At 43.8% G+C, this 54,883-nt stretch overlaps 1 protein-coding gene across 5 annotated transcripts; it reads right to left on the bottom strand.

Annotated features, from left to right (window-relative positions):
- Positions 1-1,386: 1,386 nt before the first annotated feature.
- Positions 1,387-25,873, bottom strand: LOC118390851 (cytoplasmic polyadenylation element-binding protein 4-like). 5 transcript variants are annotated; one of them, XM_035781543.2, is made up of 11 exons: positions 25,781-25,873; positions 25,424-25,494; positions 23,420-24,574; positions 16,874-16,964; positions 11,082-11,105; positions 8,429-8,599; positions 7,662-7,751; positions 7,277-7,395; positions 6,901-7,015; positions 6,405-6,586; positions 1,387-5,391 (listed from the first exon to the last, which is right to left on the bottom strand). In XM_035781543.2, exons 3-11 carry the CDS (start codon positions 24,527-24,529, stop codon positions 5,164-5,166), a joined length of 2,130 nt encoding a protein of 709 aa, XP_035637436.1. In that variant the 5' UTR covers positions 24,530-24,574; positions 25,424-25,494; positions 25,781-25,873; the 3' UTR covers positions 1,387-5,163. The 5 variants fall into 5 exon arrangements, with proteins under 5 accessions (XP_035637436.1, XP_035637439.1, XP_052313559.1 ...); XM_035781546.2 differs by having other exon boundaries at positions 25,438-25,494; positions 25,781-25,832; XM_052457599.1 differs by having other exon boundaries at positions 25,424-25,833.
- Positions 25,874-54,883: the final 29,010 nt, after the last annotated feature.

The raw sequence follows: 54,883 nt of genomic DNA, 5'->3' as shown, positions 1-54,883 counted from the left end.
CTGCACATTTCAGATTGGCCTTCTATTGTTCCTAGCACAAGGTGCACCTGGTTAATGATCATGCTGTTTAATCAGCTTCTTGATATGCCACACATGTCAGGTGGATGGATTATCTTGGCAAAGGAGAAATGCTTGCTTGCAGGGACATAAACAAATGTGTGCCCAAAATTTGAGAGAAATAAGCTTATTGTGCATATGGAACATTTCTGGGATCTTTTATTTTAGCTCATGAAACATGTGACCAACACTTTACATGTTGTGTTTATATTTTTGTTCAGTATATGTACACTTCCTGCAGCGGTATATCCATGCAATGCCATCCGAGAACAGGGTTGGGGTCCATATTGACTGGAGCCCAACTACTGTTTTTGATGCTGCCTCATGAGGAAAGGTTTTCCCAAATGCACCGCACAGCCCCAGGGACCTACAATTTTTCTCTTGCATTACCTATTTTGATGATAGCAAGGTAATTCATGGTTTTGCCTACATTGAAGGAAAATTGTATGGCTTTACACTTACTCAGGCAATGTGAGTGCTGCTACCTAAGGTCCCAAAGTTAGTGAGCTAATGGTTCTTTCAGGTTTGACACAGAAGACTGCGGTACATTAGAGTGAATTCTGAGTGGTGCTTTATATTGGTAATGTACCAGTCAGCAGGCAGGTGGAGCTGCTGAGTCTGAATATGATCACTTACAGTATGTTTGTAGACTGACATTAATCACATTCTTTATCTCAGGACATTTCTGCAGGATTATCAATACCCTGGCATGTGTGATGATACATCTATTTTGAATGACTGGTTTCATCAGCTACGGTTTGTATAAAGCAGGGGTGTCAAACTCATTCCATGGAGGGCCTCATGTCTGCTGGTTTTAATTTTTTCCTGTCAATTATGACCTAGACAACCAGGTAAGGGGAGTTCCTTACTAATCAATGACCTGAATTCATCAATCGAGTACAAGGGAGGAACAAAAACCTGCAGACACCCGGCCCTCCGTGGAACGAGTAGCATTATAGTGACATTCTTTGAAAGGATCCAGTAACGACTGGCATACAAAACACACTGACTTCTTAGCCTGGAAAAGGAAATAATGGTTGCAAAATAACTGCTCATAAAATATGAATGGTTCATCTGATACTGACATTTGCAAAAGCTGCCCGTCGTCGCCATTTTAACCCCCTCTCTCGCTCACACAAAGCATAACGTTCATAACTCGTTGCAACCTTATTTTCTTGTATGCAGTAAAGATATCTGAATTTATTCAGAGGTTTTATCAGCCAGGGCCCAGCAATGGCTGCTGCCTAGCTTTATGAAAGCAGCAACCAATGAACATCTACAGAAAACGCAATACACTTAACTGTCCACACAAAGAAAAACACAATGGGCCTTATTGTCACAGTTAAGTTTTATTCATTCAACATTTCACATTACAAATATTTAAAAGTTATGCATACTGTTATAAATAGTTGGCTGCAAACAATTAAATAACATTAGATCTCTTTTTCATTTCACTAGCACTTTTACAGACCAACTCCTAGAAATATGGACATTTTGTATTACATAACTTAATTTGAAAGGAAAATACAAAAATAGTAACTTATAAAGTGAAATGACAATAAAAATTATGGTGATATCTTAAGTAAAAAAAAAAATATTAATAAATACAACCTTCCCATACACAGTTAAAAACTATTGACATTTTGCCATTAAGTAACATTAACAGACCAATATTTAAATATTTATTTCCTTCAGAAAATGTGAACCATATATTGTGGAGCACAATATAGCAATTAGTAAAAACTAGACACTAACATATTAAAAGCTTCACCTCAAAAATATAACAAAAATCTGATCAAAATTATAAAAAATTATACATTCCAATTAAAAATATACCAATAAACAGCTAAATACATTATTGACCTAATAATTACAATGCAACCAATCACAGTAGCTTGAAATAAACAAATTAAGCAAATGAGCACAAAACCTTTAAATGTTTTAAAAAATAACTTCAATTATTTATATTAGTACAAATAGTTTGATTTCTTTTTCTTTTCTTTTTTACAAACACCAGCATGAAAAGGATTACAATAACAGTAGAAAATGACTGTGAAAAACATATTAACATCTTCTTTAAATGTCTGCAATTAAAAACGGCATTAAAGAATTACATTGCAAAGTCTTATTCTGGAAAAAAGTTCAAAAAAAGTATTGCACATAACAACTCGAAGTTAACTTGCAACATTTACCACATTCAAGTCTTAATGTTCCCCTTCCTCCAACTAGGTTGATTTGCCTCAACAGACAGTGGAGATGAGTTATCAAGTCTTTTCAACAGTGTCCTAAAAGATGCTCAAGTCTTGCACTGCTAAAATATATTTTAGTTAGTTTTTTTTCTTATTTTCTTGTATATTTTTCTGTGCATCCTGCAGAGGTCTGAGTATGGGGAAGGCAAAGAGATGAACACATGGGAGGGGAGTGAGGTGTGGGGGTGTCCTTAATAAATTAAAAGTTGTGAAACATCTGGTGCACTACAACAATTAATTTCAATAGCTAATTCATGTACTTCTTTTTTATCATGCATGCTAAGGATTATAATAGGAGCTAGTTGGCAAGTTCAAGAATATACATTTTCCAATGTTAAAATATCTAAACACCAAACATCCATTCTTGTGATACGAGATTCAGCCTAATTATGAACCATCATTTGCATTCTCCTTATAATTGTTACATTCCAGCTATGGAGAGAGGAAACCAAAAACAATAGAAGTTACCATTTTCCAACTAGGGTAGCCATTTTTTTTAAACATTCATTTTAAAATGACAACGTTTTCTCACCATGCTGTTAAGATCAGATTTTTGTGAAACATTTAGTGTATGAGATCTAATACCTTAAGCAATACACTTTCATCATCATTCCTCTGCAGTTTTGAAGTCGCATCAACACAAGTGTGCACTTAGTTGTAAAGATTCCTCAGCACTGAAATGTATAATAAAAAGCATAATTGAAAATAATATATTGAAATCACTCAAATTTTTTCTTTAAATTAAAATTTCCATATATGCAGATCTCAGTAACAAAAGTACAAAAGCTACCTTTCACAATGTGAAAAATTGAGGTATTGCAAAAAGGACTTTTCCCATTTGTGAAAAAATGTGCCTAAAATGACTGTTGAAAAAAATGTTTAGAAAAGTAGTGCATAATAAATGTTTATATGTGCATGACAAAATAATTTAGCTAGAAAACACTGTACCAAAAATCAGCAGGCCATGTATAAAATAATCTTTTTCTCATTAACAGCAAATTCTTCAAAAAGGGTTTTTAACTTCTAAAATGTTCACCCACCACACCCAAGCTAAATTCATGGTGCAGAACTGGTGCATTAGCACACCATCAAGCCAACACAAGGATACGTATTTCACTAGTGTATTAAGTTATATTTTAGCACTTACTCCCTGACATATTTAACGCTAGTAGATTCAGATACTGTATGACTATATTAACCAGACCAACTGTGAGTCTTTGTTTAGCTTTTTGTGTTACATTTCCAAACCTTTTGCAGATCTATCCAAGTTACACAACTGCCTAGCAAGAAGCTTCTCCATTTTGACCTTTGGAAATGAGCGGATTGACTGGTGAAAAGGCCTGGGTGCTTGTAAGCTCAATAAATCCAGTTGTTTTCACTAATGTTTTCCTGGATTTTGACTGCACCGTTATCTATTCAAGGCCAATCTTTGGTTTACTGGTGTCCATCTGGTCTTCTTAAGGAAAGGGTAGAAATTATATAAAAACGAGAATGAAAACTCTTTAAAAAATTAAAAGAAAGAATGAGCTAGTATTACTCACTACTGCACAGCCGTCTTTGCTTCCCTAAAGAGTCTAGGTATAAACTCTTTATTGCAGTCTTGAGTGAAAGAACTGCATGTGGGACGCACATAGTAGAGCACATTACATGGAGTATCTTCATTTATGCTTAAAACACCGGCTGAGTTAGCTCGGCTGGCACAGGAAAAGAGGTCTGCTGTTCGAGCTATATCAATGCCTCCAGGGGTAAATGTGTGTTGGTGACAACCCAACTTTTCTAATTAATTTCTCTTTTCTTTTTAAGGGGGTTAAAAACAAAATAGGATTGTGGATAAAGGCTTGGGAGATTTGCACACCTGCATTAATAATAATAAATGAAGAAAATAAAATGGGGGGGAGAAAAAAAAAAACAGGGCTTTCTGCTCACATGCAGCCCTGATGAGAACTAGACCCTTCCTCCTCCTCCTCTCCAAGCTAGCAAGACCACAGACACAGAGAGGGGGGGTTCACTTATTATACCGACACCGGCCAGCACTCAGGGCCTCTGGTACCTCCAACGCCATACATTCCTCAATAAGATGCTCTGTTCATTCTTACTACAACCCTGGTTGGATTACAAAAATAAGGAAGTGACAAAGCAGTGTCTAGAAAAGTGTGCCGTTTCCCTTTGATTGTGGTCCTAAGGGAAAGGTGGAGACCGGCTTCTTTTCTTTAACTTATTCGGCACATTAGCAGCTAAGCTTGAGGTATTAGTTTTTGCATGTCAAAATGGAGATCAAACTCAAACGCCTGTTGTGAAATCGATCTTGTCAAGTAACATCAAATATTAGCATGGTCTTAAACATTATTTCAAACATTTGATCTGTAGTCGTTTCTTTTTCCAACCAATTGAGATTAAGCTTTGGTTAAACTACTGGGATTTTATACTGAATCATCTGCACTCTAAAGTAAATAAATAAGTGCACTCTTCTTTAGCGACACCTTTTATATTCACATTTGCTCTGAACTACAACTGAACATACTGCTTTAAAATTCATGGTCAATGACACGCCAAATTGGATAGCAGAGTGACAATTGAAAGCCCTTTGTTTTTTCAAATGTCTATATGCACTAATAAAATATAAAATCAACTGAAGTAAAGAAAATAATGGGATTTAAACATTTTCTTTTCCTTCCTTGACATATCGGGATATAATTCCAGTTTCTCATCTTTAAAATAAATATGAATTTAAAATTAAACATTTTTTTCAAATTAGAGCTAAAAAAAAGTAACCAGCAACTGAAAAGTGCATTTATTTGTACAATGATTTGCGACTCCGACTCCCCCCTCTGCCTCTGCCTCTTACTCTGTGTGTCAGTCAGTTCCAGCGGAAGGAGATGTGCCTCGGCCGGTCCCCTCCTTCCTTTACCAGTGGCTTGTGGAACTCCCGGCCGGCGCGTGAGTGAATGGCCGCCCAGCAGTATTCACAGTAATACTGAAGACAGGTGACATTGGCGCAGAAGAAGGGGGCAAACTTGCCCCCGCACCGAGTTCCCTGACACTCATCACACAGCTGGTCGTCCAGGACGTATGGCTTCACTTCCACCTGTAGAGAGAGATAGAGAGGAGAGAACTATCGGTCAGACACCCACTAGAGAATAAAGTTAGGATTCATTTACATTAATGTACACTACATCACCCATTAGTGAGGTCAGGCACTGATGTTGGGCGATTAGGCCTGGCTCTCAGTTCCAACTCATCCACAACGATCTCAACAACCCATTTCTGTATGGACATCCCCTTACTGTTGCCACAAAGTTGGTAGCACAGAATCGACTAGAATGTAATTGTATGCAGTGGCATTAAGATTCCCTTCACTGGAACTAAGGGGCCTAGCCCCAGACAATTATTCCTCCTCCCCCAAACATTACAGTTGGCACAAAGCATACGAGCAGGTAGCGTTCCCCTGACATCCGCCAAATCCAGATTCGTCCGTTGGGACTGCCAGATGGTGAAGCGTGATTCATCACTCCAGAGAACGCGTTTCCACTGCTCCAGAGTCCAAAGTTGAAAGTCACCGAGGTCTTCAGTAAGGCCATTCTACTGACAATGTTTGTCTACGGAGACCGATTTAATACACCTGTCAGCAATGGCGGTGTCCACATATGTTTGTATATTGCTATATAGTGCATCTTCAAAGATTTAACACACAACACATAATTGTACTGACAATTACGCACGTCATCCTTTTTACAAAAACTTTTTATCTACAAAAATTCTCAAGTCACTACAGAAATAGAGACATGTTGGCTTGGCACATACTAATGTGTGAACAATTATTCCAGTGTGACCGAGTGAAATAGCCAAATTCTTCTGCAGGTGGCAGCTGGTTAAAGGTACAAGGCATTCGTTTTCTGTCCTCGTACGCCCCAGTCAAAATGACAACAAATATTTTGCTTTAATCTTTTAAAACAAGAACAATAAAGAACAATTTGTCCTTTTAAAAGACAGGAGACAGAGACTATTATCTGTTTTGTACAACATTTCTGTCCTTCCGCATACTTGCGTGTGTAATGCTGCATTTTCCTGAGAGAGAGAAGAGAAAAAGACTTCACCAACCCGTTTATCGATTTCTCCATGCTGCAGTTGGACAAAACGAGCGCTGATAGCAGCAATGTAGCTCTGCTGATTAGAGAAGGCGACCCGCCCTGCTCCCTTGGGGTACTTGAGCTCGGGGTCTGTGTCGATACCGGCGTAGCACACCCCTCCATACAGCCTGTCCATGATCATTGCTAGCTCCACTGTGAAAGGAGGGAAACACGGGTTACGAAAGGGTTCAAATGCAGCACAGTTCCAGGATCTAGCCTCAGATTCAATGTGACATTCCAAACTTGGCCATAATATTCCAAATAGCTGTACGAAAGTCCCCCCATTACACACATGCTGATGTGATGAAATGAAACGCTCATCTAACCGGTTTTTAATATACCATAGAGGAGCATCCCAAATACCCTATGGGCCCCCTAGTCAAAAGTAGTGCACTATATGGTGCCATTTGGGACACAGCCCAGGACTAAAGTGCCAATGGGAGTGTGGACTAGGGTCAATAGGTTACCTGCACGGAGAGGGCGTGGCACCCCACCCACAAATATGGTCTTCCTGGGGTCCAGAGGCTGGGAGCCGTCCATCACAAAGTCACTGTCGTTCAGGTTCCAGGGGCGGATCTGGACCTGTTGCACACATACACAGGGAGACGTATGTATCACAGCATGTTACGTCTTAACGTTTGTCATGTCTACCACGTTACGCCAATTTCACAAAGATGGGTGGCTGCTTGGTTATTCACTTGGTCAGCCACTAATCGAATGGGCTCACTAAATAATAAATGAAGCAGTAAAACGCTGCTGTGGCGCATCTTAATAGCTTTCACAATAGCATGAGAGAAGGGGAGAGAAGATAATAGCAGATGGGTGATGGGGCAATCCGCTCACCGGCTTGTCTTTGATGGTGGGGCTGGACACACACAGGTAGAGCTTGCCGTCCTCTTCAATACAGGCCTCAATCAGGGCCTGCACAGAGCTCTCATCCTGGAACAGCAGGAAGGCATAACCTAGAGCAAACAGAGGACAAGGTCACTCAAACCACCTGCACGGAACAATGTCACAGAGATTACTAGAGGACTTCTACCGTTTCATTCTCAGTCTGCTGCTGGAAATGACCGTCAAATGGTAAGACCGCTCTGCTCACGAGTTTGTTTTAATATTTCAGACTATTTAGGCCTCAATAGTCAATTCTGATAGTACATTTTGATGGCAATGCTGTATGTGGCTGACGAGAAGGGCAGTAACCAGTAGGTTGACCTAAAACGCGACTCACCTTTCGGGGGAAAGTAAGATTTGCTCTCTGCCTTGTGAGGCCAGTCCACAAAGAGGTGTCCAAAGCGACGGAAACTAGCCGTTATCTCATCTAAAAGGCGAAAAAGAAAAAAACATTCAACTATTGCTTCACAGTGGTTATACTGTGATATGGTGCATGTGTGTAATATCAGATGCCTGCTCTTAGTGGTGTAGACTACAGGGATATATGAGAGTCCCTATTACGTCGGGTGTAGATTGTAACGGTAAACAAGGAGAATGAAGCAGAGCAGATGGTAGCATCAAGAAAACAAGCAGGGCCTCAGCTGTTCTCTAGTCCCCTGCCAGCAACACCAATCTGACACGAGATGTCCTACACTGCTTATTCTAAAATAAATACACAGATAATGTACTACAACTATGCCTACTTAAGAGCCAAAACCCTCAGGAAGCAATAAGAACCGGGCAGAAACTGAACAAAATAACACAAGATGTTGTGTTATGCAGTGAGAAAAATGACAAGAGGCTTTCACTACGCAGCGCTGCTCTTACGGCAGAAATTGGTCACAAAGGGAGATATCTTCAACATCCGTTGTGTAACCCTAGACTACAGCCCATGAAGACATGCACATTCTAGACCTCCACCCCATCAACCAGGTGTCCAGTCCAGTATCATCCTTGTGTTCACAGTTCATTGCCTCCACCTACGTAACCGTCGTCAGCAGTATTCAGTGAAGCAGTTTCTATATTTTTTGAAATTATAACATTTAAAATCAAATTTAAGGTTACCTTCATCAATATCAGGGGGGAGACCGCCAACGAAGACCTTGCGTGAGTAGCGCTCCACTCGCTCCCCGTTCTGGTGGGGGAAGCAGTGGGGTGAGCCTAGGCCAGGCAGGCTCTGCTCGCCACGCTCGTCGTCAGGGAAACCATCCTCCATGGGGAACAGGGAAGAATGGACTGAGGAGAGGATCACAGACAACACAGTCAGCCAATAACAGAGGATGGCATGACTAAACACAACTGATACAACAAAAATATCAATAGTCATTGGGTTTATTTCCTAGGTGTATCAACCTGAATTGAGTGGAGGGGGTATCAATGCATGGCTAGGTATGGTCTAGCAATTTTAGCTACAACAACGTGCCCATTTTACAGTAGTTCATCTGACATGAATCATTGAATGCCAGAAACAATGCTACAGTAAGGCCCTGCTGATCTGCGTTAACAGGGACCGAGGCAGGGATACTAATCAATCTCCCGCTCTCCACATCCGTCCCCAGCACAGAACCACACCAGCCACCCCTCCCCATTTCAGCTCAAAACACACAGTCCACATGAGCGCCTGCAGCCAAGCCCATGGCAGCAGCAGGGGCCGGGCAAGCCTAAAATATCGTTCCGGCCGGGTGTCCTGGAGGCACCCCAGCCTTATTCCTAACCAAGTGACGGAAACCAGAGCAGAGCAGCTTTACGTGAGAGTTAGCCCCGAGTCTGTACACTGTGTGTATTGTGTCAAAATCACATACACATATTTAGCAGATGTTATTGCGGGTGTAGCGAAATGCTTGTGTTCCAAGCGCTGACAGTGAAGTAGTATCAAACAATTCACACAACAAAGTAAAATAATGTAATATAAAAATACAAAGTTCAGATACACCTACTCATTCAAGGGTTTCTTTATTTTAACTACTTTCTACATTGTAGAATAGTGAAGACATCAAAACTATGAAATAACATATGGGCTCATGCAGTAACCAGAAATGCACATTCTTGGCACTCTCTCAACCGGCTTCGTGAGGTAGTCACCTGGAATGCATGTCAATTAACAGTTGTGCCTTGTTAAAAGTTCAATTCCTTCTTAATGCATTTGAGCCAATCAGTTGTGTTGTGACAAGGTAGGGGTGGTATACAGAAGATGGACTTTTACCAAATAGGGTAAAAGTACATATGGCAAGAACAGCTCAAATAAGCAAAGAGAAACAGTCCATCCTTACTTTAAGACATGAAGGTCAGTCAATGCTGAACATTTCAAGAACTTTGAAAGTTTATTCAAGTGCAGTTGCAAAAAACCATCAAGCGCTATGATGAAACTGGCTCTCATGAGGACCGCCACAGGAAAGGAAGATCCAGAGTTACCTCTGCTGCAGAGGATAAGTTAATTAGACATGTTCATTACCAGCCTCAGAAATACAGCCTAACTAAACACTTCAGAGTTCAAGTTCCAGACATCTCAACATCAACTCTTCAGAAGAGACTGCATGAATCAGGCCTTCATGGTCAAATTACTGCAAAGAAACCACTACTAAAGGACACCAATAAGAAGAAGAGACTTGCTTGTGACAAGAAACACGAGCAATGGACAATAGACTAGTGGAAATTAGTATTTTGGTCCAATGAGTCCAAATTTGAGATTTTTGGTTCCAACCGTGTCTTTGTGAGACGCAGAGTAGGTGAATGGATGATCTCTGCATATGTGGTTCCCACCATGAAGCATGGAGGAGGTGTTATGGTGTGGGGGTGCTTTGCCACTGACACTGTCAGTGATTTATTTAGAATTCAAGGCACACTTAACCAGCATGGCTACCACAGCATTCTGCAGCGATACTCCATCCCGTCCGCTTTGCGCTTAGTGGGACCATCATCTGTTTTTCAACAGGACAATGACCCAACACACCTCCAGGTTGCGTAAGGGCTATTTGACCAAGGAACGTGAGGGAGTGCTGCAACCAGGTGAAGCTGGTTGAGAGAATGCCAAGAGTGTTCAAGCTGTCAAGGCAACGGGTGGCTACTCTGAACACTTTTCTTTGGTTACTACAAGATCCCATAGGTGTTATTTCATAGTTTGGATGTCTCCACTATTATTCTACAATGTAAAAAAAATACTAATAAAAACCCTTGAATGAGTAGGTTTGTCCAAACTTGACTGGTACTGTATAGACAATATGGACACTATATGGATAGAATATGTAGTATACCTGAATACATGTGCACGTGAAGCAACAGTTAAATAGGGTAGGCCTTGACTAGAATACACATATGAAGTGGGTAAAACAGTATGTAAAAAAACCAGTATGTAAACAGTATTTAAGTGACCAGTGTTCCATAGGGCAGCAGCCTCTAAGGTGCATGGTAGAGTAACTGGGTGGTAGCAGTCTAGTGACAGTGACTCAAGTACAGGGCACGCTACTGGGCGGGGGCCAGCTAGTGGTCACTGCTTGACGTGTGTATCTGTGTTTCTCGCTCTGTACACAAACAAATGTAATGCTGACAACCACAACACCACAGACCAACAATGACGCACAACATCTACATGCAAACACATACTGCACCCCTTCAGAAACACTGGACATGGATGCAAAAGACAGGGTCTTTCTATGCCAGTTTTGAAGGTAAAACCAAACAAACATAAATCCACTTGAATTACCCAAAATAATTCATTTACCTCGTCTCCTCCCATAATTCCTTGCTGCATGTAAAAACAAGACAGGTGAACAAAGGGATGCATAGAACATCAACAGTTTCATTGAAATGCTCATTCTTTCAGTCACAACACATGCCCTTCTCCTTTGCAGTCAAATCCTACATGTAATTAGTGCTGTATTGCCTCAGTGCCCAGCAGTACATGGCAGACAGCGCCAGAGGATGCCCTAGTGTCATGAGGACCCACTCTTCCATGGGTCAGATGGCGAGCTACTCTTCAGGAAGTCAGTGGAGGGTGGTTCTACACGCTCTCTGATACACGCGTGTGCATTCCACAGAGTAACTACCAGCTGGTGTGAACGCCTCTAAGACTAGTACCCTCTGAATGGAATCTATGCAGGACCACCATCTGTACAGTTTGATCACTGTCTGACCATATGACCGAGCGATATAGGCTAACACTATGAGACTCAGGGAGAGACTCCATGGTGGATCACTGGGCTCTGTTGCACGTCGGCTTATGCATATCAAAATGCAGTTGAGGAAGCTGTATGTTATATTTTTTAAATTAACATGTCACCATCTTCAGGCAATAGGGTTTCATTCTCAAGTAAGAACAAATGGGGAGCTTAGTTCTTTCATTGCATAGCTAGGCAAATTAGAGGTCTGGCTGAATGCAAATAGCATAGCCTCTGGCCCTCGGTGGCCTTATCACATGTAAAATATATAAAATAATATCTTGCCTATGCAATGAAAGAACTAAGCTCCCCATTTGTGTTCTTACTTGAGAATGAAACCCATTGCCTAGGGATGGTGACATGTTAATTTCAAAAATATAACATACAGCTTCCTCAACTGTATTTTGATATGCATAAGCCGAAGTGCAACTGACAGCCCAGTGATCCACCATGGAGTCTCTCCCTGAGTCTCAGAACATGATTTAAAAGCAGAAATTAGAATGACAAAGCTGTAAAACATTATCCTAAATATAAACCATCAACTTAGTGAATTCCACTGCTGTTTAATATGAGGGACTCCACATGAAATGTCCTTTATCACTAATGTTTAATAACACCCTTATTATTTTACTAAGTCAATATGTCTTTGTTGTAAATGTGTTGGCGCAAAACTTGTGGCAGTTGTGAAAAAGAGTCAATAGCTGGAAGAGTTGCAGAGTTAATAGAAAATAATGCCATTGTTGATTAGACGCTATTTCATTGATTAGGCTATTCTCTCTTGAACCATATGATCTCTCTCCTAGAAACGCATGGACAATGTGGTAGAATATAAAAAATTAATACTATGACATTTTTGTTGTTGTACTACCCCTTTTTTGCCCCAATTTCGTGATATCAATTGGTAGTTACAGTCTTGTCCAATCACTGCAACTCCCGTTACGGACTCGGGAGAGGAAATTGTGTGCCACCTTATGGTTCTCCAGGTCAGGCCGGGTGGCTGCGGATAGAACCCGGATCTGTTGTGACGCCTCAAGCACTGCGATGCAGTGCCTTAGACTGCTGCACCACTCAGGAGGCTTATGATTTTTTTATTAAGTTATTCTAGTAAATATTACTTAAGTTACAATAAATGATCTGTTAATTACCAAAAAGATCCAAGATTGCAGTAGATTTGGTCAATTATTCACTATTCAATGAATCTGGCATCCAGAGCAAAAAAATTGAAATAGATTCAGTTCTGGGGGAGACGTGTTAGAAAAGATACTAGAATGAGGAGCGGTAGGGGAACGAGGAGATCCACCCCCTCTTTTTTTTGGAAGTTACAGGCAAGTCTATGGGCCAAATGTCCCCATCCAATCCAAAATTGAAATGCTTAGATCTGCAAAATTGTGATTTGTTGTAATTACCAGTGCTAAAAAAATCTACGCACCTGGTTGCAATCCATAGTCTGTTGACAGATGCTACAATACCAGTAATTCTACGTGTATCTGTCCACAAGAGATTACTATTCAATAAATCCACATCAATCATTTAAAGAACTAATGGCATAAGAAACGTCCACAGAGCAACAAACCCACACTGGTGCCTCAAGAGCACGCCGAGCACAAACATGACTACGTTAACATATGGCTTGTTTCACCCTTCATCCATCCATCCATCCCTCCATCAATATGGGTAAAGCCATCAGATCACTAGTGCTATAAAAAGCATTTACATATCATTTATGGGCAAAGGACTATCTCCCCGTGGATGTGTGAATCCTAGGCGACCTAGTGAGAGGAAACAGAGTATAAATCATTAAGAGATTCAGTTACAAGCATACGCTGCAATACACAAACTGAGCCGTTACATTAGCCCACGTAGTCCGTCGCCCAGCCGCCTGCTCGCTGGCACCTCATACAATTTACACTGAGCCATTTGCGCACACCCTGTTCCTCCCATGACCTCCTGCCAAATAAGTACTTGAGTGTTGAACTGTGCCATGCTGGGATGCCTTGGTGAAGGGGATAATGAGAGGGGAAAAAACTCGTAATAGTAAACCCATTGTGACTGGTGTGGACCGGAGCCATGTATTTAGAGAGAGTTGGGCCATTGAGGTTTCAGCGTTGATGCATTTACATGACACTCAACATTCTATGGCAGCCATGTCAACGCCCCATAAGCATTACATGGGGAATATTTAATGTCTAGAATTGGAACAATATTTCGCTTTGTTTGTTTGACCAACTCTGTATACATGGCTCCTGTGTGGACCAGATGAGAGTGCCGTGATTGGTGAAATCCGTTCCGTCACACAAATTCTCTAAGCACCTCCCCTCCCTCCACCTATTCAATCAAAGAGAGAGAACAGGCTGGTGGACAGGCTCAGCAGTCAATGGTGACACAGAGCCAACACACCATTTTGTAACTTCTCAGAGTACAGAGTGCTCTTTTTAGTCGCAGAGGACAATGCTGGAATCGATTCAAAGCCACTTCTACAGTCCATTTTTTCCCCTCTTTCCTTTTAATCTGTTCTACAGAGGTCCACGTTTGACGGTCAGATTATTCTTTTCAATTAGGGATAGGCGGGCCGGGGCGCTGCTTTGGTACCCTTGGAGCACACCCAAAGCGACCCAGTAAGGTCAGGACACAGCCGGAGTAGGGCCTGCATCTGTGTGGATCTTTCTAATGTAGAAACACATTGCCCTGGAGACAGTGGCAAGGAACTGCTGCTGCTCACAAGGCGAATGATGCATCATAATGATGTTTTTCTCTGCCTTCTGTAGCTGGCACGCAGCACTGGGAGCGTCATTCCAATAATCAGCAAAGGCACAAACTAGATTTGAGAACATCTGAGAGGCAAAGAGCCTGAAGTGATGAGCTGTTGTGTGTGACAAAGTTGACTTTCACTGTGTGGTTTAACAGCTCAATACAGAGGTGTAGAAATGAATACACGCTACGGAAGAGCTAAACATTAGAAACCCATGCCTAAGCTACTCCCTCTAACCAACCGTGACCCAGTCTGTCCTTTCCCAAACAAAACAAAGAGTAGCCTAGGTGTAAAGTAGATCGTCCTCACCGACTGACAACAGGAACGTTCCGGTTTGCAATGTTTGCGTCACAAACCAGATGGACAGACTATAAAGACCGTCGCAAAAACACTTTTTTTTTTTTTTTTACTCTGCGAAAATCAACGAAACCTTCACTAGCTGCAGCTATGAAAATACCTCCCACACAACCAGCACCTAACCTCAAACACGACCTCTAAAACACCTCACTTTACATCATTATAAACCGATTCAAAATCCAGACAGTTGTATTAGTGGTGGAGTCCCTTTCCTCCACGTCACAACATCTCCACATCCTGGATCAGCCTGACTAATCCTGAGGAAGCCTTGCATCATGGAGAGGGCCTGTCAGCACACCCAGCATAAGTGCTCCATGGCTGGGCCAGGGAAAGAGGCACCTGCGGAGGTCCACTCCATCAGAGGTGCTGGCATTTATGGGTCAGTGTAGCTGCTGCTAACACCAGTCTGCTGCGCCACGGCATTGTACGTGTGCAGCCGCACAGCTCAAATGGACCTAAGTTGAGGAGCTGCTCAAAATCCATCTGCAACGACCTCAAATGGGGAACTACAGGCAACTATGAAGGAAGAGTTGGGAAGGAAAACCTAGTCGTCAGTGATTATCTCTGCATGTCTGTTCCATTTCACACCTGAAATTATGAGACTTTCGTACCTTATACAATGCAAAGTTGAGAGGTCTCGTGGGGACCGTGGCATTGCAACATAACGGTTTAATTAGAGGAAGGAATCGATGCAAACAAGTTTGTTTTCCATTGTAAATTAGCATCTGCTGCTGATGGAGCTTACGAGCTTATGAGCCTCTCTGACCTGGATCTGTGTGAGGTGTGTGAATGTGTATGGGTAAGTAGGCACCTGAGCTGAGCCGTGAGAGAAACAACCACCCCCACTATCAGCTCGGGGGGGGGGGGGGTTACATTTTTATTAATTTGGGGACCGTTTGGAAGTTGTCAGATGCGATGAGAGCTTCTCGGAGTGAGCTCCTCTTCCTATAGCAAAAGTGACTGCTGTCCCCGTTAATAAAGTATCAATTTTACACTGTGTATCTAAAAATGACCATACTAATTGTTTCAAGTAAAACTACCAAATCTATTACTCATGGTGAACCTGGACAATTAAAATAAGCCCCGATTAGGTTTATTTTTTTATCTAACTAGGCAAGTCAGTTAAGAACAAATTCTTATTTACAATGACGACCTACCCCGGCCAAACCCTGACGACACCGGGACAATTGTGTGCCGCCCTATGGGACTCCCAATCACGGCCGGTTGTGATACAGGCTGGAATCGAACCAGGGTCTGTAGTGACGCCTCTAGCACTGAGATGCAGTGCCTTAAGAACGCTGCGTCACACGGGAGGAAGTTGGGCTGTAGCCAGATGAGAGTAGTGTCTGTCTCCGGTGGTAGCTTAGGCTACTTTGATTTCAGTAAAACATTTTCAACAGCGCATTTGATAAAAAATAACCTAGCAAATTGTAGTGGCTCTCACTCAATGAATAAAGCCTAATATTGCAAAAGCCATTTTAAAAACATTTGAATGCTGAAAGTGACAGATCAGGAATAGACTACAATTTGCACCCTCTGTAGAATAGCCTAGCCTAGAATTTTGAAGTGCGCATTGGCTCTAGTTGTATTAAAGACGCAGAAATCACACCACCATTTCCTGGTTGCTCATATTTTAATAGGTTGCCTAATTTCAGTTTGTGATAAAACAAGCAGTCATTCTGTAGAGAATCATTGTACCATCTAAACCAATGTGAAATATATTTTCCATAACCCAAAATAATGTATATTCAGCTGTTTGAAACTGGTGTACAAAACCAAAAGGAAGCACAGAAATAGCACACTTCTTCGACTTGCTTTCAACAGGAATGAAAGATCCAACTCAAATTTCTATGTGAATCTGGTCAGGTGTAGCTTAAATGGAATAGACTACAATGTTGGTTTTTTTCAGCTCAGATTTACTCAAGTGGCAATGGCATACAACCCGGCATAGCTTATAGGCCTAGGGGTTTTATTTATTTATATAATTATTATGTACTTACCGGACCGAGGTCCCCGTACACGAATGTGTACCATTACACCCCTACTGCACAATCATAAGTCCATTTGCAATCTCAGTAGAATAGCCTACATAAGCCTCCACACCTTACTTCCTAAGTCTACTCTCGGGCCACTGAAAGGAAAACTCAAAATCAGTTGTTTGACATGGCTGTCCTCGATGACCTTGCAGCAGATTAACAGCAATTTTGTGACCGGACATGCGATCCTGGTGTTGTGCGATTGTCATCTTACCTTTCAGGGTATCTTGCTCGGCCCTCATGATGTCAATGAGAGAGTTCTCCAGGGAGTGCATGTTGAAGCCATCAAAGGATCTGGTGCGCTCCTGTAAAAGATAGATGAGAGTTCTGCTTTAGAGGGATGGAGCCGCCGCTGGTTAAATGTTACATTTGTTGGCCTATATTCGGAGTCCGACGCCATGAAATTTCCATGATGCTTTCATCTCACACACACACACACACACACACACACACTTCATGCATGGAACACAGAATAGTATGAATAAAGTAAATGCAATCGTGACCGTTTATTTTTTGCTGCAGAGTTAATCATTTTATAGCTTTCTCTTACAGAAGTAAATCTGTATCTACACATTTTCATTGCCAGTATTATTCAGTACAGAATGCAGGTCGTCGGCTCAAAACACACTCACTGTGCACGCAGAGGAAGCTCAGGCAAAGCAATGATTGAGATGAACTTTAAACACAAGACCATGAAAAAGGGCTGACGCCGAGACCAAACTGTAAATGTTCAATTCTTTTAGTCAGTCGGGCACGACGTGGCAGTGCGACAGAGCGCTCATAACCTAAACCAAACACGCTCTTAAGCCAGCAGTTCAACTGGTATACAAAAACGATATGGAGGCCTGCTACTAAAACAAGGCAGCCTTTCACTCGCTGTCCTTGACTTGAAGGTTTTCAATGGACACTCAACACTTCCCCATGACAATGGTAGTCGCAACTCATTTCTAAGAATTACTTGAGCAGCAAGCAGGTTAAACCCCTTTACTGAACGGCATACCAGAGGCCAGCCAGGAATAACACAAGACAAGTCCTACCTGATGATAATGTGAGGCTTGTTGCGCAAGAGCTGGAAATGATTCACAGTATCCTTCAACCCAGGCCAGACAAGATCTGGCTGTCATATGACAGGAGAAGCACTAGTATGAAGGCTCATGTGGTTTTCGGGACATGGTCACGTCTCACATGTTATGGAATCATATACCAGGATTTCTACACAGGCCCCATTTTAGGAATTTCAATACCGTTTAATGAAATAATCCATGCTTTGAATAAAACGTACGCGACAGTCTATCACCTTCAGGTAAAATACACATCATGCTAGGTGGTGGGAATTGAAGCAGACGTTTTAATGCTCCATGGCCACCATTTAAAGTGATAACATTAACAACCATGGCCTTGACAGGGACAACCAAACTATTACCAGCAGGCTGGTGCTCCAGTAGACCGTGTTCTACCAGAGATTAATACAAAAATACTCATTACAAATGAAATTCTCCACAAAATCTAGGTTCTAGTACAGTACTAAGTAACGAGATGCCATAAAGGTGTGACATTGTGCTAGATCCGGGTAAAACCCTTCCGCCACCACGACGCACAAACATGGCTGCTGTTGTTGTTGTTGCTAAGCATCTGAATGGATTGGCAACCGTAGTGATTAACTATCTGTTCTGCCCTCCTTTCTCACGCACCTCCTCCCATCTGATGAACAGGCAGCAACACTCATCCCTGGAAGCTTAGAGGGGCCCAGGCTACGTACTTAGGTGCACACAAACAGCCCTTAAGAGCACACATGGCATGGGCCAGTGGAACCTGCCTGGTCCTCAGTGTCTATCTCACAGCCTCAGAAGTGTGGTTAATATCCAAGGTACACAGATAGAAAGGTGCGCGGGTCAGATAAGGCACTTCCTGAACAAGCTCAACAATAACCTTGAGAAGAAAAAAAAAAATGGTATAAAATAAAAAAAAAAGGCAGGCTTCAGGCGTCCGCATGCTTCCCAGGCGAAACAGTTTCAGAAGAGTTTTTTTTTTTATATATATATATATATAATGGAGACATTGACATTTTTGTTCGTTCTTTCTGCCGTTTGGGCAAACAAAATGTTCTCCCCGAAGCCAGCAGAAGTTCGGGAGCCGAAGTCCACACCCCTTCGTCTGTGAATATTGAACAATCCCTACAGTTGACCAAAGTCTTCGTTATCATTCAACGAGAGAAGACTCGTATTCATGCACATTCTTTCATTGCGAAATACTGCAGCAAACATCTTAGAAAACGAGCCGTTTTACATTCTAAGATCCCCTCTGCAAAAACTTTAAATGAATGACAGATTAGATTAATTCAGACTATTTTGAGGTAGTGTGTACTGGCAACGGCGTCTCAAAATAACCAAACAGTACCATTGCCATTTTTTCCAAAAGGTCTTAAAAGGTCTTAAGGGAGTATGCCAGCACACACTTTCAGTTCGCTTAACGAACTTCGGCTTGCCGCCAGCCAAACTGAAGCATGACGCCGCCTTTAGTCCACATAATAGGCGAGTTGCACATATACAGGAAAGTAATCAAATAATTCCCCCGACCCAAACTATGAGGAAAAAAAGTTGCACCTTACAGAAACAAAAGAATCTAGGGAAACAGTGAGGGAGAGACCAAACCGGTATAACAAAGGAAACTGTGAAGGAGACCAAACCAGTGTAACCCATTTGTATTATAATATCTCTCACCAGGCAGAGAGCCTGTGTCTGGGAGCTTGAAGCTAGGGCCAAACTATCCAACGTGAAGAACACTGCTAAAATAGGCCTTGATGATACACCCTGAGCGGAATGATTAAGTATGGCATGCTAAGGCTGTTTCTGCTACAACATTAATCTACAATGTCACAGCTATACTAATGAAAAAGGGAATGGAACAGGGGGAGGTAGGTAGGTATAAGGGGCCCAGCTTTGACACTTGATTTTTGTGTTGCTGGTCAGAGTATTTCAAAGCCTTGCACATTAAAACACCCTCAAGCCCATTAATCCAGCCTCAGAGCCTGGTTAGGGAGGCAGGGGGTGCAGACTGGTCCCACGGGGGACCCAGATCTACTTTGGTGATAAAGTAATTAATGAACAGCAACAGAGCCTAATCAGAGAAGGGGTGTTAAATGCCTGTGACACTTCTGACATTTATTTTCTCTATCGCTCTCATTTCTTTTATCTCTCTCATTACAACACACAAGACGCTTCCTGTTTCAAAACGACATTCAAGGGTAGGAGAAGGGCGAATAGTACACAACACAATTATGCGCTACTCACTGATGGTTATTTCATTATTCCAGGGATATTTGCAGAATTTAACACCATAGGATCATTCCATAATTGTCTGATGTCCTCAAAATGTTAATAGCTGGAAGTGTTCTGGCCATAAACTAGGTGTTGAATGACAATTAATGAATGAGGCTTGTTACTACATCAGTAGAACAAAAGATTCAAACTGGAACTGACCTCAGAACAGCAGTCAGTCACACAGTCCACACGATCAAAAACATATTCCCATTAGTACACTTGACTGATACAACAGTGATGTGAACAACAAGACATCCTGCCACATTGTGACCCAATGGACAGCAGACTAATTTGAATGTTCGTAATGCCTTATAGATTGTAAAAACACAAAGCAGCAAGGTCTACTATAAACTAATGACTTACGGGTATTTCAGTCATACCTATTCAATCAGGATTTATGAATCTCTTTAAAATGAGAAAATATTAAATTCATTCAAGATTCAAAACGTTCAGTCTTGTATACAAGGACAATGCAATCCCCATCCAATAAGGTCCTTGTGCACAGCCCAATGTCCCCATAATTATATTAGGGCATCAATGTATAATGCATGGTTCAATAAAATAAAAAAATGTATATGATAACCTCAATTCTGATTTGGAGCGGTTATATATATATTCAAGCAAATGTATGTCCTTCATTTAAACTAGCTAACCAGAATACCATAACCTACCTCTACTAACAACTTCCCACGTAGATTGCTAATGTGGCCCTTTGGGTGCCTGCCCAGCCCCAAATCCAAAAGGCATGTTACCGGGCAGCAGGCCCTGTTCCTCCCAGTCACGGAAGGCTGTAGAGCAGCTTACACAAGGCTAAGAGGAAGTTTGGGTTTCAGAAAGTGAAAAACCTGCTTTGCCTCAGTGCAGAGAGGCCTAATAACACAGCTCTAGTACCACACCCAAAGGCAGTATAGTAGGGACCAGGGCCCTTCACACAAACTGTCTCCTATGTACAATCTTTGAAATAATATCATGAGATGATACTGGTGTGTATGTGTTCGTCCACGTTGTATAATATTATCATGACATCCCTCTCTGGGAGGCACAGTCACTGATCCCTGAAAGATGACACTGGACCTAGGCAACAGACAACTATTTGTCATGGGCACCTGCACCCAATAACAAAAGCTACTCTAATACAGAAACAAACAGAGTACAGTGGCCTCGCCAGCAAAACAAACAGCCTTCCCACAGTAGTCTAGGTCTCCCAGTACAGAACTGATCTGTGATCAGCAGCACAGTCCGAGGCCATCACAGGATGCACGTCACATCTAAATAAAAAAGGAGGGGGCCTTTTGCTTTTAGCACCATTGTCTCTTGACAAACCTTTTGTTGCCCGTTTTTGTTCTCCCGAGTGGGAGCAGCATCTCCCTTCTCTTATTTTCTCCCTAAGATGCTAGTTAGCCTGATCATGAACGCCTCACCTGTGTCAGCTTGCATGGAACCCGTGCTCTCCTACCCCACCAGACAGCCTCTGCCTTCACACCAAATATGAGATATTCTAGGTGGAGACAGGAGGCATATGGAAACCTACAGCGCCATTAAGCTTTGACTAAGAGATGGGCATCACATCACTTGTATCAATGTAACTATTTTTAAGTCCCTTAAGGCATACACCTAAACAATTAAGGCTACAAATAGACATCCAGTGTTGATTAACATAACCAAGGGTTTCTATGAAAATGTGCTGCTACAGTACGGTACCAAGGTATTTTTACACAATATTACTTGAGCAATGTAGCCTAAATGTGGTGTAAGCTTGATGGCTGTAGGTTACGCTAAAAAGGGAAATTGGTGACAGCCTATATGCTGCTGCAATCTATTATTTTAAAACAGGCAAGTGGTTAAAAATGAATAGGGAGTGAACAAACAGGGGACAAAATAACTGCAAAAGGACACCGCAATCACCCACATGTTGCCTCTGTGATAAAATGGAAACTATGTGGAGCCATTTGGAAATGCCTGGCAGTCACAAGAGAAAGGCATGTGATCCATGGAAATGGACTTGTGTTCACCATCGCTGTCCACTTTAAGCTGAAAACATTGCTTGGTCAGGGACAGAGAAACAGGAAACCTAGTTATTATGTTGTAATGTCCTTACTACAAAAATCTGCGTTTCCCATAAATTAATTTAGTGGCGGTGCCCGAGATGCGCTTTTAATTGGATAGTCGTTGGCTCAATAATTGGAAGTCTATGGGAACAGCTAGCATGTCATTGCGCTAACGCTAGTAGCAATGCATTCACCCCCACCAACCTTGCCACCACTGCTGAAAAAAATCCTAGGGGAAACACTCAAAATAGAACACAACCATGAGAGTTAGCCTAGTGTGACTAAACATGATTGCACAGTAGAAATGGAATAAATCAACAGCACTTCCAAACAGCTAACATTAGCCTACTATACTGCATTTAGATTCAAAACAGATCCCTCAGTCCAGTCACACAAAAGTAGCCTGTCCTTTCTCTACTCAACCGTTGAATATAGAGACCGTTGCAGAGGGTTCAACTTCATTTCCAATGGATTTTAAGACCACAACTTCATTCTGACAGTCTCTATTCAACGCTCTGCATTCTGAACTGCCGATCAGGCCAACCTAACATGTGAGAATATTCATCCTCTTGAAAAGACAAAAAGACAGCCTGCGTCAGGAAGCTAAAACCCCAAATCTAACCCTCTTCCCCCAATGCATTTAGAAGGCAGAGTGTCATAATCGAGCTAGCCTGAGCAACACAGTGATTCTAAACCAAGGGCACAGCACTGCTGTGTGATATAGTAACATAGTAGCGAGACTATTAGCAATATGTAACATGGTCGGTATGGCATCATGGCTGATGAAGCACTTCTGGGGGTGGGGGGGGTAGATCCTCAAAGCCTTCAATCAGGCCTTCCAGCACATTTATATCAGCCCAACCCCCACAATCACCTTCACCCCACAGACACCCCTGTGCTTGATCAATAAAATAACCTCCATGCCCTTTCCATCAATCCTATCAGTGTTCTCTGCACATAACACTGTTGTCTAAGTCATCTTAATTGTGCGCTATCAAATTGCATTAAAAATGAGACTGCATTATAAAGACGGCGTAGACCGCTAGTCTTTGGTTATTATTAGCCCTGTAATCTTAAAATGACTATTTCACAGGAAGATGGGTAAATGATGCTCCATCCATTTCTCTACTGCATGTTCTATGGATGAAGAAAAATATCATAGCTTCTCTCTCTCATATACGTGGCACCCATCACTGCAGTGGCAAAGCTATGTTAGTCATAAGGGGCCTCTGGCAATTAAAGCATAGGACTAACATTAATATCGTGACAAATTCATCATATAATGGAGAGTAGGGCCTTTGGGTACATAAAATACAATTACTACTCGCTGAGTGGCTCTAAGTATGATCACAGAATTAAGAGGTATAAAAGCGGTGGGAATTATTCACTGACCTGGAAGGGGAAGATGTTCTCACTCCTGCTCACACTCTCGTCCATCCAGGACTTGGGGTTGAAGCCAGGGCTGGTGCGGGAGTACTTCTGCGACGGCACGTGGTTGTTGGGGAAGGTCTTCTTCAGCGGGGAGATTGAGTTCAGGGGAGTCATGCCTCCGTTGAGGCCTCGACGGTACTCACGCCCCTGGGAGCCTCCCCAGCCACCATAGCCCCCACCGGGGCTCCAGGAGGTGGAGGAGGGGGAGGGAGAAGGGCTTTGGTAGCTACCCCAAGGTGACGGGGGCTTATTCAGGTTATTGGACAAATGCGGCAACTGGCTAAAGGCAGCATTCCTATGGGGGAAGGGAGGAGGGTGGGGGCTGGCCGGGGACCTTCGGTGCTGTTGGTGCTGGTTGTGGGGATGCTGAAAGTGAGGGTGTGGGGGATGGTGCTGGGAGATGGGTCCAATCTGGGGAGAGAAGTTTCCCCCGAAGCCTGGGCTGACGTGGTGGGAGAAATTCTGGAACAGGAGGGGCCCGTTGTTAGCAGAGGCAGCTGGGTTAAAGAAGCTGACATCCTCGTTGATTATGGTGGAGGGGGTCTGGGAAATAGCAGCTGACCAGTTGTTGAAGCCAGTCAGGGACGAGGAGGTACTGGACTGGCACGGAGTCCCAAGACCTGATGTCTCTTGGTAGTCGAAGCCTGTCAGTACTGGGGACTCGAGGCGCAGCTTCTCTTTTACATTGCTACCCTCAGAGAGGCCGCCCTCCACCTTGTTCTCCTCTGACCTCGCCTTCTCTAACTCAGATACGATTCCAGACTCCGGGTGGCCAGGGGATAGTAGCTGTTTTTCTTGCGTTTCTTGCATTTCCTGTTGCTGGGCTTTGGGCTTTTCTGACCCAAGAATTTCATCTTGCATGCTGCTGTGGGTAGCTGTGGCTGAAAACAGCCAAGGTGACCCATTGTTACTGCCATTGCCAGCTGTGGTACTGTTTATAAAAGCACCAGGGCTTTGAGATGCATTCTGATGATGGTGTGGAGGTTGCAGATGTGGATGAATTCTAACTGGGAAAGCAGACTTGTTGCCAGTGTTATTTTGCACTAAGACTCCAAACCCGTAATCCCCCATTTGTTTTCCCACACACAATATCTGCTATCCCTTGATCTTCAGGTCCTAAAGAGAGGGGGGACAAAATACACCCGTTATTATTTCAATGTTTGTAAATGAGAATCAGGCTGATAGAGAAATCAGACAGGACATTGATAGCACTCTAGCTTTCTCATTTTCTACTGCTAATGTGATGATCCCTTATTGCTTGTCGAAAAGCAGTTAGCTAGCTATACTCAGCTAACGTCTGTCGAGAATAGCGGTCAATATAACAACCTTACTAACGAGACATGTTTCTCTGCCACATCAGTTCCCTGTAGTTAACTATTTTGTTTGCATGCTAGCTGTTTAGCTAGCTAGCAACATATTTAACTAAAGGCTCATGACGTTGCCACAGTCAGCATATGCTACGCGCTAGCAGCTAGCCAATTTGCTAGCAACTCGGATAGCTAGTCTACCCAGCTAGTAAACGTTAGCCTGCTATTTCGGCCAGTCGACAGTCGATCCAACATTTATAAGGCCAACTAACTTAATAATAGCTAGCATTTTTGTCGATAACAGGCGCAATTAGCTTTCTAGTTGCAATAGAATTATTCAAGAGTATTTGGAAAATGTATCTAGCTAGGTAAATTTAGAACGAAAACATGACAGACAAGCGACCTTGCGTGACAGCTGTCAAAGCCTATTCCCTGTGTGGGTGCTATTTGGACTCGACCCTTTATTAATTAAATAAAACTTATGACGTAGCTAGCTAACGCGTTAGCAATCTCCTTTATTTATATAGTTTCTGGTTGCTTTAGGCTAAATATGAAACGGTTATTATCAAGTCAATAGTGGTAGATGCTAGCTAGCTAACTTCTGAATAATCTGGCTAAAGCGACGCTGCAAACATCGATCATAAAATCCCCTTTTCACCTTTTGGTCGCTACCTTTGATCCAAGCGATGACTCGATCCGTCCTGTAGTTAACCTGCAACCTCGATGTGTCTGATGAAATAACGAAAAGAAAGTTTATGACTCAAGCGATATGGTCCTTCTATGCCTTTCGCTCATACAGTAGCTATGGCTAAACAGCTTTTCTCTCTCTCTCCTGACGTGTCCTGCCTGATCAATGACACAACCCTCTCTGGAGAGCGCTAACCTTGACTTTATAAAAAATAATTACGTCATTGAATTAAATATATACAACTAATTCAATACTAGTTAAGTGCAGTGGCTTATTCGGTCGGTTTCATTGTTAAAATTATTTCAAATGTTCCTCTAGTCAACTGACTTGTTCTGCGTTTCTTCGCCGTAGCTCTACCTCTCCTCAGAACCGACCGTGGCCAAATGACAAGGTTCTCATCCGCAAGACACTTCCGGTTAGAGCTCTGCCCCCTCCTTAAAGCCCTCCCGCGAATGGCTGAGAGCCTCGCGTCAATTCCTGACACCACCCACACCTCGTGAGACAGCGTCGTGTAATTGGTCATACAAAAAGTAGCCTCACCCATTTTTTCCAAATAAGGCGCACATGCGAAAGATGTGTCCGCCTTTTAAGGTCTTTAAACGTGATATGCATATTCTCTTCACGCCAAATCTCCACCTTGTAGGGTTGAATCGTGAGAGATGAGATCCAGCTGAAATTGCATTCCATGCACGGTATCTTATGCAACCATGTCATGAGCCTCCTACAGAAAGATTGAAAAAGGTGAATGGTATGGATCCTGAGCAGAATCAAAGCATTGACCAGGCTGTAGTTATGATGATATAGTGACAGTCCTACCTTACTCGTAGATACATAAACACAGGGTACAAAACATTAGGAACACCCGCCCTTTCCATGACACTGACCAGGTGAAAGTGATGATCCCTTATTGATGTCAACAGTTAAATCCACTTCAATCAGTGTAGATGAATGGGAGGAGACAGGTTAAAGAAGCCTTGAGACGTGGATTGTGTCTGTGTGCCATTCAGAGGGTGAATGGGCAAGAGAAAATATTTAAGTGCTTTTGAACGGGGTATGGTAGTAGGTGCCAGGCGCACCGGTTTGAGTGTCAAGAACTGCAGCGCTGCTGGGTTTTTCACGCTCAGCCGGTTCCCGTGTGTATCAAGAATGGTCCACCACCCAAAGGACATCCAGACATCTTGACACAACTGTGGGAAGCATTGGAGGCATCCCTAATAGATCATCACACTTTTCTGTAGAAAAGCCAATGATAAAGCCCTGTACACTGGGTAGGCAAAGTGTTCCTATTTTGGGGCCATTTAATTTGTCTGAAAAGACAAACTCTGCCTCCCAGACCGGGAGATCTGTGGCCAAATTGAGTGTGCCTACTGTGCCAATCAGACAGCTTAAAACACCGTGCCTACAGCTTCTACGACCCCTGCCACAGCAAAGTTTGATACTAGCCTACTTGAGATTTCATCGTTTTTAAACCATGACCAGAGCGGGACTGTCAAAGAATACAGCAAAGAGCTGCTGTTATCAGTTAGTTTATGTTTAGGTTGTTTAGGTTTTTATCCAACACTGTCAACACTGTTTTATTCTTCACTATTACAAAAGATAAAAAAGCGTGTCTCTCTATGTCCACACACGTTGCAGTTGGAATGAATGAGTGAATGAATATCGAAGAATATTTCACTTTCTCTGGTCATAGGAACAAAATTAATTTGTGCATGATGCTTGTGCGACTAGAGTTTCGCCATCAGGTCTCTGGTCAGTCTTAGCAGAAGAAAGGAAAGAGAGAGCAGGGACCATGAGAGGCTGACCCTCTGCTGCTCTCTCCCTCCCTCTGAGACGAATGTCGTGTTCAAAACAACTGGGAACTCTGGGAAAAAATAAGATCTGCCTGGGAGAAATCTTTTTGAACGGTCATCCAAGTCGGAAACTCTGGCATCCTTCTAGGGGTGCGTTAGTAAATTCAATTCAGCGATCTACTCCGATTTTAGAGCACTGTCGTCTGTGTGTCAGAACGCAGAATAACTGAGGAATTTATGAACTCTCAACACCCTTTGAATATGGCCGGTGTCAGTAAACGTCGGCAAAAAAAATAGTCATTTGATTGTTGCCAGTAGTACAGTTAGTCACCAACGCTCTGCATAACATGAAAACAGCCTAACCAGCTCTGCGAGGGCGAGTAAAATTGTCAGAGTGAGGTGTTCTCTCATATGTGTCTGGAAGTAGCTCCGAACGCTTCCAGAGCGAAACGTTCTGAATTTACCAGTGCACTTTGGCACTCCAGATTGAATTTATGAACACACCCAAGATCTCCAACCTGAAGATCACTGATGTCATGATTTTACCTCGTTTTTTCCCCCCGAGTCCCCAGTTGTCTTGAAAGCACCATGACCAACAAAAAAGCTAATTGTTATCAAACTATTTCAAAGTATCCTGAGCTGTGCCTTGCAAGTGCTACACCAACTGATCTATTATGTTATCAAAGCTCAAGTTTTGACATATAGATATGGTCTGAGAAGAACGATATTGGCAGGCCAGGCATATAGCCAATGTGTTGTGATAATGTATTAGGCCTACAGCACAAACCTCATTCCTGCAGAACTGTTACATTTAAGATGTGTAAAAAAAAAAAAAATCTGAGCTGTAGATCTCGGCTTGAATTTTGACTGGGAAAGTGATCTTGACCCAGAAAAGGCAATGCCCTGACGAATTGAGGCTTTTCTGAGGGCAATATTCAACATGGAAAAGAGAGCATGCTCTTCTGAACTTAGATATATTCACCATCAAACACTCACAGACAACCAGGATCATGTGATGTGCTTTAAATGAGCATACAGCCCTTTAACTGCAGGCCATAGGCATGGAAGCTTGGGATGCAAATATCTTCTTCAACTTCCTGAAATTCTTCCTATCTCTGTGGTTTTGAAAGGCAAGTTGGTGGTGATGGGGCAGATTGTGACAGCGAGGGAAAGGCCTGCTGTCTGTGGCAGTGGTGGTGGCACCTGCTTGCTCTCCTCTCCATTTTTGGGCATGCAGGATCAATCTCATTACCAGTGGGCTGTGAAATGATGGGTCAGGGAGCACCGAGAGAGAGCCTCCCCTCTGAACAGCTGTGTCACAGACAGAGATCTAATTAAACCAAGCTGCTACCTAGTCTTCTATTCTCTCACCCACTAATCAAGCTCTTCCTGCTTGATGATTTTCCTGGGCTGCTCGGGTCACAACTTACTGAAATTCTCTAATTTTCCTTTTCATGAAACAAATAAAAAATAAATGTCCCATTTTATTTTTTTAAAGTGTGATTGTGGTGCACTGGGGGTTCTACAGAGTGATTTCACCGCATGCTGGTGGTGGCCATGGCTACATTTTAGAATGTTCCGTCTCATTTCTATTTAACCTCGCACTTCACTCAGTGAGACATGTCCCTTCACCTGTTGATAACAGCTTTGACTGAATTGAATTCAAATGTGTGTGTTATTATCTGCCTGTGCTGCCATTGTTGTGTTTGACAAGCCAACGCAATTCAAATACAATGAGGCGTTTGTTTGCAATGGATTCCAATACTCCGCGTTGTAATGCAGCGTCAGGCGCCATTTAAAGATGTGTTATAAAGGCTTTGTATAATTGCATAGGATAGGATAGGATAAAGTAATCCTTCTCACCCCCCTTAAAAGATTTAGATGCACTATTGTAAAGTGGCTGTTCCACTGGATGTCATAAGGTGAATGCACCAATTTGTAAGTCGCTCTGGATAAGAGCGTCTGCTAAATGACTTAAATGTAATGTAATGTAATGAATGTAACGCTCACGAGCCAAAACGGGTCCCTGAAAATTGTGTACACACGTCGTTGTTCTTTATCCTCTATAGCATGTGGCCCCCAAAAAGACAACCTATGTGGGGTGTGTATGTTGGGCTCACCCCGCAACCTCATTGGACAATACTTTGCTGATCTGATCCCACTTTAATCTTGTAACCTCTTTGGACATCCTTCCACCTGCCAATCAACATTGTACATCAAGTTCGGTTGACAGCCGAATCAATCAACAGCTGCGGTGGTGCCCACATGGGATTACCCCATAACGTGGAATTTGTGTGTGAAAGTTTAGAAACACAAAAGGTGGATTACATGGAATTAGTTCATTTTGATGCCTGGTTGACACAAAATAAAGCTAGGCTGATAGTGTCTGAAATCAAATCAAAGTTTATTTGTCACGTGCGCCGAATACAACAGGTGTAGACCTCACAGTGAAATGCTTACTTACAAGCTCTAACCAACTGTGAAATGTCTAAAAGGAATTAGGGGAACAATAGGTAAGTAAAGAAATAAAAACAACAGTAAAAAGACAGTGAAAAATAACAGTAGCAAGGCTTTATACCGTAGTGAGGCTATAAGTAGTGAGGCTATACACAGGCACCGGTTAGTCGGGCTGATTGAGGTAGTATGTACATGTAGATATGGTTAAAGTGACTGTGCATATATGATAAGCAGAGAGTAGCAGTAGTGTAAAAGAGGGGTTGGCGGGTGGTGGGTGGCGGGTAGTGGGTGGGACACAATGCAGATAGCCCGGTTAGCCAATGTGCGGGAGCAATGGTTGGTCGGGGCTAATTGAGGTAGTATGTACATGAATGTATAGTTAAAGTGACTATGCATGTATGAAAACAGAGAGTAGCAGCAGCGTAAAAGAGAGGTTGGGGGGGGCACACAATGCAAATAGTCCAGGTAGCCATTTGATTACCTGTTCAGGAGTCTTATGGCTTGGGGGTAAAAACTGTCGAGAAGCCTTTTTGTCCTAGACTTGGCACTCCGGTATCGCTTGCCATGCGGTAGTAGAGAGTACAGTCTATGACTGGGGTGGCTGGGGTCTTTGACCATTTTTAGGACCTTCCTCTGACACCGCCTGGTGTAGAGGTCCTGGATGGCAGGCAGCTTAGCCCCAGTGATGTACTGGGCCGTACGCACTACCCTCTGCAGTGCCTTGCGGTTGGAGGCCGAGAAGTTGCTGTACCAGGCAGTGATGCCATACCAGGCATTTTCTGGTTTGCAGAGCAATGCATTGACAGGGAAATGAAACTACCACAAGGTCGTTCTTTCAATTATTTTATATTTTCAATAATACTGTCCCCAACAACAACATACCACACGTACACAAAATAAATAGCACAATGTTGAGGTTTTCTAAAAGCACAAATGTTACAATAAGCCAATTAGCATCAGCATAATACTGAGGCCTAATAGATCAAACTTCTAATTTCTGATGTTTTTTGTAGCTTATGATGCATGGATTTGATCAATTTATTCAATTTATTTCTGCTGCTATCAAAACAGCTAATGGTAAGCCATGCAGCCGCTTGAAAACTTGCTTCAGAGTGCGCGTTCACTACATGGCAGGAACAAGCACGGTGTGTCTTGACGGCAGGTTAGAATGTAAGGATGGCCTGTTTCCACTGGGAAAAAGACTGTAGATCGTTCATTTTTCATGTACGAGCCATACATTTATACGTCGAGTCCAAAACGGGAGGTCGTTAAAAATACTGAGGTTGTTTTCAATCTTCGGGAACATCTCTTTTAACAGCTCAAGATCAAATCATTCTGCCATGACTTTACATTTGTCATGTCCCTTTAAATGGGGTTCATTCACTTCAGCCAACATTTCAGGATTTCTGTAAAGGAGTAAAAGGGAACCACTCTGTTTCCATGGATGCTGCTGTTCTCAGAACTGTGGCAGAGCAGCTTTTTTACACTGAGTAAATGCTTATTTATGGCCCATAGTTGTTCCAGTTCCGAGACAGATAGCAGCCTAATGCTTACACAGTAATAATTACATAGTGTCAGTTAATGTAGACCAGTGTTTCCTAAACTTGGTCCTCGGGACTCCAAGGGGTGCACGTTTTGGTCTATCAAAGCTTGATGATTAGTTGATTATTTGAATCAGCTGTGTGGTGCTAGGGCAAAAATCAAAACAGGCACCCCTTGCGGTCCTGAGGACCGAGTTTGGGAAACTCTGATGTAGACAGTAGACACCTCCATAGCTCTCTGTCCTATACCCGTTGTTTTCCCATTTTCTCTCCAATTCAGCAAACATGGTCCTCGGGATATTTTATCATTCACCTTGACAATAGTGGGAAGAGCCAGAGGAAGGGACCATTTGATATGCTGTACATATGTTTCTCGCACAGTGGGGTGAAGCTGTTGAAGTGTAGGCAAATAGAATACAGATGAATAGAAGAACTGGTCTTACTGGCCCCCCCCCCCTCTCCCCAACTCATCTTCCTTCCCATGCAACCCAGGGAAATACCATCCATATTTATAAGAGAGAGCAGCTTGGCGGATAATAGCTTTTAAACTATGTAACCTAATGTATTTCCTATCAGGATGTGCATTTGTTTGTCCACCATAGCATGTAAACCAATCGCAGATCCAGCCATGTTTTGTGTCTGTTTCTTCCCGTGTATATATCGCAATAGTGCCGCGGAGGCTATGAATAAAATATTGAATCCATTAAAAAATTAATCACCCCTACCCAAGGCATAATTATGGTGCGATTTCTCCTAGAGGGCTGAGAATAGCCTGTAACAAAGCCACATTATGTTGCGTAATACCATTGTATTGCGCCACATAAAATATTCAACTCGTGTACATACACCAAACAAAACAATCTGGGAAAGCTACTGGGTGCCTGGCCTTGTGTTCACAGCAGTCATCTGTCCCCATGAGGGCAAGGCAGGAGGATCAACAAAGGCATCATTTATGTTTGACGTGTTGTGTATATACTATAAACATGGTGTTTTTTTTCAGCAACATGTGCTTAACACCACTGCTATGTAAGTGCCAGACGCCCAACCTAAATTTACACTAGCATGTTCCACTATATTTCTAGACTGGCTCCTTATATTTGGCGCTGAATCCATTCCTTATCGCCGTAGTTTGTTTGAAAGGAATGGAATATAGTCATGGACTATGTTCCAGTACAGCAGGCCAGGGGTTTTCCATATTGTTGTCTGCGTCTTTGTCCTAGTGCATTTTTCCCCAGGGATGAAATACTAATTAAGCCAAAAAGGTCTGGCCAGTGGAATATATCAGTGTTTGAGGGAGGAATGTTGGATGGTGGATGTCAGAAAGGTCTTACTGATTTCATTAGTCCTTTGGGTACTGTAAGGAATCAATTAAAATGGACCAGCTGTGTGTGTGTGTGTGTAACAATTGAGATCCTCCCTCTACCAGCACTGGGTCCACTTTCCTTTTGGGGCAGTTCTCCACTGTTGATGAGCTTGGCCTGTTGACAGGGAACATCTGACAGTGGCCAGAGCTAGTGACATAGCTTACAGCGAGGGAGAATGATCAAAATGGCTACCTTGGCATCATCTCACTCACACTACCAATCCACCTAGAACGACCTCTCTTTCCTCTCACCCCTCTCTCTCACCTCACTCCCCTCTCTCCACCTACATGTATCTCTCTCTTCTCTCTCACGTAATGCTGACGCGGCCTAAATAATGGAGCTTTGGAAGCAGAAGTGCTGAGTAAGACCGACCTGAGCCATCCTTCACCCCGGCAGAGATGCATAGTGGGGCCTCATCAATAATGTAAAGTCCTCCGCCATGCTGTATTTGAGGGGACATAGCTTACAGTTTATGGTTCCACCTCTACTCAGCTGATGGGTGGAGTTTCAAGATGAACCTCATCAGTTGATGCCCTGTCAGCCCATGGACAATGTAATGTCTATGTGTCAGCCACTCATGATACAGTGGCTTACCATGTGAAAGAACCTGAGTCTTTTTCAACAGAATCTAAACAGTGTTTTACATTTGGAGGAGAGTGAATAAGAGTTGCGCCAGTCACTAAACTGTTATCTACTTGTCCCAGGAGTGCTTGACACCATCATCATCATAAAATCTTGAAAGCCTTGAGGAGGGAAGATACTTATGTTTTTGACTCCCTCTCTCGCTCTCTTTCCAGAGCTCATGTTCTTCTGTCTGAAATTACTGCTCCAGATGTTCGTTTGTTGGTGTCCCCATAAACGTTTTAGCACAGGACAAAAGAGAACTAAGATGGATTCCCTGAGGCTTGGCATAGCCCCATTCTTTTCTTCACTGCTTTCAGTATACAGTAGCCTACTTGGGTCTGGGCAACTGGCTTGGCTATGCATGAGGTAAACTGTATCTGTACCTAGTCCAGGTTGGGTTTCAGCCTTCCAGGTCATACATGATCATACGTTTACTGTAGCTTTAATGTATGGTTCAATCCAACATTCCAAAGTGGGTGCCGGTGCTTACAGAATAAATAATTGAAGACAAGAGTTAATACAAATGGTAGGGCATTGATCCTCGAGTCATAGTTCAGTTTTATTTTCTGTTTCCTGGGAACATTATGATTAGCACCACAGTGTTTTTATGATGTGAAGAGGACTGTTGACCTTTTAATCAGGACCAGAGTGAGGCTGGGCTTTAGTAAAGAGATTGATTTCCCCTCAGGGCCCCCGAGGCACTGTTATGTTTTATTGACCTCGGTTTGCAGAGTTCACAACCTGGCGGATTGATAGTTGGTCCCATTGATTGAAGTATAACACATAGATTATTAATCAGTTTAAATCTCTCTCTCTCTGACTCTCCTCCCAGCCCTGCCTGGGATGCTCCCGGCCTCCCAGCACAACGGGACTGCTGCCTAGGTAACAACGATGGAACCAAAGGAGAGGCCCTGCAGTGTGCACTGTGCATGAAAAAGAGCTGTCCCCGGCCCCACCTATACATTGCACCACCATGCAGGATCAATATCATACAAAATCCATGAGGAAACCATTTAGCATATCCTTTGATCATCACTTATGACGCACTCTAATAACCTCTTGATATTACGGTTTCATGGGCAGGGAAAGGGAACGCCAATGACTACATCTTTCTGCTTGTCTTTCTCTTTTTCTCCATCTCTCCGTTCAGAACGCAGGCCTAGGCAGGGGACAGATGGCATGATGCAACATATCAGACCAGCAATCTGAAATCCCACAAAACATTTACACCACCACTCCACCCCCCTCCAAGGCTCGCATGACAGACCCAGCCGTGTGCTGCCTGCCTGGGACAACACACCCTGCTAGTCTCCCATTACAAGTTACCTTCACAGAAACACTACGTACAGGACATCCCTGCATGTATCGACTCCCATACTGTCTGTCCTCTTAGAGACGCCACGGAGCAACATGATGATGTTGGAGGAAAGGAATGGAGCGAATAGGTACTTGTGTGAGAGAAAAGGCTTTGAGGTCTTGGTTTATGTATCTGCTCTATTTTGGATGAGTTTGATGCATCTATTTATGTGTGCCTCTAACCTTGGAAGCCATAGACATACATGCACACGTTTACCGGTCATCAATACTCTGAGACCATTCTAAACCTTTATGAATTCAGTGTAAACCTGTGTAGCTAGCTATGATCAACTACTACCCTCCATTGAACTTCTCTTCCATCTGCATTCATTGAGCTCCTCCTTTTTTGGGGATGGGAGAGCTGTTTGGGGGAGGGGGTGAAGGGATGTGGCACAGTTTTTTGGGAAACATGTTCTTTCAGCTTCCACTCGCCAGGTCTGGCTGGGTCACTGGCAGGCCATTCTGCTACAGGCCAACATGGGAGCTGATTAGATGGATTTCTGCCATTCGCTGTCTATAAATCTTTATTGACACATAAACAATTGCTATGCAATGTATAGCACTTTCAGGCTCTAACCTTCACAATAACTCACAGACATTATCGAACAACCGTCCCACAAACGTTGCAACAACACAAACATTAGCGTTTGTCCATTGAATGATGACAATCTCTGGAATGGACCAATCTCTGTCTTGTATTATTTAGCTTTTTTCCCATAAATATCTGTTATGGTACTGTATTTTATCGCTTAAACGATTAAGAGCAAATCTAAGAAAACATCATTTTATGGAAAAGGTAAGACATTTTCTAAGGAATCCTGGTTAAGCATAGTATTTATTTTTCCGTTACCTGATTTCGATTCAGCCAGGCATTGAGAAGGGGTCCTCTGTCCTTGTGCTCATGGCAACGGCTGAGCCCGAGTGTGTTGCATCTTGCAGTGTGTGAGCATTGAAAGGTGTGGACGACAGCACACATCACTGTCACACCAGGCGCTCCTCCGGGCCATCTTGTGCAAGGCCACGGCCCCATAGCAAGGCCAGCGCAGCAGCACACCCTGAGACAAAGCTGTATTCTATGTGCACGTGACCAATTAACCTTGACTTGATAGGGGATATCAGCTCATATACTACACAGACACAGACATAGACGCTGTATACCAGAGGCATGCTAGTCTCGATGGCACGAGTAAGTCATCTCCCAAGCGCAACTTTTATGTATGTCTTTTTATGTAAATGAGAGGTACCTATATTGCTGCTGTAAAACATTTCCACTTCATGTGGATTGCAAAGGATGGATTGCATGGTATTGGACGAAAGTCCTGCTTGGTACAGGGAATACATGTATTGTCTTTGGGCACTATATTACAGAGCAATTACATAAGAATGAATTGTTAAAACGTGTTGTTTTACGTATGATAAAAAAGACTGCATTCCAAGCAAAAATGTATCGTACTGGATCACTTGCAGTGGAGGATGATGCTACGCAAGCTGTCGTTGTCCCTGTCCCCATAGGTTGAGTTGTTATAGACCAGTCGAGAGCAGTGTTGTTGTTTTTTTATCTCATGGAGCGAATGCCCGGCAAATGCACTGAAATCAAATTCCTGCGGGAAGGTCATTTGTTCAGCTGCCCACAGAAGTGAGGAGGCAGGAGGCACTCTGCCAGTGGGGATAATGTAACAGCCAGGACATCACATTGGGGTGGCAGGTAGCCTAGTGGTTAGAGCTTTCGGTCAGTAACTGAAAGGTTGCTGGATTGAATCCCCGAGCTGACAAGGTAAAAATCTGTTGTTCTGCCCCTGAACATGGCAGTTAACTCATTGTTCCCCGGTAGGCTCTCATTGTAAATAAGATTTTGTTCTTAACTGACTTGCCTAGTTAAATAAACGTTTAAAAAAATAACATCACATCGCTGCCTGCCTGGCTGAACGGGCCCTGCACAAACACACACTCCCAAGCCCTGCCCCCTCCTCCTACAGTACACCCTGTTCACCAGCCCCCTCCTCCTACAGTGCACTCTGTCCACCAGCCCCATCCTCCTACAGTACACTCTGTCCACCAGCCCCCTCCTCCTACAGTACACTCTGTCCACCAGCCCCCTCCTCCTATAGTACACCCTGTCCAACAGCCCCCTCCTCCTACAGTACACTCTGTCCACCAGCCCCCTCCTCCTACAGTACACTCTGTCTACCAGCCCCATCCTCCTACAGTACACTCTGTCCACCAGCCCCCTTCTACTAAAGTACACTCTGTCCACCAGCCCCCTCCTCCTACAGTACACTCTGTCTGCCAGCCCCCTCCTCCTACAGTACAATACACGCTGACGGCACAGACATAAAGACTACTTTTTAAACACCTCCAAGTGTCCCACTCTCCTTTCCAGCAGCACCACCACAATACATTGAAATGCATGGCATGGTCCGGTATTTTTAAATCAGTCAGACTGACACGGAATAAGCAATCATAGTATTTTACGATACAGTTGCAGCTCAAGTTGGTGTTTGAAGGCCCAATGGTTTCTCTGTCAAGGATTTCCAGTTAGTTCATCCCACGCCTTGTGAGAGGAGTTACTCTTCCACATTAGTAACTCCCCCCCTCCCTCATACTCCCCCACCCCCGGGGTAGGTCTGCCAAAGGGTTTAAGAGCACAAAGGTCAGACCAGAGCAGGGTGAAAAGGACTGGTGCATAGCGGGTCTACTCAGCCTTGAACAAGCACCACTACCGCTTCTAGAGCAGCTACGTTTTTTTTTCTTCCAAATGCAGAAAAAGAAAGAACACAAACTGTTTTGGCAAGTGCACCCTACAGGATTCTCTGAGGTTGCTCTAGTGTGCAATTAAATCACAAAGCTAGTCTGCTCTTTGGCTCAGCAGCACTGGCATTGAGGAGGAGGAGTAGAGACAAGAAAACTCCTCTGTTAGCTGCTTGCTCTTTTTTTCAGTTTACTCTTTAAGATTTACCAGACTAGATAGTTATTTATATATTTTTTTAAATTTAACTAGGCAAGTCAGTTAAGAAAAAATTCTAATTTACAATGACGGCCTAGGAACAGTGGGTTAACTGCCTTGTTCAGGGGCAGAACAATAGATTTTTACTCTGTCAGCTGGGGAATTCAATCTGGCAACCTTTCGGTTACTGGCCCAACGCTCTAGCCACTAGGCTACCTGCCGCCCCATATAGCTGATACAGATAAGGAGTCTGAGTCAGATGCTGTAATTGGCGCCAGGAATCATCATTATAAAGACAGCCTTCTCCCTTGCCTGAATGCCACCGATCTTTTATGGGTAGGGGGTGCCATGGCACCCCAAGATGCGGTGACCCCGTCGTTCCGCTCCACTTCGGTCGCCGCTGCACCCCTCGTCTCAGTGGGGGTGGGATACCCACTCTACCTGAATCATCCACAGCAAGCAGCCCCAGATAGCCACCCAACAGGAACGTGTCATAGCTCTGGTGATAACACAAGACCCAATGCACTCCCATCTTTCATTTTCTTTTCACCTTTATTTAACCAGATAAGCTAGTTGAGAACAAGTTCTCATTTACAAACGTACAGTCAATAACACAATAGAAAAAAAGAAAGTCTATATACAGTGTGTGCAAATGGAGGTAAGCAAAAAATAGGCCATAATAGCGATGTAATTACAATTTAGCAAATTAACACTGGAGTGATAGATGTGCAGATGATGATGTGAGAGTAGAAATACTGGTGTGGAAAAGAGCAGAAAAGTAAATAAAAACAATATGGGGATGAGGTAGGTAGATTGGATTGGCTATTTACAGATGGGCTATGTACAGCTGCATCGATCAGTTAGCTGCTCAGATAGCTGATGTTTAAAGTTAGTGAGGTAAATATAAGTCTCCAGTTTCAGCGATTTTTGCAATTTGTTCCAGTCATTGGCAGCAGAGAACTGGAAGGAAACGTGGCTAAAGGAGGTGTTGGCTTTGGGGATGACCAGTGATATATACCTGCTGGAGCGCGTGTTACGGGTGGGTGTTGTTATCGTGACCAGTGAGCTGAGATAAGGCGGGGCTTTACCTAGCAAAGTCTTATAGATGACCTGGAGTCAGTGGGTCTGGCGAAGAATATGTAGCGAGGGCCAGCCGACTAGAGCATACAGGTCGCGGTGGTGGGTGGTGTATGGGGCTTTGGTGACAAAACGGATGGCACTGTGATAGACTGCATCCAGTGTGCAGAGTAGAGTGTTGGAGGCTATTTTGTAGATGACATCGCTGAAGTCGAGGATCGGTAGGATAGTCAGTTTTACAAGGCTTTGTTTGACGGCGTGAGTTAAGGAAGGCTTTGTTGTGAAATAGGAAGCCGATTCTAGATTTGATTTTGGATTGGAGATGCTTACTATGACTCTGGAAGGAGACTTTACAGTCTAGCCAGACACCTAGGTATTTGTAGTTGTCCACTTATTCTAAGTCGGAATCATCCAGAGTAATGATGCTAGATGGGCGGGCGGGTGCAGGCAGCAAACGGTTGAAAAGCATGCATTTAGTTTTAATAGCGTTTGAGAACAGTCGGAGGCCAAGGAGTGGAGTGTTGTATGGCATTGAAGCTCGTTTGGAGTTTTGTTAACACAGTATCCAAGGAAGGGCCAGATGTATACAGAATGGTATCGTCTGTGTAAAGGTGGATCAGGGAATCACCTTTACACAGAGCAACATCGTTTATAGATACAGAGAAAAGAGTCGGCCCGAGAATTGAACCCTGTGGTATCCCCATAGAGACTTCCAGAGGTCCGGACAACAGGCCCTCCGATTTGACACACTGAAGTCTGTCTGAGAAGTAGTTGGTGAACCAGTCGAGGCAGTCATTTGAGAAACCAAGGCTATTGAGTCTGCCGATAAGAATGCGGTGACTGAAAGAGTCGAAAGCCTTGGCCAGGTCGATGAAGACGGCTGTACAGTACTGTCTTTTATTGATGGCGGTTATGATATCGTTTAGTACCTTGAGCGTGGCTGAAGTACACCCGTGACCAGCTCGGAAACCAGATTGCACAGCGGAGAAGATACGGTGGGATTCGAATTGGTCAGTGATCTGTTTATTGACTTGCCTTTCGAAGGTCTGTAACAGTTTGGGTCTACAGTGTCACCCCCTTTGGATGCGGGGATGACCGCGGCAGCTTTCCAATCTTTAGGGATCTCGGACAATACGAAAGAGAGGTTGAATAGTAATAGGGGTTGCAAAACTGGCTGCGGATCATTTAAGAAAGAGAGGGTCCAGATTGTCTAGCCCAGCTGATTTGTACGGGTCCAGGTTTTGCAGCTCTTTCAGAACATCTGCTATCTAGGTGAAGGAGAAGCTGGGGAGGCTTGGGCAAGTAGCTGCGGAACTGTTGGCCGGGGTTGGGGTAGCCAGGAGGATAGCATGGCCAGCCGTAGAGAAATGCTTATTGAAATTCTCAATTATCATGGATTTATCGGTGGTGACGGTGTTACCTAGCCTCAGCCTCTTAACGATTAACTTTGTTACATTCAGGTCCAGGTTCCCATCTCACACTCAGGTGTCATTTATCGTCCGGAAATATATTTTGTGTGTCATAGAGTGCCGTGCTCAGGTTCTCTCTCTTTCCTTTAGTCTGTTACTCTACTCTTTCTAGAAGTAGAGAGGAGGTTAAGGGCTACTTGAGCTGGGGATGTTTACCCTCCCGCTCTGTCCTGAAAAGGGTTCCAGTCTGCTCCTCCAGCCCCCGACCGAGCAACCTGGACTCCGGGGTAGACATAACATAATAAAGGTAATTGATATGATATGTTACATTTCGTGTGGTATGTATTAATTTGTCCATCATTCATTTTGAGTGATATGTTATGAATTACAATTCGTACGATACGTAATGAATTGCAATTTTGCAAGAAGTATTATAGTGTATGTTACGAATTCCAATTTGTTGTGGCAAACGTTAGGTGGCTAATGTTAACGTTAGCTAGGTGGATAACATTAGCTACGCTAGGGGTTAAGGTTAGGGTTAAGGTTAGGGTTAGGGTTAGGAGTTAGGTTAAAGTGTTAGCTAACATGCTAAGTAGTTGCAAAGTAGAAAATCATCTGTAAGTAGTTGCAAATGAGCTAAAATGCTAAAGTTGTCCGTGATGAAATTCAAACACACAACCTTTGGGTTTCTAGATGTTCAAGTTATACGCCAGCCCGCCCACCCATTAACCTCGACCAAGCACCCTAATTTCGTTATTGCCTGAAGTAACCTTCTGTCTTATGTAACTATACCAAACATAACATATTATACTATTTTTTATACTACTATTTGAGTGTCCCGGATGTTACGTTTAGTGTATGAGACCAGGCTGGACAGAGCTGCTTAGCCCGGCACAGACCAGCCCTCTGTCCTGGCATGGAGTGGGGCTCCTGTCTCACACCCTGACCACTGTTAACCTCACGGGCCCGGTTTCAGGGCAACGCCTCATAGACCACACTGTTGAGAAGAAACTGCACAGTCACTCTCAACAACGGGGCCATTTTGTTTCAGGTGCCGTGGCCTGCCGGTGTAGTGTATCAAGCCCAGAACTGAATTACCCATACAGGAAGAAGTCAGGCTTTTTCTCAGGGCTGGATTCAGCTGACAGTCAAAAAGCTTTTTTCCCTTCTTTTCTCTCTCAGTCAATGCATCAGCACAAGGTCAGACTTAAAATGAAGGTTGAATGCAGCAGGGTTCTGTGGTGTGGTGTGCTGCCTGACATGCAGCAGATTTAGCTGAGTGCATATAGGCTACAGTGCAGTTCCCTCTGTAAAGCTGATTTACGGATAGAGAAATCACTGATGCCACTGAAGCGCTCAAAACTGTCCGTCCCTATACCCAGAGCCCTCTCTTGCTGTCCCTTGCCGTGCCACATAAACAATGCATTATGGCTCTGTGGGTGACGAAGAAAACACTAATTACCATGACAACGTGATGGAGCAGCGTAGCAGTGCAGTGTTCTGTGCACGGCTTCTCATGGTGACTCATTTCAGAATCATACTCAGGCAGTGTGCTGCTCCTTCGCCAAGCTATTCCTCACGAGGTCATGCAAGCGTGTGTCCATGTATACCCAAAAGGCACCGCCACCGCCAATGGTGCCTGTACTCCCTCTCCATGGCAACAGCGATGATTGCATTGCAGCCTACACGTGAAGGCTGTGGGGTAGAAGCAATGGAGAGCACATTCATACAGAGGGAAGACAGGCATATCTCCATGCGCTAGTGGGAGTGAGGGACACCATATTGTGCTGTGGAAAGGATTGGGAACACAGCTGGCAAGGCGAGGTGAGTGGGTTATCTACACGAAGGCACCAAACATTAGTCTCTACAACATGCCAGAATATATGTGTGGTTTAATCAGATGAATGATTACTTATTCTTTAGTATTACAATGAGTGATCGACATTTAGGCTCAAAAACAGCTCCCCAAAATCACCCGACAGACTGCAACACAGACACGATCGAGATGGAGAAAAAGCATATGATATAAATCCTATGCATCTCATGCAGTGGATAGTCTAAAATGGTTGCCACGCACTCTAGTTCCTTTAGAGCCTACAGCATCCATTTGGCGTGACAGTGTGTTTAAGTGGGTCTGTGGGTCTGTTTGTGAGTGTGTGCGTGTGTGCGTGTGCGTGTGCGTGTGCGTGTGCGTGTGCGTGTGTGTGTGTGTGTGTGTGTGTGTGTGTGTGTGTGTGTGTGTGTGTGTGTGTGTGTGTGTGTGTGTGTGTGTGTGTCAGAGGTATCCTGGACCCTGTCATAGAAATGGCACTGCTGGTGCTCTGAGATGCGTTAGACAGATGGAGCTTGTGATGGGTCACATCTGGCGGTGGGGGAGGAGTGGAGAGAGTCTTTATAGTCATTTACAAGGTAAGAGTACTCAAGTAGAGAATCTAGGTTAAAAACTGGGATATAAAAAAGATTAGAGAGGAAAGTATGAATACTTTCTATTTTATTCACACACATTGGTCAGTGTGTGTGATTACAGTATACCCCGAGTATACAAAACATTAGGAACACCTAATGACAGACTGACCTGGGGAATCGAGGTGAAAAGAGAATAAAAACAGGTTAAATAAGGATTTTTAAGCCTTGAGACAATTGAGACATGGAGGGTGAGTGGGCAGACAAAATATTTTAGTGCCTTTGAACAGGGTATGGTGGTACACTCTTAGAAAAAAAGGTGCTATCTAGAACCTAAAAAAGTTATTTGGCTGTCCCCATAGGAAAACCCTTTGAAGAACCCTTTTTGGTTCCAGATAGAACCCTCTCAGCTCCAAGTAGAACCCTTTACACAGAGAGTTCTACATGAACCTCAAAAGAGGTCTACCTGGAACCAAAAAGGGTTCTAGCTGGACCCAAAAAGGGTTTTCCTATGAGAACAGTCAAAGTTAAGTGTGTTAAGAAAAAACTGGCGCTGGAGGTGATGGCTGCAATTTAATGGGCTCTTAACCAACCTTGCTGTTTTGTTCGTTTTTTCACAGTGTTTAACTTATTTTGTGTACAGTGTTGCTGCTATCGACTCTTATGACCGGAAAGAGCTTCTGGACATCGAATACTCACCTTGAATTGGACAAATACTTTTTCTTTAATGATTCATATGGGAAGGATATACTCCAAGCTCCCGAACAGGCCCTCATCCCCGTCATTCGCTCGAGAAAGAAACTGAGATTTCGCAGAAAGAGATCGGGGTGCCTTGTGAGGATCAGACGACAAGTGGCTAATCTGCCTTTGCCATCCGTACTGCTAGCTAATGTTCGATCGCTAGAAAATAAATGGGACGAACTGAAAGCACGTATATCCTACCAACGGGACATTAAAAACTGTAATGTCTTACGTTTCACCGAGTCGTGGCTGAACTACGACATTAAGAACATACAGCTGGCGGGTTATAAACTCTATCGGCAGGACAGAACAGCAGCCTCTGTCTGGTAAGACACGGGGCGGGGGCCTATGCATATTTGTAAACAACAGCTGGTGCACGATATCTAAGGAAGTCTCAAGGTTTTGCTCGCCTGAGGTAGAGTTTCTCATGATAAGCTGTAGACCACACTAACTACCTAGATTGTTTTCACCTGTATTTTTCTTGCAAACTATTACAGACTACAAAGGGAAGCACAGTCAAGAGCTGCCCAGTGACAAGAGCCAACTATTACTTCTATGCTCGCTTCGAGGCAAGTAACAATGAAACATGCATGAGAGCATCAGCTGTTCCTTTAAACAGGTCAACCAACGTTCACAAGGCCGCAGGGCCAGACGGATTACCAGGACGTGTACTCCGAGCATGCGCTGACCAACTGGCAAGTGTTTTCACTGACATTTTCAACCTCTCCCTGTCTGAGTCTGTAATACCAACATGTTTCAAGCAGACCACCATAGTCCCTGTGCCCAAGAACACTAAGGTAACCTGCCTAACTAATAACTACCGACCCGTAGCACTCACATCTGTAGCCATTAAATGCTTTGAAAGGCTGGTCATGGCTCCCATCAACACCATTATCCCAGAAACCCTAGACCCACTCCAATTTGCATACCGCCCCAACAGATCCGCAGATGATGCAATCTCTATTGCACTCCACACTGCCCTTTCACACCTGGACAAAAGGAACTCCTATGTAAGAATGCTATTCATTAACTACAGCTCAGCGTTCAACACCATGGTGCTCTCAAAGCTCATCACTAAGCTAAGGACCCTGGGACTAAACACCTCCCTCTGCAACTGGATTCTGGACTTCCTGACGGGCCGCCCCCAGGTGGTAAGGGTAGGCAACAACACATCTGCCACGCTGATCATCAACACTGGGGCCCCTCAGGGTTGTGTGCTCGGGCCCCTCAGGGGTGTGTGCTCAGTCCCCTCCCGTTCACTCGTGACTGCACAGCCAGGCATGACTCCAACGCCATCATTAAGTTTGCCGATGACACAACAGTGGTAGGCCTGATCATCAACAACGATGAGACAGCCTATAGGAAGGAGGTCAGAGACCTGACCGTGTGGTGCAAGGACAACAATCTCTCCCTCAACGTGATCAAAACAAAGGAGATGATTGTTGACAACAGGAAAAGGAGGACCGAGCACGGCCCCATTCTCATCGACGGGGCTGTAGTGGAACAGGTTGAGAGCTTCAAGTTCCTTGGCGTCCACATCACCAACAAACTAACATGGTCCAAGCACACCAAGACTGTGATGAAGAGGGCACGACAAACCTATTCCCCCTCAGGAGACTGAAAAGATTTGGCATGGGTCCTCAGATTCTCAAAAGGTTTTACAGTCGCACCATCAAGAGCATCATGACGGGTTGCATCACTGCCTGGTATAGCAACTGCTCGGCCTCCGACTGCAAGACACTACAGAGGGTAGTGCGTACAGCCCAGTACATCACCAGGGCCAAGCTTCCTGCCATCCAAAAAGGGTCCACTACTCAAAGGACATCCAGCCAACTTGACACAACTGTGGGAAGCATTGGGGTCAACATGGGCCAGCATCCCTGTGGGACGCTTGACACCTTGGAGAGTCCATACCCTGACGAATTGAGGCTGTTCTCAATATTAGGAAGGTGTTCCTAATGTTTGGTATACTCAATGTATTTGTTTGTGTTGCCGTGTGTGTGTGTGTGTGTGTGTGTGTGTGTGTGTGTGTGTGTGTGTGTGTGTGTGTGTGTGTGTGTGTGTGTGCGTGTGTGCGTGCGTGCGTGCGTGCGTGCGTGCGTGCGTGCGTGCGTGTGTGTGTGACAACCATCTGTGCGATGGTTGATCTGTGTTGGTTGGTATCTGTGGGTGTGTAGCTGTTGCATGTGATCTGGCTTCTCTCATGACCGGATTAGGAACAATGAGCTCCATACAGAGGCTGGAGAGGCAGCACAGCCCCAGGAATGGGTGCTCCAGCACCTCCACCATCCACTGCCCAGCCTGCCCTGTGTTATCGCCAGGGCCCTCGCACCTCTTGCAACACACCACATAACCTATCCCATTTCAATGCCAACCCCTCCATTTCCCCCCCACACACTACACCATCCCTCTGTGCCCCCTTCCCGGCCTCCATGTCCCCCTACACACTACCACAATCCCTCTGTGCCCCCTTTCCACCCTCCATGTACCCCCACACACTACACCATCCCTCTGTGCTCCCTTCCCGGCCTCCATGTCCCCCTACACACTACCACAATCCCTCTGTGCCCCCTTTCCACCCTCCATGTACCCCCCACACACTACACCATCCCTCTGTGCCCCCTTCCCGGCCTCCATGTCCCCCTACACACTACCACAATCCCTCTGTGCCCCCTTCCCGGCCTCCATGTCCCCCTACACACTACTACATTCCTCAGTGGACCCCCCCTCCATCTCACTCTCACTACTTTCACTACCCTACCCAAATCAAATGCCCACATCAACCCTTGTATGCCCCATATCTGAACTCATCCAACCCCTCAATTTCCCCCGCAATATCATGCCCCACTTTTCCATAACCACATCATACCCTTCCCTCCACCCCAGGCTCCTGTTTGAAGCTGGCTGGAATTTGATGAGGCCCCTCTCCATATCCAGGCCAGTGTCTGTTTACTCCCCACAATAGTAGCTATAGATGTAGGATCTTAATTTGAGAAGGTTTGCTACAGCAGTTAAATAATCCTGCAGCAACAGGAAATGTGAATTATGTGGATTATAATTTATGGAATATTTTTGTAGGGGTTGATACATTTTTCATTAGGGCAAATCAAGTCTGGCATTTTCAAGTGGAAATTACAAACTTTAGAAGCCTTTTTAAACATCAAATACACTACACGTTTGCATTTCCTGCCGTGCAGAAAAATTCTCAGCAACAAAAGAATGATCTAATTAAGATCCAAATGAAGATCCTACATCTGTGGCTGCCATGATCACAATGAATAATAGGATGTTTGGATCCTAAAGAACAATACCGACTTAACCCTGTTAAAATATAGGACAGCAATGTTTTGTTTTGAACACATTTCTCCCTTTACTTTACTCAGAACTGGCCATACAACGGCGCTGAGTGACCTCAGCCCTGTGTGACTGGAGAGAGAGAGAGGAGACCTGGCTGGTCTCCAGTTACCGTTATCGCGGAGACAACAAGGATCTCAAGGTTAAGCCATGACCTGCTCCTTGTCATCGAATGCCGTACCTAGCTAATCCTACTGCCGCCCAACTGACCCCTCATCCTCCTCCTCTAACCCCCCCCCCCCCCTCCTCCACCTCTGTAGGGTAGTTGTCTGTTTAGAAGGTAAGTGTGTCATGTTTAGCTAGGGATATAGGGGTGGCTTTGCTGGGGTGGTCTACCTTCATGCCACTCTATCCATGTGGCGTACCTTCACAGAACTATTGGGACAGCAGTGTGTCGGTCTGTGTGGCATACCTCACAGAACTATGGGGACAGCAGTGTGTCGGTCTGTGTGGCATACCTTCACAGAACTATTGGGACAGCAGTGTGTCGGTCTGTGTGGCATACCTCACAGAACTATGGGGACAGCAGTGTGTCGGTCTGTGTGGCATACCTTCACAGAGCTATGGGGACAGCAGTGTGTCGGTCTGTGTGGCATACCTCACAGAACTATGGGGACAGCAGTGTGTCGGTCTGTGTGGCATACCTTCACAGAACTATGGGGACAGCAGTGTGTCGGTCTGTGTGGCATACCTCACAGAACTATGGGGACAGCAGTGTGTCGGTCTGTGTGGCATACCTTCACAGAGCTGTCCGTGTGGCCGTAGGAACAGCTGTTGTTTTAAGGTGCTCCAGTGGTTTGTTTTCTTCAGACTCCATTAGGTACCCAGACACTCGAGAGCAACGGGGAGAGCCAGCATGCAGTGCTCAGGAATTAGAAGGTCACTGATGCTGAACCTTGCCTCCATCCCCCATCCTACCGCCTCTCTCTTTCCCGCTGTCTCTTTATTGCTCTCTCTGTCTCCCCCTACACTACAGTGTCTCAGGTCCTGGTGGGAGCACAGGAACATAAACAGATGCACAGAGAGACACAGGCAAACACAAGTACAGACACAACGACACACTCACACAGACACACACAGGCATGCACACATTCAACGACACAAGCACAAAGGCTCTCACTCAGGCACAGAGAGAGAGAGAGAGAGAGAGAGAGAGAGAGAGAGAGAGAGAGAGAGAGAGAGAGAGAGAGAGACAAACAGGGGATTGTTGTGTGGAGCCCAGAGGCTGAGCTCCAGTGCAGCTGACCCAGTCCACCCGACACAGAGCAGCTGCACATGTGAGCCCATGTGACTTACTTTCGGCCATGTGAGTCTCTCTCTCTCCCTCTCCCCTTCTCTCCCTCTCTCTCAGAAGCCTGCAGTGTGACAAGCCGGTGCTCACGGAAATCCACAGTGTTGTGGGATTCCTTCCTGTTGGATTATGTCACTGTATCTACAGTATGTCTCTCTATGTTTCACCAGCTCTACAATAGAGATTTTTCTATGACATTAACTATGTTTCCATCCACAGTTTTAATGCGAGTAAAGTCATACCGTATAAAACCAAAAATCCCGACAAGTGTGATGGAAACAAATGAATTATGCCACAATTGCGGTAGAAACTCAATGACATGCTAAATTGTATTACCACTACGACCTTGGAAAGCATTGAGAGTTTATAGGCCGATTAAGTAATAATTTATGATGGCCTTCATGGTGGGTAAGTGATGGACGGTGATGAGTTTGACGCAAATTTCCAATAAATATTGAGGGTGCCATATCTCATCGTATAACCTACCCTGTCCACTTGATCAGCGAACTGTTGTTTAGACAGCACGCACCAAAAGCAGATTGACAAAGTTTGCTATTTATCCCAACCCATTGAACTTCTGCTATTCATTCAGTACATGGAAACGTCAGTGTTATTTATGTGTTAGTTATGTACACTATGTCATCACGCACAGCATGTTATCCTCAACAAGTCCGTTTTGAAGGGTTCAGAAGTCTGGGGTACAGATTTTAGAATATCCGCGTGAAAATCTGTCGCCAACTGGATGGAAACCTAACTATTTATTTGGCCCTGTCTGTTGGGTGCATTGTCAACCATTATCTCGTTACATGGCGAATTGACCACATAGTTATCCTAATTCCATTGGTGAATACACCGCAGTTCTATGATTATGTAGGCATGTGTATAAAGGGTTTACGTTACTGCAGATGGAGAAACGCTGTTCTCTGGGGGCTGGTGACCCCCAGGAGGAACTCCATGCGCTGATTACGGCACTCTTCACTCAATGGAAATTTCGGGGATTGTGTAAGAGAAACACGTACCACCCAGCTGCGCAAGTCTCTCATCCCTCCATGGCTTATAAAAGACATGGTTATCAGTTTACTTCTCGTGTAATTCTATGTTATCCACCCCCTACTGTATCTATCTACACATGCAAATGCATAATAGCTAGCACTGTTCCGAATTTTCACTCACTTAGCTAGCTACCCTTCCCCCAACACTCAGAGCGCTCACTGACACCCACACACACAAACAAACACACACACACACACACACACACACACACACACACACACACACACACACACACACACACACACACACACACACACACACACACACACACACACACATACTGTAAACACATGCGCAATAACAGACACACACACAAATACACATGCGCAATGAAATACACACACAGCTGATTACAGGCACATAGTCACAAGCGGATTATACTGTACTTTACACTCACCCACACAAACATACTAGCTTTTTGCTAACAGAAACACACGTGGTAGCCAGTTCAGAGAAATTTGGACATCTCTGCACAAATCTTGTTCTGTAATTCATTCAGCAAAACAGAAGAGTTTGGGTCAGGTGACAATGTGACACACAGCCCTGCCTAACCTCTCACCAGACACATGACTTTGGAGGGATCTGTAGCGCCTGAATAACTAGACTGCATCATTGTCACACTTCGTCTCATCTTTGAGTCTTTATAAATCTATATGAGTGTACAGTATGTATATATGAGTGTTCAATATGTATACATGAGTGTACAGTATGTCTATATGAGTATACAGTAAGTATATATGAGTATACAGTATGTATATATGAGTGTACAGTATGTATATATGAGTGTTCAATATGTATACATGAGTGTACAGTATGTCTATATGAGTATACAGTATGTATATATGAGTGTACAGTATGTATATATGAGTGTACAGTATGTATATATGAGTGTACAGTATGTATATATGAGTGTACAGTATGTCTATATGAGTGTACAGTATGTATATATGAGTATACAGTATGTCTATATGAGTGTACAGTATGTATATATGAGTATACAGTATGTATATATGAGTGCACAGTATGTATATATGAGTGTACAGTATGTATATATGAGTGTACAGTATGTATATATGAGTATACAGTATGTATATATGAGTGTACAGTATGTATATATGAGTGTACAGTATGTATATATGAGTGTACAGTATGTCTATATGAGTATACAGTATGTATATATGAGTGTATAGTTTGTATACATGACTGTACAGTATGTATATATGAGTGAGTATACAGTATGTATATATGAGTGTACATTATGTCTATATTAGTCTTCATGAGTGGTATGTCTATGAGAGTAAGTCAAACTCATTATCAAAATCATTAGTTCAGCCAGTTAAACAACAATACTGTAGATCATATATCATAAGGCAATCTTAGTCATAAAAGCGTCCACTCTAACAGTATATAAGCAAAGAAATGCCATAAATGATTTACATACACAAGTTAGTCATGCTCATACACAATTAGAGGACGTGCCATCCTGTTTTATCTAAAGAGCCTGGAAAAAGTTAATTATATGTGATAAGGAACGTCACAGCCTCTGTCACATCCGCATGTCAAACACAGCAAGGGTACGGCCCTTCAGTAGGCACTGTATGGCAGCTTTGTTCACAAGCCGACTCAGAATGACCTCACTTCTTAGTTTTGGGCGGACTAAATAGATCATTTGTGGCCTAATTAGCCACTCAGAGACACCCAGCCCTGCACACACAGTACGTCACCATGCTGACTGCCCAAACAGAGTGCAGGGAAGAGATACAACACGAGGACAGAGGGCTAGTACAGTGTGCAGAGGAGAGATAGTCATGTGAGGAACAACACAAGGCGTGTGGGGGGCTATAGCTCTGCTGTGTGAGTGTCAGTCGTAGTCCACTGTTAATCTAATCTGCAGGGCTGTTTTCCTTCATTCTCACCAGTTAACAAATGCACCTCTTACTCTGTTCTGTTCCAGCGTTTACATAACCAACCCATGCTAAGCACTTGGCCAAACAGAACAAAAACACATGTGACCTGGTCATGTACAGTACAGTGGGGTAGGAAACACTAGAAATGTGACCAATCGTTGGTCTTGATAGTAATAGATGCATTTTTGCTAGTCAAACTTCCGTGAAATTGCTGAACATTCTTCAGATTTCCCCCCCGGCTAGATCCATTAATCACACACCTTGATCGGAGAGGGAGGTAAGGACGGGCCAGCATGTTTCAAAGGTTGAAGAGGCTAGACATTCAACTCAGCGGAGTGTCTTTCCTGCATGACAACAGTGGGGCTGATAGGGCAGATTGATAAAGGCCTCACACACTTCTGTGGAATGAGAAGGGAGGGCACACCCTTATCTATAACCCCTCCCTTTCTCTCTCCCCTGCCATAAACAGAGACCTTCTCCACATGAGCTCTGTCAATGTGTTTTTAAACCAACTTCTCCGATCTGTGGTGAAAGTCCGTAGCTATCATTTTATAGCACTGTCTGCAATACTGTTAGGGAGAATCTGAATGTACTGGAAATATACGGTCCCCATGCATTGAAAATATGCATTTTCAGAGGATATTCTTGAGTTCCGCACTGTTTTTTTGCACGTTGTTCTTGGGCACGTGTCTTGCTTTCAGTCTGTTTGTGTGTGTAGGTCATAGGAGCCTGTGTGTTTGTACATCCCCCCCGTCAATCAGTCTGTGTGTGCAGCCAGTTACAGTATGTACACAGCACTGTTTGTGTTAGTAGGAGTAGGAGTGAGTGGGTTGTATCTGTTTGACAGAGTCTGAGGGCATAGCCTCATGTGTTTGCCTGACTGCTTCTACCCTGTAAGGCAGGGGAGCAGGTTCTGTGCTCTGTGACTTATAGGAATCCCCTCCCTCCCTACTGCTGTTGGGATTGGTCAGAGCTGCAGTGGGAGGAGGTCACACGGCTCTCCCTGTAAGACCTAATTGATTGAGACCGATAACTTCCAGTAATTCAGCTGATTAAACCTTTCACTCTCAAGGCTGGCAAGAGATGAACAACCGAGCGGGGCGGGAGGTCATTGGCCAGCCAGGAACAGCCTGAGGGGTAGAGATGCCTGCTGTTTTGTTTGGGCCTTTTTTTTTTCTTCCTAGAGCCGATAGTGCTGATACTTGCTTTTCACATTCCATCGTAGAGCACATGGTTGAGTGGAGACATGAAACTATGTGGCAGTTCAGTTCCACCCAACCCTCCAGCTGCTCGCTGCCATGGTGAAGGGTTCCATGTTACCTTTGATGAAAGTAGTTACAAGAGTCCATTAATAACCTGTTTCATCCCAGCGGTCACAACAGGGAAGAAGAAAAATGTTTGTACTTTACAGCCTCTACAGAAGTTAAAGTTGTACATAATTAACGAATAAAGTCCCATATTCTGCATTGTTATTAAGGTGTCCAGTATGATTCGGACAAGTTTCATATGATTTCTCAAAATGGTCAAGACCACAAGCATACATCTCCAAGGTGTACTTTTACAGACGATTTGACACCAGAAGTCTGTGTTCAACAACTTAAAAAACGAATTGTTGAAATGTTGAAATATTTTCTTTGTAAATATAATGTTTAAAGGGTCTAGTTTATATATGTGTGCCTTCATTTTCAATACAATGAATCCCATGATGCCTGTTGTATATGAAAATATCTTAGTGGTCACATTTGTGACCGATGGGAAAATGCAGTGAGTCTAATTGATTGTATACAGTATATTTAATCATATCAGATTATTTATTTTTTCAGTAGATTGAAGTTTAGTCGGGATATGGATATACTTGATTCAAGACGATCTTTCAGATGATTTTACCATTATCCATGAGTCTTTAAATATATTTATAACAGAGGTATTGTAAAATGTCATTTTGTTATTTCAAGGGGAGAATTGGCCATGAATTAGTGTAATAACTTAACAAATATTGAATGTCAAACAGTTTGTTTAGTGTCTCTTACACAATGCTATAACTGGTTTATGTGAGTTGCTGAATAGTCACTCGGGTAGACTTGGTTTTTCAGAGAATTTGGACATAAGCGCAGGTCTAAACCTGGTTCGTTTTAGTATTTGGGCTGAGATATGCAGATGTAGATCTGGTTTATATTAGTATTGAGACTCAGTCAAAGGTGTAAACCTGGTTCGTTTTAGTATTTGGGCTGAGAGATGAGGTGCAGGGATAGATCTGGTATACAGTTTATGAGTATTCAGGCTTTGACACATTAAGACCTGGCTTTGTTGACTAATTGGGTTCAAGCACAGGTGCAGACTTCATAGGTACGTAACTTGGAGCTGAAGTACAGGTGTCGACCTGATTTGTATGAATCTTGGGGCTGAAATGCAGGAGTACTCCTATTTTTTATGACAATTGGTGCTGACAGACCTGTAGCAGTAGACCTGTTTTGTTTGAATCCATATTGAGTTTGACGTGCAGGTGGACACCTGGTATGTAAGAATATTGGGGCTAAATAATTTTGCACGCCCAATTTTTCAGTTTTTGATTTGTTAAAAAAGTTTGAAATATCCAATAAATGTCATTCCACTTCATGATTGTGTCCCACTTGTTGTTGATTCTTCACAAAAATATACAGTTTTATATCTTTATGTTTGAAGCCTGAAATGTGGCAAAAGGTCGCAAAGTTCAATGTGGCCGATTACTTTCGCAAGGCACTGTATATAGATATTGGGGTTGAGGAATATAGGTGAGTGTCTGTTAATTGTATCATAGGCAGAGCGCTGTATGTTTTTTAAAGCAACATGTATTACATGTTAGGATTACTAATGGCATAAGATTTGCATAGTGGCATGTCTGTCTGGAACAAATGGTGCTACCTCACCGGGATTCACTTTGGTCTTAAACTTAATGATCAAACATCCATAAATTGCTATTTGAACAAACAAAAGCAGAATGCACAGGAGCTAGTTCAGAAGGCAAGTCCTTCTACAGAAAAGTGCCATGCAGGAAGACCCTGACATAGCGTATTTACACATAAAGTAGCACAGGGACAGGGAAGGTCTGCTATAGGCTAAATGGATTGTGCGGTGGAGACTTTGATGTGCATAGGGTGTGGTGCAGGGGGCTAGCGCCCACCCCAACCAACCCCACCCCATCCGACCCTTTCAAAGTCCAAGACCAGTCCAGGACCAGCCCAGGTCAACCCCGCCCCATCTCATCTAACCCACCCCATCCTATCCCAGCCCCGTTTGGCACAGTTATCAGACAGGATGCATGTGAGAGCCATAAATAGAGGCACAGAGCTGCAGATCTCCGATCCCAGCCAAGCGGCCCAAGATTACACCTGCTGAGAGAGAGAGAGAGAGAGAGAGAGAGAGAGAGAGAGAGAGAGAGAGAGAGAGAGAGAGAGAGAGAGAGAGAGAGAGGAGAGGAGAGGAGGAGAGGAGAGGAGAGGAGAGGAGAGGAGAGGAGAGGAGAGGAGAGGAGAGGGAGAGAGAGGAGAGGAAGGGAGAGGAGAGGGAGAGGAGAGGAGAGAGAGAGAGAGAGAGAGAGAGAGAGAGAGAGAGAGAGAGAGCTACCCTCTTCTTAATATTCTCTCCCTGTTTCTGTCTTGTTCACAGATCATTAGATCTGCCATATTGAGGATATCCTGTACTGGAACATTGTTAGTTCCCATGTAGAAGCTGATATACAAACCACATCCTGATCCTCTACTGTTTTTATGTCATTTCGACCATCACCGTGGGTTTCTCCAGCTCCTCTCTGTGTGACACAGTGTTACCTCATCATTGCTGGCTAGATGAGCTTTTCACATAAATCCCCTATAATTGACCATGGGAAACCTCTGTGGAGGAACTGTATTAATGAATCAGTCATGTGAAAGATGAATGTGATATAGCATGAGAGTTTTAGCCTGACGGAAACAGAGATTTTACAGGGACAAAGGACAAGAGAAGAAGGGGTAAGTTCACTCTCTTTAACCTTATTCCTGAACCATTTGTTATTTCCACGAACGAACAAACGCACACACCCACACCTTTGTTTTACTATCCTTGTGTGGACTTGTGGTCCCCAACATAGCTGGGTAGGGGTCA

The sequence above is a fragment of the Oncorhynchus keta genome, chromosome 12, assembly GCF_023373465.1.
Source record: "Oncorhynchus keta strain PuntledgeMale-10-30-2019 chromosome 12, Oket_V2, whole genome shotgun sequence".
Classification (NCBI taxonomy): domain Eukaryota; kingdom Metazoa; phylum Chordata; class Actinopteri; order Salmoniformes; family Salmonidae; genus Oncorhynchus; species Oncorhynchus keta.
This window is presented reverse-complemented; position numbering and strand designations above follow the sequence as displayed.

What these genes read in the sequence shown, in the direction of transcription:
- LOC118390851 (XM_035781543.2), bottom strand. Translation starts at nt 24,529, where the DNA reads ATGGGGGATTACGGGTTTGGAGTCTTAGTGCAAAATAACACTGGCAAC. An exon ending in ATCTTACTTTCCCCCGAAAG is followed by an intron (nt 7,396 to 7,661) that starts GTGAGTCGCGTT and finishes TGTTTGCTCTAG; the next exon opens with GTTATGCCTTCCTGCTGTTC. An exon ending in ATGGAGAAATCGATAAACGG is followed by an intron (nt 5,392 to 6,404) that starts GTTGGTGAAGTC and finishes CTCTCTCTACAG; the next exon opens with GTGGAAGTGAAGCCATACGT.